General features: G+C 36.8%; 6 protein-coding genes and 1 pseudogene across 10 annotated transcripts; 5 read left to right on the forward strand and 2 right to left on the reverse strand.

The window, feature by feature from the left end:
* The first annotated feature begins 5,841 nt into the window (after nt 1-5,841).
* Nucleotides 5,842-13,194, forward strand: LOC137715629 (mitochondrial fission protein ELM1). 2 transcript variants are annotated; one of them, XM_068454974.1, is made up of 11 exons: nt 5,842-6,189; nt 7,909-8,135; nt 8,479-8,575; nt 10,021-10,170; nt 10,343-10,469; nt 11,240-11,352; nt 11,434-11,497; nt 11,597-11,690; nt 11,783-11,891; nt 12,438-12,542; nt 12,637-13,194. In XM_068454974.1, the coding sequence occupies exons 1-10, from the start codon at nt 6,007-6,009 to the stop codon at nt 12,537-12,539; spliced, it is 1,266 nt and encodes a 421-aa protein (XP_068311075.1). In that variant the 5' UTR covers nt 5,842-6,006; the 3' UTR covers nt 12,540-12,542; nt 12,637-13,194. The 2 variants fall into 2 exon arrangements, with proteins under 2 accessions (XP_068311075.1, XP_068311074.1); XM_068454973.1 differs by having other exon boundaries at nt 12,438-13,193.
* Nucleotides 13,195-14,371: 1,177 nt separating this feature from the next.
* LOC137714826 (casparian strip membrane protein 2-like) lies at nt 14,372-15,699 on the forward strand. The gene is made up of 3 exons (XM_068453957.1): nt 14,372-14,691; nt 14,808-14,931; nt 15,484-15,699. The coding sequence occupies exons 1-3, from the start codon at nt 14,372-14,374 to the stop codon at nt 15,697-15,699; spliced, it is 660 nt and encodes a 219-aa protein (XP_068310058.1).
* An 8,079-nt stretch (nt 15,700-23,778) lies between these two features.
* Nucleotides 23,779-29,915, forward strand: LOC137715915 (OVARIAN TUMOR DOMAIN-containing deubiquitinating enzyme 6-like). 4 transcript variants are annotated; one of them, XM_068455276.1, is made up of 9 exons: nt 23,779-23,978; nt 24,412-25,376; nt 26,574-26,735; nt 27,244-27,321; nt 28,048-28,126; nt 28,215-28,360; nt 28,975-29,040; nt 29,134-29,305; nt 29,547-29,915. In XM_068455276.1, the coding sequence occupies exons 2-9, from the start codon at nt 24,690-24,692 to the stop codon at nt 29,762-29,764; spliced, it is 1,608 nt and encodes a 535-aa protein (XP_068311377.1). In that variant the 5' UTR covers nt 23,779-23,978; nt 24,412-24,689; the 3' UTR covers nt 29,765-29,915. The 4 variants fall into 4 exon arrangements, with proteins under 4 accessions (XP_068311377.1, XP_068311380.1, XP_068311378.1 ...); XM_068455279.1 differs by having other exon boundaries at nt 29,550-29,915; XM_068455277.1 differs by having other exon boundaries at nt 24,513-25,376.
* Nucleotides 29,916-30,834: 919 nt separating this feature from the next.
* LOC137715934 (mRNA-decapping enzyme-like protein) lies at nt 30,835-36,130 on the forward strand. The gene is made up of 8 exons (XM_068455298.1): nt 30,835-31,238; nt 31,372-31,412; nt 31,532-31,581; nt 32,382-32,526; nt 33,356-33,412; nt 33,760-33,886; nt 34,625-35,080; nt 35,504-36,130. The coding sequence occupies exons 1-8, from the start codon at nt 31,080-31,082 to the stop codon at nt 35,558-35,560; spliced, it is 1,092 nt and encodes a 363-aa protein (XP_068311399.1). The 5' UTR covers nt 30,835-31,079; the 3' UTR covers nt 35,561-36,130.
* Nucleotides 36,131-42,214: 6,084 nt separating this feature from the next.
* LOC137714784 (uncharacterized) lies at nt 42,215-43,481 on the forward strand (annotated as a pseudogene).
* A 3,967-nt stretch (nt 43,482-47,448) lies between these two features.
* On the reverse strand, nt 47,449-48,378 carry LOC137714380 (uncharacterized). The gene is made up of 2 exons (XM_068453612.1): nt 48,043-48,378; nt 47,449-47,961 (listed from the first exon to the last, which is right to left on the reverse strand). Exons 1-2 carry the CDS (start codon nt 48,376-48,378, stop codon nt 47,449-47,451), a joined length of 849 nt encoding a protein of 282 aa, XP_068309713.1.
* An 8,875-nt stretch (nt 48,379-57,253) lies between these two features.
* Nucleotides 57,254-66,519, reverse strand: LOC137715111 (uncharacterized). Its single transcript, XM_068454336.1, has 14 exons — nt 66,002-66,519; nt 65,457-65,626; nt 64,335-64,438; nt 63,030-63,096; nt 61,532-61,624; nt 61,288-61,452; nt 61,036-61,176; nt 60,885-60,962; nt 60,060-60,172; nt 59,918-59,978; nt 59,097-59,264; nt 58,340-58,441; nt 58,041-58,130; nt 57,254-57,915 (listed from the first exon to the last, which is right to left on the reverse strand). The coding sequence occupies exons 1-14, from the start codon at nt 66,297-66,299 to the stop codon at nt 57,853-57,855; spliced, it is 1,713 nt and encodes a 570-aa protein (XP_068310437.1). The 5' UTR covers nt 66,300-66,519; the 3' UTR covers nt 57,254-57,852.
* Nucleotides 66,520-71,124: the final 4,605 nt, after the last annotated feature.

Here is a 71,124-nt window from a genome sequence, read left to right on the forward strand (position 1 = left end):
ATGTTATGACTTCTTTTTATTTCTGCTTTTTTATTCTATTAGGAACAATGGAGTTCTGTTTTTTGGACAAAGGAAGATTGGGATTTTATTTTTTAAAACAATGATATTTTTACACTAAGGATGATTTATGGGCTTGGCTTGTTAGGACCAAATTTATTCCAAAACATTTTTCGGTAACGAATCTTAGACTAAAGGAGATATTAAATACGCCAAATAGAACTAAAAAGATATCAAGGTTTTCTCCAAAAAAAAGGTGTCATAATTGATGTGGCAACTATGTCATTTGACTCTTTGCTTTATGGCTATCATTTTTTAGAGCAAACAAAGATATAGTCAAATTCCTTTTATTTATGTTTTTAATGCATGGGTTCCATTGACAACCAATATGATGAAAAAGCCAAGCTCTATAACCCTCGAAATGAGGTTATGATCCGCACTCTCTAAACTATGATTATCCTGGAAGAGACAATGTAATGCCCCTGAAGAGGCAATAGATGTCCAAAGAAATGAAAATCTTTTAAAAACTATGCATGCGCGCACATGAGAATTATGGGACCACCAATTGATATAACCAATGTTAATTTTGGTTTTATTGTAACTACTAGATTCATCAATAAGCTGTGTTGAGATTGAGCCATATTCTTTTGTTCCTTGATGAAAAGAAAAATTATTGGCCATAATGGAGAGGCAATTCCATTACAACTAGTAAAGAACATGGAAAAATGAACCTATATAGTAAAAATAGCCAAATGATGTTAAACCCAGAAAGTTACATATAGGCATTTGTAATACAATGAAACTCACATGATATGACACAAGGTTTCCAGTTGAAACCTAAAATCATGATATACTCCTATTTACATGATTTCCTATTATGAAACGTGTGTTAATGCGTCCCTAATTTTACAATTTTATAAATTTTAAAAGTGTGAATTTATGAAAATACCCTTAGAGGGAAGGATTTTGACTTTCGTTGACCATCATTTCAAGAGACGCATGACTTATTCTTTTAGCATAATTGTGTAGTACTTGACGATGCGAACGCGTGGGCATAAACGGATTCGAAATTGGAGCTACGTTGGAAATTTTACGAACTTACGAAGTTCAAGGCATTTTGGTAAATTCAATATAAGATAAATTTCCTTCTTTTTTTTTTATATATTTTCTGGGAGGATTTTCTGCATGGTGGGACCTACCTATGTGGGTCTCCTATCCCTTGCGTCCCCATGTCACTCATCCTTATACTCTCTCAGTTCCTTCATCCCTCACCTCTCTCATCTCTCCCTCAACTCTCTCGCCCATGTTCCCACTCTGCAAGTGCAGAGAAACCTGCAACTCGACCATCATTCGCTGTCTCTGGTGAGCATCATCACCCAGACCTCCACCTTATACCGCTCCCTTCTCTCACGAACCCTCACATCTTTAATATTATTTCCTCCATGCAAGCACCGAAAGGGTGCAATGACCTCGCCATTTTCTCTAGAGGGTATACTTAGAACCCAACGAAACCAAGGTGAGCCTTGAGAGCCTGCAATCCTTCTTATTTTAAAGCTCTTATGTTGTTTTAACTTTAAAAACGAGTTTGGGGGACAATCTGATGCAAAAACACATAAGGGGAACTTCCCATATTTTCCGGCAGATTTCGAGCCGTTTTTTGGCCAACTCCGACCACGATCGAAGAAACCAAAGGTGTATTTCGATTCCTTGTCCTTTGAGCTTTGATTTGATACATTGGAAGGCTAGGTTTAGTGAAGTTTTGGTGTGGTCGGATCTGGGTAGAATCTGACGGTTGTAGTGGCAACCGGCCGGAGGAGAATAAGGAAAGGAAGGAAAAAAAAAAGGGGGGGTGCCCTTAGGCCCAAAACTGAGTCCAAATCTTTAGCCCAACTAGCCCAAAGCTTTGGGCTGATGTTTCAACCCAGCCCAGTTCCAAAATGGGCTTAGAATATCCTGGGAATATTCCACATGTTGACTTTTTCGGAATTTTCTCGGAAACCTTTCTAGGCTAAATTCGACGCCCCGAGTCCATTTTTGACATCCGTTTAGTGAAATTCCAAAGTTTTAGTGTAGTTAACCTCTGAGGCGACTTGGTTGACTTTTTAAGGTTGACCGTTAACCTTTTCGTTGACTTTTTACAAAATTTACCAAGGACCCTCCTTAGTGTATTTCGACGCCCTGATTTCAAATTTGCACTCCGTTTTCCCAAATTTAATTGTTTTAGTGGAGTTTTACTAATGGGTCCTAATATTATGTTTAGGTGCGATTACTATTGGAGACTTCAGCTTTTCACGCCCGAACGGCTGCGACCTCGCAAGTAACTGTGATTAGGTCTTTTGTTTCATATAGCATATATATATATATATATATATATATATATATATTCGTTAGTTTCCATTTATACATTTCATAAAGAATTTTCAACAATACGCCTAGAATAGTGTGACGCTTATAAGATTGAGCACATCGATAGAAATTGTGAAGTTATGCTACGTCCTACGAGATGCACAAGTATGAGTATTATTATTGATGCCATAATTATATTTACTGCTATGAATGATATTATGTGGATTAGAACTATCGAATCACTATGGCATGACTATATTTGTGTTATCTACTCATCGTTTGCTACATCGGTGTTAGTACTTGCCCGAGCCAGGGCCAGTCTTTCACATGTATGTGCACATCACACCGTATGCTCACTTTGGATCCATTGTAAGTGCCAATCATGTCCTAGATTGCTATAGGCAATTAGGACTCATAGGTGATGCGCAAATCACCAGTCTTCACGTGATTGTAGTACTGTAACGTATATTAAAGTTACACCCAGTCCTGTTCATGTCAGAATATCTCTACATGAACTCATGTGTCAGCATATGTCGATGAGCACTCAATATGGTATGTTTACTCATGCGAGATTATGTGATTATGGACGTCATGCGCTTATTTACAAGATATTGTGCCGTAATGAATTCTTGAGATTTTGCAGTCTACGATAAGTATTTTCTTACCATACGTAGTATGTACATTTTGGAAACTATACATGTTTTACGGCGAGGGGTTGTTATGTTTTTGAAAAGGTTTTTATAAAACTTTATTTTTAGGCCCACTTACCATTGTTTTTCGCCCCTCCAGGTTTTAGCAGCTGAACTTTTGTATCGACTAGGACTCTTGGGCAATCTTGGTATAGGTGGTTACCTTCGATGATATAATTCTTATCCTACTTTACTGTACTTTACTTATGCTCTGTCATCATGTGTGAAATTGGTTCATTCTTGCTCACCAGTGCACTCTTATATTTAGGCACTTTTCGGTTTAAATTTATTCACATTTTCCACATCACCACACTTATGGATTCGTCACCCTCCTGGTATCGGCCAGCACAGCTCGATTCAGAGTCCAAGTGGACTTTCCGTGTCGGGGTGTGTCAAAACGAGTTCATTTCATAGGAATGAATCATATATTATACGAAGGTTTATAAGATGCATGAAGCATATCTCCATAAGTAATTCCCTTAAGTATACATAGAAGTAAATTGCTCTGCATAAATTTTAAAAGAAAACGTGTCATGAAGTGCAGAAAATCCCTAAAGGATTCAAATTGCTAAAGTAAGCCCTGGAAGGGTAAAGCACAAATTATGTACTCTATACCAAGATGGTATAATTGCCCAAGTGAGTACTTTTATTATGATATTGTTGTAACATACTAAATCTCTTGAAATAGTCAATGGTCTTAGATTGGGAATTCTGAAGAGTCTAGAAAGATTATAAAGTGTTGAAGGACAAATATTGTCTCGAGTTGCAAATCGAACATTATGCCAATACAATTCTTATCCATCAAAAGGTTTTATGGTATTAAATAACGATGTAGATTGAAAATCATGAGTTGAACATTCAAATAACTAACCAATATTTAGATACTACGAAAGATCATTCATCCTTGTAAGGGAGATGATGAATTGATATTTGCTCCAGAAGTACCATATCTTGGTAAAGTGTGTGCCTTCCTATATTTATCACAATGTATAGCTTTCAGTCAATCTATTAGTGGGATATAGCTCCACTCCAACAATTCGACGTTGAAAAGAGAATCAAAGATGTTTCGTAACAACAAACACGGGTCTACTATATTCCGAGAAACCCACAGATAATCAAAATCTTGTTTGATATGCATATGCTAGTTTTCTCTCTGATTCACATAAAGCCTGCTCAGAAACCAGATATGTGTTCACTTAAGAAAATACAACAATCTCATGGTGCTTAAATGAAGCTGACACAATTTGGTACATCTTTTAATCACTCAGAAATACTTGCTCTCCTTGAAGCCAGTTGTGAAGGTTTTTTGTTTAAGATCAATGATCCATCACATTTAGAACTCATGTATGTTAAAAAATAAACACTACAACTATCATTCATGAAGATAATGCAGGATGTATTGATCAAGTGAAGGAAGGACTCATCAAAGGCAATAAAATTGAACTCATATCTCCAAAAAAATTATGTACACATGAGCTCCAGAAAACCAAAGTTATTGAACCAACGATAACGTGGCATACCGATTCTTCAAATCTTTGCCAAAGTTTATATTCCAGAAGTTGGTGCATGGTATCAGAGCTACATCAACTGAGTAGTCAGTTAAATTGAAGAATGTATGAATAAGGTGGAGATACTCAGTAGGGGGAACATCTAAGACATGCATGTTGTACTCTTTTTCCTTCGTCTAGGATTTTTCTCATTAAGTTTTTTTCTTGCAAGGTTTTAACGAGGCAACAAAAGCCCATTCAACACTATATCAATGATCCAAGCAAAGCAACTGATATTGGTAAATGACCATCCAAAATAAAGTGTTGTAAAAGATGAGGATGGCACATTTGCAAATAAGGATGAACTTGAGGGGGAAATCCATACTTGAAAACCTATATATAGGTGCTCATCTTATGAATGAAAATACAATATAATGGAGTTTGCCTATTCTACTCCTCCTCAATTCTCTCTTTCAGTTTCTGATATGCGTTCGACAAGAAATTACTAGAATATGAAAATTTTATTATTTTAATTTGGTAAAAGGAAGACGTCATTTGAGTGCAGGTTTTGTTGTAAAATTGTAAAGTAAAGATATTTTCACAGATTTTTTTTTTAATTTTTTTTATACAAGTGTGTTTAATTTTAATTGTTAATTCTATTTAATTTAGGTTTTTTTTTATTAACACTCCATAGATTATTGAAAACACTCCATATTTAAAATTTATCCCAACAATTCCACTTTTAACATTTTTCTGATGAATCCACTCCACCTCCCAAAACCAAAAAAATCTCACAACCACTCACCCTACCATCGCCGATGACTTCCTCTTTGATCAATTGAAGTGTTGTCTTGATATTACGTTTGTTCAATTCAATCCATTTGATGTACTCATATAAACTATTCACAACCCCAATGCTCTTCTCATTTGCTTTCGCACCATCTCCGAACAACTTCAAAAACTTGTTTTGACATGAATTCTTTAGAAAAAGGCTGAGGATCTTAACAAATTAGTCGTGGACGACAATGTGGTGACGGGTCAATGACTGTGAAGTTTTTTGTTTTTAGAATGTAAGGTTGGTTCAAGAGAAGAAAAAGTAAAACTGAAATTACATGAATAAATTTTAATTGTGAAGTGTTTTCAACAATTTATAAAATGTCAATAAAACAATCGTTAATTTATTCGATTACGTATAATAAAAAATAAAATAAAAAAGAAAAGAAAAGGTGCGTTAAAATTGAGAAAGCTTAAATTCCTATTTCTTTATCTTTCCCTTTTTAAGGACTTCTACGAAAAAAAGTATAAATACCCCAAAAGGACCAACCAAAAAATAATTATGCTTAGTGACTTTCTTGGCAGCCAAACAGTACGCAGAGGGAAATTAACTACCGTGAGTTCGCACCAAATCTTTCCGCCTTCAACCAACTCTACTGCTCCTTTGCATAACCCTTCGAATTGAAGACCCGAATCCGAAATTCTCAACTTTCATGAGACCCATACAGCTTCCGGAGCCGCCCAGTCCCAAACTGGGCACACCGGAAATCTTCGAAGGTGGGGTTTACGGCGTCGTTAGGCGCGCCGTCGTGATTGGCAACGGCTACCCTGGTTCGGAGAATCAGAGCATCGGCTTAGTTCGTGCTCTCGGCCTCGCTGATAAGCATGTCTTATATGTAAGTTACGTGATTAAACCTAATCATGGGTTTAATCCTTTTGATTTCCCCAATTATGGTTATAATTTTGTATGCTAGACTACCCATTAAATATTTCGTACTAAATTTCTTTGTGATAGTTGTAATTTTAAGCTCAAGAACATATCAAAATTATATGACTTTTACAACTTAAATGCATATTTTACTAGGTTCTTAATATAAATTATTATACTTTTTTTGTTGGAATATAATTTATTATACTTGATATGAATACAAAAGGTGTTAGCAATTTAGTACCGAAGTATAATGTATGAGTAACTCTAACAGTTAGAAAACGATGTTATATCGGTGTCCAATACTTGCATCTGTTATAGGTTTATTTAGTTGTTACATACTACTTGCTTTGAATGTGTTTTCACTGAAAAGCGGCCGCGTTCATCTTTGAATCCGTTTCTGTTCATTGTTACTTGTTTTGTTGTTATGTGTTCTAGAGTCAGTTGAACGTAGCTCCTCTGTGCTGAATTTTGTTTAAAAGTTTAAGAAGGCTTGCTTTTTGCAAAGCTGAATGATTTGTATTCGTCAATATTGCTATTGGACTTGCTTAAGGATGTTTGGCAAACCACAAGGCCACCCAGCTATATATAATGGAGCCGTGAAAAGAAAAAAAATACTGTCGACTTACATATGTCAGGGTCAGAGCCAGTTCAAAAGTTTTCCAGTAGAAAGTTGGTATTCATTAGCTAGTTTCATTAATTGGAGGTGAGTTTTAGCCATCAATTCATTGAGTGATAAACCATGACGGAGTTAATGTTAATGGTTCAATTCATCTTATCAACCAAAAAGAAAAATATATATGATTGCTGAAAGATTTATTACCATTCAAGACTAATAATGAACTGTAACACATATGACTTTCAATATTTTGTCAATCAACGCTACTGTACGGCTGATTACAAAATCTGCCCCTTGTGTATTTCTCTTTCAATGTTTCATCCCTCACTTTGGCTTTATACTAGTTTAGGCTGAAATAGATTTCACTATCAAGTCCAACTAGAATTGGTGTAAACCAATTACAGTTTTCGAAAGCTGCATTGTGTTTCAAGATGTATGAGATATTTTATTGGTCATTGGCGGAGGATTTTTTGGTTTGCTTTGTTCTGACTTACTTATCAGTTTTGATAAAAATAATTAGGTGGTCTTTGATGTATTGGTGTCTTCATTAAAGATGGTATAGCTATAGCAACTAGAAAGGTTTCGTTTTTATATTAATTGTGTTTGCTTGTTACAGTACCTTTCTTGCTGTAAAGAAATTTTTGCTTCTAATATGCATTTGAAGCTTATTTTTCCTTATAAATTTTCCAAGTTTCTATTTATAACTTGACTCTGCAATATTCATGTTAACTAGACCTCCTTTGTGATACAAATGGCTGAATTGTCATCTTTCATTGTTATTTTCTTCCAATTTTTATAATGTGCGTGTGATTCTGCACTAACTACTTGAAGCAATAACATCAGAAAGGTCATGCTTTCTATAGTTCTTGTGATTTAAAAAATACTAGTAGTATCGTAAGTTGTAACCAATCATTGTCTGGAAACACGGTGTTAACATCACTGTTGGCCTAAGTAATAACCTTTTGTAATTAAGAGTTTCGCTTGATCCTCAAATTTGTCAGATGCACTTTTACTTACACGTGTACGTTTTGACTCTGTTATATCTTTTAAATTGGCAATGCCATGCAGCGTGTTACAAGGCCGAAAGGAGGACTGAATGAGTGGCTTCACTGGCTCCCAGTTTCTCTTCACAAAAACTTAGATTACATCATAAGACAGATCTGTATTATATTAAAGTATCGGGGGCAGAGACGTTTGCCTCTACCTGCAGAAAATGGTGGATGTGTGGGGTTGAAAGGCGTTTTAGAAGCTGATGTCCATCAGATTGTGACAATGGCTCGTCAGACTTTTGAAAAGTAAATATATCTTCTCTTCTTTCACAGTTAGTTGTATGAAATGCCTTTTTAAACTGTTTGCCTCATGTTTGCTTCCACGTGGTCTGGGGTTCGATTCCTTAGGGAACCTCTCTATCTATTATCTGGAGTTACCTCCAAAAGATTGTAGGGTAGGTAGGGGCCTATTTTCGAATCTGAGTCTGCAACGTAGTGTGGAAGTATTAAAAAAGAAACAAAAAACAAAATCAAAAAGTGTATTTGGGAAACAAACATGCCGATATCCTGAATGGTTTTTGCCTAATTTAGAATGTGGTGCTTGTCTTGATATCTACCCAATCTTGGTACTTATTCTTTTTATTATTAGGGATGGACCTATATTGGTGGTAGCTTCTGGAAGGGATACCATTTCTGTTTCAAGTTCTATTAAACGACTTGCATCTGATAATGCATTTGTTGTTCAGGTTTGTCAATGGGACCCCTTTTTTTTCTTGTATCAGTTTTTAGCTATGTCTTCCATTTCCTAAATGACTTTGGCCTTGATTGCATGGTTTGGTGGTAGATGCTGAGATGACGATAAATGAATATGTCAAAATGCTTACATTTATCTTTTGGTGACAGTATGATTGCAGTATCCTCTTACGCTAATGATTTCCTGTATGTTTTGCTTGAGTTAAGGTCAACTTGAGATAATTTTTGGATATTTTACTTTCCAGTGGTGGTATTTTTGTAGTTTATTTATTAGGCTGGAAATGTGGTTTGTATTTTTAACACATAACAACCTTCTTGGTGGTGATTGTATGAAGTCGTCCATTATATTTGGTTTGACATTTCATGTACCATTTCCATAGTGTTCTCGGCTTTACCATGACTTTGAAATATGTAATAATGGCCACTTCAATTTTAATCTGTATTCTTCCGACTTCAGACTTATGCTTGTTATTATGGATACCATGATGAAATTGAGGTTCCACCATAAAACCAATTGGCAATATGGGGAGTAGCCCAAGATCATATAAGCACATAGCAGACCTTGTCCCTCACCAATGTGAGACAACTCTCAACATACCACAGCTAGTGCTACTCACTGCCTTTGCACCTAATTCTGTATGAGCTTTCTGGTTTCAGATCTTTACTGTTAATGTTGTAATGGCAATAAAAGTGTAATTAAAGATTTTAGATTGAATATCTGGTTTCCTAAGTCTATGGAAATCATGGTTTCTCTGGCTCTGTGACTTTCATTTGTCCCATGCATTCTAAGTGGTTTTACACATGATCTATATACATCTATTTAACTTCTCAACCTTAAAGTATTTAAACTGTACTAGGTTTTTATGTGATTAAGTGAGTAGTTTTGTGTGTATGAAATATGCATGGGTTTGGAATTGACCTTTTTGGTTAGTGTTGGATTTCAGTGCCCATTGATTTGTCTTTAAGGCTTATTTCTTAATTATGAAAACTAGGTCATGTTATCATTATCTTTTTCTCATTTGATTTCATGAAATGCTTCATTTCTAGTGTTATAATTTTCTATTGATTTCATCAAGTATGATATAAATTTGCTCGAGTATGCCTGTACTCATCTGTTTTGCAATGAGGGTTTAGTTGTTGGAAGTGAACAAATCTCCTCAGAAAAAGAAGTGCACAATTTTCTCTTTATTAGGTGCTAAGGTCAGAGAGATCTTTGGAGTAGGTGCCTCTTATATTACAAGGAAATCATTTGCTTGCTTGCCTGGATGCGAAAGGACTTTTAGTCTATGACTAGATTCATAATTTTCTGTAGCTCAACAATCACACCTTCTTTTCTTTTTTGTGGCTGTGGTTGTTTTTTGCCTTGTCATTTGAATACCAAAATGTTCGTAATCTTGTCTTTTTTTATTGACCCCATCTTTCTCCATTTGTTTCGCAGATACTACATCCCAGGTTGCATCTAAATAGATTTGACTTGGTGATTACCCCTAAGCACGATTACTATCCTTTGACTCGTGAAGCACAACAGCAGGTTCCTCAATTTATTTGTAAGTGGATAACTCCACGTGAACCTCCTGACAGTCATGTGGTATGTATGATGATCTTATCATTTGCATGCATTTGATATATTTAAGAAAGTTTAACCTTCTCAAATATCAACTGCTCTTGGTACTTCGAAAGTTGAAGCTATTTTAATTTCCTTCCCCTCTTCCCTCCCTCTCCCCCAACAAGCTATGACATACTAAAAACTTCTAAATCAGGTCCTCACTGTTGGAGCTTTACATCAAGTTGATGCTGGTTCACTTCGTAATGCAGCTAGTGCATGGCGTGATGAGTTTGCACCTTTGCCAAAACCTTTACTTGTGGTGAACATTGGTGGCCCTACAGGTAATATTTTGTTACACTCTGGATCTTTGTTGCTTTATGGTTTACAGGATTGACAAATAAGTATTTGACTGCTACGTCATGATTGCTATTATGCTGTTTTTGAATTTAAAGGCCTGCTTCATGTTAGGTTAGATTAAGCTGTTTATTTTGCTTATAGTCATAGTATAAAATAGTGGAAATAACATGATACTGACCCGTGTCTTTTAAAGTCACCAAATGGCCATTTAGCTAGCTAGGAAAGAGAGTTCAAAATATGTACTTACTAATTTATGCATGAGCTAGTGCTGTCCTACCAGAAAATGTTGATTCATGTTGTGAAGTTTGCAACTTTTTTAGAAAAAATGCATTCCTTTGATATGGTAAGTGACTTATGTTGTGTGGCATACCTTTTTGTTTTGTTATTTTCACCAGCCCAAATTTTACTCCAAATTTATACTAAGAAGGATAATGCAAGAGTTGTTTTTTTTTTTTTTTTTTTTTTTTTTTTTTTTTTTTTGTGATTTGTCGAATCTCAAAGTTGAAATTATTACAGAAATGTAGGTATACTGAAGATATTTTAGTTTCTTTTATGTTACAGAGATTTCTGCTGCACATTAGTGATTCGAGAGTTAATAGAGAGCTGATTTCTTTGATGAATATTAGATCATTCATTTTCTGAGTTTTCAAGAATTTTGGGAACAACTTGTTCTCATCCTACTTTGTTAATTTTGTTTGGAGCAGCCCACTTATTCCCGTTAGGGCTTGTATGATGTTTTTTTTTCCTTTAATAGGCAATTGTCGTTATGGTGCGGACCTTGCAAGGCAATTGACAACCAATCTGCTTAGTGTTCTTGATAGCTGTGGGAGTATCAGAATATGTTTCTCTAATAGGACTCCTGAAAAGGTGTTGCTACAGATGTACATATTCTTACTTTGGTTTGTACTTTGTAGTGGTACTAATTGTTTTCCTTTTGCTCGTCTATAGGTATCTAATGTTATATCGAAAGAGCTTGGTGGTAATCCAAAAGTTTACATCTGGGATGGTCAAGGTATCATGTGAAATTTAATCATTTGGCTTTCAGGTCAAGTCTTATCTTTGATATGAATTGGGGTGTTAGTGCTGTACTGATAAATATTTTGGTCTCCAGAGCCAAACCCACACCTGGGCCATTTAGCCTGGGCCGATGCATTTGTTGTCACTGCAGATTCTGTCAGTATGATAAGTGAGGTTTGCAGCACTGGGTATGATTGAGGAAATTACATCTGTATTGATGATATTTTCTTTAATGTATTTTTTATTTAAGCATATTAATTTTGTCTCTGCATATTTCCAGGAAGCCTGTCTATATTATCGGAGCTGAGAGATGTAGATGGAAGTTCTCAGAGTTCCATAAATCACTTAAGGATCGAGGAGTAGTTCGGCCGTTTACAGGTTCTGAGAATGTAAGTAAAAACTAATTTGTTTTGTTAACTTTTCCATACATGGTGGCAGATTATAGAAGGATGCCCTTCTTAGGATTGCATTGTTCTTTCATTCTTCTCTGTCAACGTAGACGTCATTTTCTCCCCTTGTAGACACACATACACACACAGATTCTCAGTAGTGCTGCTAAAAAAATTGCTTTGTTATCCATTCCAAAGGATTATACCAAAACTGAGGAAATATTTCTTGTTTTCACACATTGTAATGGTGGATTTTGGCATGAAAGGTGAGGATAAAGCCTTTTTCTCTTTCTTTGGAAGGTTTATGGGCCATTATAGTTTTAAAGTCTTACACTTTTTCGTTTCTTGGTGGAGTCACAAATGTCCGACTTCAGTTCGCTAATGATGATAATATGTGCATTTGGAATGCTTGGAACTTCCTTATACTTTGACAAACCTTCCGTGTAATAACTTCTTTGTACTGAATAAAGATTTATATATTGGTCTCAAGCATACTTTCTTCTTTTCTCAATCTTATGATCTTCGTTGCTTTGAATATTTTGACAGATTTCAGAGAGCTGGAGTTACCCTCCGCTCAATGAAACCGCAGAAGCAGCCAGTCGAGTGCACAAAGCACTTGCGGAGCGTGGATGGAGATTGCGACCATAGGAAGTGAGTCGATAACCATTTTTAATTGTAAAAACACTCAAATCTTATGTTAAAAGATAGACCCATTGAAAGTTAGGTTTTTTGTGGTACTGTATAGGAATGACGGCTAAAGGCTGTTGTAGCTCTTATCTTTGATACTTCCCCTTTCGGTGGTCTTGAGACGAGACTAAAGGCTTTCTGTAATTGTGCGGCTTGTAAATTTTGAAGAGGGGTGAGCGTTTCTTTTGTCTAAAGGTGGGATGGTTCTCTCTCTGTTAGTGTAGATAATTTCGTTTGTTCAAAAAAAAAAAAAAAAAAGTGGGATGGTTCTTGTTCTGAAAACAATTCATCTTTAATTTAAAAGTGGTTTATTATATTCTGTTTGATTTAAAATTACCTGGAGGAATATAACCAAATTTCACTAGCTAACATAATTTTTTACATGCACCGTGACCTGTTTGGTTATTTACAGATTTTATCAAATTGTTCTTTCGAGAACCAGCTTTTTTTACCTTGAGGTATTTGTTGGTTTGCTCTCTGAATTTGTATGGAGCTGCCTGAACTTTAATTTTAGTTGATTACCTCTTTGAACTTTTATAATTAGCTAATTTCCCTTTTGAACTTTAATTTTAGCCGATTACTCTCTGAACTTTTATAAATAGCCAATTCTTCCCTGTTAGATTTTGAAAACTTTCATTCAATTTTTCCCATCCAATTTTCCATCTTTTTTGCCCTTATACAAGTGTCATGTTGTTTTCGTGATCAAGATGGATGGAAAATTGGATGAAAATTTTAAAATCCAATGATGGGGGAAATTGGCTATTTATAAAAATTCAGGAGGGTAATTGGCTACAATTAAAGTTCACGAGGGAATTAGCTGATTATAAAAGTTCTAGGAAGTAGTTGGCTAAAATTAAGATTGGACTTTGATACTTTAACCTTTTAAGATTGGACTTTGATTCGGCGCGGACCCGGTCTGTTTGCTTCACCCCCAAGATTGAAAACGAGTAATTGATTTGGTCCGGTATAGGTTAGGTCCTGTCAATTTTATTCCGGTTAGAGTTCTTCCATCTTCACTTGAAGCCCAAACTAAAAATCCAGCTCCGGTCCACGAAACGAATCCACCAACGATGTCTAACAGAAAGAGTGGATGACGGGTTGGAGGCGTGGATGCAGGTCGTGAAGTGGATGACAGGTTCGAGGCGTGTATCGAGTTGCGAGGCCGTGAGGGAGACGGGGATGTTGAGATTGTGATGGAGGAGAGTGAGATCGTGAGGGAAATGATGCCTCAAAAAATTAGGGGAGTAAAGATTGTTAAAATGTAATAAGGCATTTCGCTTCTCTTTATTTTGTTTTTTAAATTATAGAGGAGTGAACAATGACTTTTCACAATGTGTAATAACGCTTTTATTTCTCTGATGTCATATGTTTTCAAGTCTCATGCAAATTAATTCATGGAAACCTTAAAATAAATTTAAATAACGATATTTGATGATCTCATTGCTGATTAATCATCCCACCAATGACTTGATCCATCAACCAATATACTAACATATATTAAATACTACTAATTAAGTGGGGATTATACTCGCAGAATGATCATACATATCAAACTTAATGCTTTAGCTAGGTTAATGTACACAATTAAACACTTTGATTACCATTTTCCCATGATGTTGCTTAATTAGTGGAGCAAGTGAGCTTTTGGCAACAACTCCTGTTCCTCAATTCATCTTCTAATTAAAAACAATATTAAAACTAATGCATTAATTAATCACTGCATATCCCTATATAAACCGCATCCCAGCATTCCCTTGATCATACAAAATCATTTCAATTTCTGCATCGATAATATGGAATCGAAAAAGAGTGGAGAAGTAGTAGCCATTAGTACCGGCGAAAAGGCGAATTCCAGTGCCAAAGGAAAGGCTGCTGATCAAGGTGCTCCTCCTGCTGCTGCTGCTGCTGCAGTCACCGCAAAAGCTACCAAAATCAGGACTATGGGAGGAGGATGGAAAAAGGGTCTGGCGATCATAGACATTGTGCTGCGGCTTGGTGCCGGTTCAGCTGCTGTTGCTGCGGCTTACATTGCAGGGAATACTGAACAGATTCTTCCTTTCTTCACACAGTTCTTCCAGTTCCATGCTGAGTATAATGATCTTCCAACTTTCGCGTACGAAAAAATATTTATATGCTTCGTTCAAATTGTGAAATCTCCTTCAAGTAACAAGTTAATATTATTTGCTTGATTAAAAAGGAAGTGATGGATTAATTCGTTGATATGTGCAGGTTTTTTGTTGTTGCAAATGCAGTAGCTGTGGCATACATAGGGTTCTCCTTGCCCTTCTCTATAATCTGCATTATTCGACCTCATGCAATAGGCCCAAGGCTACTACTCGTTATCCTTGACACGGTAATATGACTAACAAATTCTACTGTTCAATACCTCGCATGGCATAATGATGAGTGCTTTTTATTTTTTGTTCGTGACTTCAGAGTGTTTGTTCATTCAAATTATAACACGTGTGAAATATTAGAATCTAAACTTTTAAACCTAAATATGAGACTAATTAGCGTCCATATAATAATCAGCATATCACGTGATCCGTCCTTTTGAATCTAACTACTATTTTTTTTTTATTATTAATGAAACAACGCTCTAGAAATGATCAGTTAGATGTATCTAGGAAATTATAATTATCACTCCGTTTCTCCTCCCACACACCCATGTTTGATCATATTTGTTATCTCTCTTTAATTTCAAATCCGACCATCATAAATAAAGAAGGTTGTGTCGTGTATGAGAGGTTAAAATGGATGTGTGAAAACCTACTCCCATGGTATATATATCATAACTCTATTGTTAAAGAGGTCCCCGTTTTCTCTTTGCTTAATTATATATGTTGATCTATATATATTGACTTACTGAAAGCATTGCAAAAACTAATTGCTAAATGCTTTGCAGGTGATGGTTGCTCTAATCATAGCTGCCGATGGCGCTTCATCTGCAATTGTGTACTTGGCGCATAACGGGAACATGAACGCAAACTGGCTTGCTATTTGCAGGCAATACAACGACTTCTGCCAGGCACTCAGTGGAGCTCTTGTGTCTTCATTTGTCGCAGCAGTCTTTTTTATGTTTCTGGTTGTGAATTCTACTTTCGCTCTTAAAAGAAAATGAGAAATTAAGGAGCTTAATTACTGTATAATTAAGACTTCTAAATTGCAGAGATGCATATTGTCGATTGTGTATGTTATTAATTGCATTAAAATTAAGATGAATGTAAAATGATATAATTGTAATGAAAGATTTGTGTGAATTGGCTTCAAAGAATATGGTAAAAGTAGTTTTTGTTTATGTATTTTGTTTTTCTTTCTTTATTTCCTTTATTTTTAAAAATCTTTCATACTAATTAACAACTATGGTACTTTAGGTTAGGGTTGTACACCTCCACAACTGTCACATCCCGGCTCGGGCAGGACCACTTCCCCGGTCCGACTTCACTACCGTAGCACGATATTGTCCGCTTTGGGCTTACCATTCCCTCACGGTTTTATTTTTGGGAACTCACGAGCAACTTCCCAGTGGGTCACCCATCATGGGATTGCTCTAGTCTCCTTCTTGCTTAACTTCGGAGTTCCTACGGAACCCGAAGCCAGTGAGCTCCTAAAAGGCCTCGTGCTAGGTAGGGATGGGAATATACATATAAGGGTCACTCCCCTGGGCAATGTGGGATGTCACAATCCACCCCTCTTAGGGGCCCGACGTCTTAGTCAGCACAACACGACCAGGGTTTGGCTCTGATAGCAAATTGTCACATCCCGGCCCGGGCGGGACCACTTCCCGGGCCCGACTCCACTACCGTAGCACGATATTGTCCGCTTTGGGCTTACCGTTCCCTCACGGTTTTATTTTTGGGAACTCACAAGCAACTTCCCAGTGGGTCACCCATCATGGGATTGCTCTAGCCTCCTTCTCGCTTAACTTCGGAGTTCCTACGGAACCCGAAGCCAGTGAGCTCCCAAAAGGCCTCGTGCTAGGTAGGGATGAGAATATACATATAAGGGTCACTCCCCTGGGCAATGTGGGATGTCACAACGAATAACAAAATAGAAGAAAGAGTGCAAGATTACCTTTTTGGATTGCACTCTAATCCATGTTTAGATGAATAAATTTAAGAGTTACCTTTTTGGATTGCACTCTAATCCATGTTTAGATGAATAAATTTAAGAGTACTATGAAATATTGAAATATTAAAAGGGGACTTTAACGACTCTCAATACTGTTTACTTTAACGAAAAACTAAATTTTTACACTAAAAAGTCAATCTTGTACTATTCACTTTACCCTTTATTTTGTCCTTATTATTAAAACTCAAAGTTTTCGAGACATTTTCATTAGTTTTCCATTCAATTTTTTAGAATTTGTGATGATTTTTGTCTGACTAACCTAAAAGTATAATAATATAAGTACTAGACCCGAAGCATGTGATAGATAGCAATCTATTAGAAGCATCACCCATGGTCACTGAGTTGTTGTCAGATAGTGGTGGGGTAGTGGTGGCAACAATGGTTGTAAGTTAGGGGTTCCGGCAATGTGGGTTTGATGGGGTTGATAACCATGGGAATGTGGTGGTGGTGGCACTAGTAATGGTGAGTTGTGGAAGTTGTAGCAATGATGGTAGCCATGGACAATGTGGTAGTGATGGTGGCGATGGTAGTGGTGGAGTTGTGGCAGCAACGATGGTAGAGATAGATGTGTAGTTGTGTTTTTTAATTTTAAACTCTTTACTCTTGAAATTTAGAAAGAAAAACTACATTGAAATTCATACAATTTTCTATCACACGAAATTATAAGTATATAATTAATAAATTCCCTTCTCACCTTCTCCCATGAAATACCAAAAATGCCGTTAGCTTTAAAATCACTCTTTAAATATTCGAAAATGTTATTGATCTCTGGAGGAGTTCCAATTAAGTTCATTTTATCACATATACTGTCACTATTACAAAACCTAGAATTTGGTTTCTTTAGAAAAACACGGGCATTTTTGGTTATCAATATAGCTTTTCCTGGTCAAAACTTCATCAAGAAAATTATACCACATCCGGCTAGATTGTTTTAATCCATATAGTAAACGACTTAAATTGATGGAGTACATGTTCCGTGATTGTGTAGTTGCTTTGGGCGCATCAATATCGTATTCATCGCATCGATCTCCTCCTCCCTTGCCATATTTTTCCTCTCAGTGTTAGCTTTGTGTGTTTCTTTCGTTTTAGTTGTTGATGTACAAAAGATGTCCCGACTCAAAAGTCTGGTTCATAACTCTTTTTTCTTTCATATAGAACTAGAGAATACAATCTTCAACATATAAGCTAGCTTTTATATGCAAAACTGAAACAAACAAGCATATTACATGTTGGTATGATTTGTTTACACAGATTAACAAGAGTGGCCAGTAACCTAATTTACAAAGCTTACTAAAAGCCTAAAGAAACATGTGTCACAAGCTTAACAAAGACTCATTCAAACCTGAGTTACAAACTTCCACAAAAACACACTAGAGCCTAGTTTGTAAAGGGAGTTACTTTTACTTAAACATTCATAAGGTTGAAAAATACGCTGCGGTGTTGAAGAGTACAAATCCTAGATCAATTGTGGTTATTAAAACTCAGATGAGAGGTGATATAAGGAGATTCCAGAGAATGTATGTAATACCCGTATTTAAAAAAAATTGATTATATATGTGTGTTTGTATGTGCGAAGTTGTTTTTATGTAATAATTTTATTGGGTTCCTTGTATACGCTATGAGTACAAAAAACTCGTATTTTTAGCATGTAAGTTAGTAGAGATTCTTTCACTCCAAGAATATATCTAAGCCTATCTAATACTTTTAAACTCAAATTTCTCCAACTAGAGAGGTTTCTAGTGTTTGCCATCCTCATTGTAGTTTTGTAATTTTGTACGTAACTTATATATGTATTAGATTGTTTTTGGTAGGCCTTAAAATTGTTTTCACTTGCTAATGGCAATTATCATTGCTATAGCCAAACTTCAGGTGGGATTATTTGAGTAGTTTTTGCTTGATTAATTTTTTACAAGGATGAGGTGGAAGTTGGTAATTAATAGAAGTTAATGATTAGAGTGAAGAGGTGGAAGTCTACTTAAGGGTGGATTGGCAAGTTTGTAATCATTAGGAATTTAGCAGTTAATGATTGGTGACGATTCATCCTCCAAATTTGGAGAGGTGTGAGTCTAGATAGGGCCATAGACTATGTACGTGTATCTATTAGCATGTAGGTGGCATTGTATTGTGATTTATAGGAGTGCTTACTCACTAGCCTAGGGGAATTTCAATTATTTGTCTATATTCTCTCTCCAATGCTTCAATCTATCATTCAAATATTCCAATGATATGATAACAAATGAGTTTCAGACGTCAAAGGGGACGTAAGTGGCCAAATAGTAACAAGAAATATGATTACATTCTCTACAAATGAAGGAGAAGGTCTAGGAAAGAAGAATGCAAAGCCAGCAAAGAAATCCTCCTTTCTCATATCCCTCCTTCTTTATTATTCAATTTGAGTAGATTATGTAATGGCTTTTCAAGCTACTTTCATTCTATTTTGTAAATCTCATTTTTAGTAAATTACAAATATAAACACAAGCCTAGTGGACATAGCCAAATTGGCAAACCGCTTAAATCCCGTGTTTTTCTACTTATATTTTGAGACCATTTCCATGAAAATCACCTTCAACCAACGATGGAAATTCCTTAGAAAACACCTACAGCTAAAGAAATGAAATCCCACTAATCACCATGAACCTTATATTTCCTCTCTCACTTGAACCCCAAATCAAATTCAGTTACGTAAACTATTATTCATAGAAAACTGGATTTTTTTAATTGGATGCAACCATAACTCCACACCAAATTGATCAAGGCAACCAACCGTCTTTCTCTGTCTCCTCATTGGTGTTCAAACGCTACAAACAAAAGCTGCCCTTGGCCAGTCAAGCTCATCAATGGCAGCCATGAAGGACAACGACAATATCATGGCTAAGCACTCATGAGAACCACTTCATGTGCATCATCCGTTCTATCCAAAGTGTCCTATTACCACACCTTTAACTGTGGAGTTGACAGATGATGATGTTTTGTGGAGAGAGAGAGAGAGAGAGATAGAGGATGAGGAGGAGTGGGGGTTGATTTGTAGAAAAGAAAGGAGATATAAATTGGGAAGAAAAGGATTAAGCAGTGGTTCTTGAGGGAATAAAAAGGAGAAGCAAAAAGATGATAAAAAGACATTAAAGGGTAGAATGTTGTGTGAGAGGAAGAGGATAGTCGGGTGAAAGAAAGTGATCAAGTTTGTGAGTGAGAACATAAGGGAAGTGGGATGAGAAGAAGTAGAAGTGGTGGGCTAAAATAAAAATAAAAATGATGTTTGGAAAGGGAAAAGCTAGAGACATGATTTCATGCCTTGTGGCTTTCGAGACATATTTCACTCTAATGATTCTCTTCTCTAACATGGATGTCTATTCCTTTTCAATAAAAACAAGTTGCCTAACCAAGATGGACGAGACGATGGAAAAATATATAGAGTGGTCAATGAGCAACACTTCAGATGATGAATTATAAATTATTACTTTGTTATTAATATTATGATTATATTACTCTTGTTACTAATCAAATTCATTTATGTTGAAGCTTGCAGGCTTGTTAGATAAAATGTGAGTATTGATATGTGCACATGACATATACATATGCATTCAAAAGTAAAAAAAAGAGTTGTGTTGCGTCAAGTGCTCACTTGTGTAAAGTATTTGAGTTGTGAGGATATTCAAGGGCTGAAGTTTGCCTTGAATATAAAATAATGAACCTTGTATATGTCAAGCGTAGGGTGCAGGGCTTGAGTATACAAATTGGTTGATTATAAAAATAATGAAATCTTGTATATGTCAGGTGTTGGGGGAAGGGCTTGAATATACAATTGGGCGTCAGAGGAAGTGCATGTATAATAAAGTGGAAACTGAGAGTTTAATTACAAAAACTGGGTTTAATGGATGAACAGGAGTTAACTCATATTCTAAGATATTCGGAGCCAAGTGGTATAAGCATGGTATGGGACGTGCAGGTTTGGGTGCCTTAGGTATGTGTTAGCAGGATTAGAAGGGAGTGAGTACATTCATCCATCTCATTTGCATATGTTTCATGCATTTGAAAGAATTGTTACAATTTAATTATTATTTTCTTGGTAGTTTTTGTTGTGAATTAATTTATGTACTATTCTATTTCCGCTGCATATTGAATAAATTTTAATATTATTTTAACTTTTCCGCCATGCCTTGGTTGTAGAATTTATTTCTATAGCAAGATATGTCTCACACCCTAGCTCGTGAATAGTCTTTATTCGCGGGTCAGGGCGTGACAATGTACATCTGTTTTGAAGCTTGCAAAAGGGGTTTAAGGAGGGGTGCATGTATGTCATATGACTATATGGATGTTTTGTGAAAGGGAAACATCCAGGACAGATTTTAGCTATAGTTGGAATTGATGCTAATAATGGGATGTTCCCACTTGCATATGTTGTGGAAATAGAAAATGAACACCTGAGAGGGGTTTTTGAAAATATTGATTGTGACTTAGACATGAGTAATAGTCATGGTTATGCATTCATCACAAATAAGCAAAAAGGGTTAATTAATGTCATTCAGACCCTATGCCTAATGCAGAGCATAGACAGTGTCAGGCACTTGCATAATAACTTCAAAATAATACACAGTGGCCTTGCATTAAAGAAAATTTTGTGGGAGGCAGTAATGGCAACAACAATACCTTGATTTTAGTAAATTTTCAGTCAATTATGGATAAGTTGAAGGAAGACGATATGGAATCTTGGAAGTGGTTGAATGACAAACCACCAGAACATTGGAGTAAATCATATTTTAGGACATACTTTAGGTGTGATATTCTTGCCAACAATCTATGTGAGGCTTTTAACAAATCTATTGTGAAGGCAAAGAACAAGCCAATTTTGAGTATGCTTCAAATGTTAAGGAATAACTTAATGAAAGGATGACAAATAGAAAAGTGACTGCTTTAAAGTGGAAAGGAGTTGTTGGTCCAAGAATTGAGAAAATAATTAACAAGTTGAAGAAAAAAAGTGGGATTTCACTGGCTACACTAGCTAGAGATATGAAATACTAAGTTCAACACTTATGTAGGGGGAGTTTGCAGTAGACTTAGTATCCAAGACTTGTTCTTGTAGGAAATGGAATCTCTATGGAATTCCTTGTGCTCACGCAGTTGCTTGCATTCTAAGAACAAAACAAGATGTTGCTTTATATGTTGATGAATGCTACAAGCAAACATCCTACCTTAGGGCTTATGCCCCTATAATTACACATCTCCATGGTCCTGATCAATGGTTAAGAGTAGTAGATACTATCACTATTAAACATCCTCTACATAAGAAGCAAACAAGCAAACCTAATAAGAATAAGACAAAAGAGCCTAGTGAAGAGCCACCAGTGACAACTCATGGTGGAAAAAAGCTAGGAAAATGGGTTTAACACAAACAATATACATGTCATCAATGTGGACATAAAGGCCACACAAGAAGAACTTGTGGAAATGAGGGCTCTACTAGTCATTTAACACCAACTCATAGCACTCATAAGCCAAGTCACACAACTGCAAAGACACCAGGGACACCTTAAGCCACTGAAGAGCCAATCATTCAGTTGTTAACACATCTACATTAGAGGTATAATCTGTTTTGTATAGTGTTTTTTTTTTTTTTAACTGTAGTTTTTGATATTGAAAGTGCAAGTCCATTAAATTGGATGATAATGTAGGTGGAAAGGGTTAAAGGCATGAGAATGGTTGTATCTAGCTCACAGCCCACTCCACAAGTTCAAATGGTACATTCAGTAGCCCTTTAGTTTTTGTATTGTTTATTCTTTACTTTTTTTTCGACTTCAACAATAACTTGTCTAAGTTGTGATAAAAGAAGTCTGATTTGAATTTTATATGGTGACTAAGTGTAAGTTATTATCATTTGGTTTTCAACATGTACAAGGTTGTACTGGTGGCACTTCCCAAGTAGTGTCACCACAAGGTACAAATCACCTGAAAAAGAGAGGCAAATCCTGGAAGTCTTGAGTATGGAGGGAGTTCGTAGTTTGGATGTCACTGCACAAATGGAAGAAAACAAGCTACAACCATTTGTTTGCTTTTTTTTTTTAATTTATTGATTTTGCAGTTAAACATGTAGGATATTATTTTTGATGTTGAAAATTTGAACATGTTTTGCTTTGGGATATTTTGCAAGTTATGTTGATCGTGTTGAAAATCTTTTGTAATGGAACATGGCATCTCTTTTTGGTAACTCTATTGATTTAGCTTTGTCTGTGGATATACTACCCTTTGAACAATCCATTTCATTTATATTCAATGGTGCAAACTGTACAGTTTATTCCAAAACTCAATGAAGGGGAAAAATTCAAGGACGACCATTTGCAATGATTTATTTGAATTTTTCACCAAATCGTTTTTAATAATGGTTGAAGATTTGATTTCACGGCCAAAATCAGCAACATAAAAGTATTTTTTTAAGGAATTGAGAGAAAAGAGTGAAAAAGTAAGTGGATAATTTGATTTAACAAAAATACTCTCGACTTAACAGGGCTTTTTAACGGAATGACCAAGATGGTGGACAATCTCTGCGACCAGTTTTATCGATTTTAAATCTCAAGTACCTATCACTTAGTACTATGATCTAGTGGTATTTATCTTCACTTATAAGTGAGAGGTCTTAGGTTCGATTTCGCTCAAGGCGAATTTGAATCATATTATGGCTAGCTTATTGTGAGGCATAACCTAATCTCATTTCTTTAGTGTAGATAATATCGTTAGTTTAAACAAAAAAAATCTCAAGTACCAAATGATAGGTTATGTAAGCCTTCGAAGCCATTAGACTAAAGAAAGTATGTAGGAGGATATGAGTGAAGGGAAGAAGACTAGATAGGAGAGAATCCAACTCCTTTTCCGAAACCTTTGGAAATGCACTTAGGAAGTTGAGGAAACGAAGTTAACTTAAGTTGCACGCACTAAACTGACTGACTCCTCCTCCACACATGTAAGCGTAAGGGAACTGGACACGTGTAAGGGTAATGGTGTCTGAGTAGCCGTAGCTTGTCGAGTCCACGTCACGTGGCCGTCTTTAACGCAGCCTCCCATTTTCTTCCTCGCGACTTCTCTCTTTCTTTTCACATGGACTTTCCTCCCTCTCAAGTCTTCTTCTTCGCCTCAATCAACATAAACCCTAGAAAAGTAATTTGGGAATTTGAAATCTTCAATTAAAATGCAATTAATTTCGCTCAGCTTTTGCAGATCTCAGACTTATCGTGATTGAAGCTTCAGAAGGAGGCTCTGTTTCTGTATTTGGTTTCTCAGGTGAGTCGCCAATTCGTGCTGGGTCGAGTCAACCGTAGGGTTTTTATGTAATCGTTAAACCTTGGTAGTATTATGCGTTTTTGGTGTGGGTCGTGTTTGATTTATTTGATTGATGTTTTCCTTCCATGGTTCTTGGAGTTTGGGATTTTTTTTTATTCGGTTATCCTGGGTTTGTGTCAGTTTGGTTGCTGAGAAAATGGTAGGAAAGGGGAACAAGATTGAGAGAAAGTAGAAAGATTTGAATTTTGGTTTTTTATTTATTTTGTGCATTTTGATAAAGTGAGAAGATTTCAATTCAACAAGTTTCAGTGAGTTTTGGGTACAATCTTCTTTGAATTTCCAATCTTTTTCTCAGAAGCCAACCGGATCGTTCCGAAGCTATGTTCTTTTTTGTTGATTTTTCTTGGAAATGTATGGTGTTTGTTGTTTGCAGCTTGGGATGGTTGAATGGTGAAATTTTAGGGGTAAAATTCAAGTAGCTTAGAGGGTTTTCTTGTTTAAAGTTCGAGCTCTGGGTCTCATGAGAATTGTTAGGGGAATGCAGAGATCGTTTCCCGAGGAGCAGAGCGTGCTGGGCTGGAAGAAAACCTTCAGCCAAGGGATTGGAGCGACTGCGCCCAAGGCCAGAACACGTGACAAGCATAACTTTATGTTTGGGGTTTTGTGAAGGACATTAGGCTAGGGTTTTGAAGACGTTAAGCATTGAATACAATGACTCGAATTCTGGTTCAGCGAGGTTCTTCAAGTGGTTCTTCTTCCAACCCAACTCGTCCTTCTTCCTTGTCTGGGTCTTCTTCTGCTTGGGCACAGTCACAGGTTAATAATCCTCAGGCTCTTTCGGTTGTGAAAGACGAGGAAATTGTAGAGGAGGCACCAGAAAATGTTTTCGTGGATGAGCTGACAGAGTATTGTGGGACTGGTGACAATAAGGCCGTGAAAAATGATGATCTTTTGACAGAAAGCTGTAATGATGACAATGTGAGTTCAAATGATGAATTAGCTGAGGGGGAAAAAGTTGGTAAAAATGACATTGCCATTCCTGGGGAATTGATGAAAGGTTTAGACAGGGTGAGGATTTCTGAAAGGGTGACAGTTGAAAATGTGGACTCGAGCAGTGATTCTTTACAAAATGTAATTGCGAGTTCTCAGCCACCACCTCCTCCAGTCCCTCCCCCAAAACTTTCCTCAGCAAACTCGAATTCAAGGAGATCTGTCTCAGGGAGTTCAAATGCTGTCCGGATTGGACCTTCTAGAAGAGCAGCTGCCTGGCCTGTTGTTTCAACTAGGACTTCGCCGAATGGGTCGCTGCCCTCTTCTCCCAGGTCTCATGGTGAAAGCGAGGGGTACAATAGTGCTGATGAGCAAAGTCCTTGCTTTGTATCTTCCTATGATGACACTGTAAGTTTCTGATCTTATATATGCAAAATTGCAAATAAGTAGGAAAGTCTGATGTCCTCTCTAGTAGGTTTTATTGCAAAGAATCCTGGTGTTTTAGAAGGAATTGAAAAACATGGCACAGTACAATCTTCTTGTTTAGTATTTTTGGTACATTACCCAAATATTTGCTTTGGTTTTTTGGATACTCAAGCCTGATCACGTCTCAAAGTTGAACTTTTTAACCATTATTTATCACAAAAACAATAGGTTGCATATTCTCAGAAACTAAGAAACAGCAGCATCCCAATATCAACTTAATACAAACTCCTCCTGTCACATCCTGGCCCTGGCCCCCACCACGTCCCGGGCTCGACTCCATCGTAGCACGATATTGTCCGCTTTGGACCCTGATCTCACATCCTCATGGTTTTGTTTTTGGAAACTCACACGAGAACTTCCCAGTGGGTCACCTATCCTAGGACTACTCTCGCGCGAACTTGCTTAACTTCTGAGTTCCGATGGAACCCAAAGCCAGTGAGCTCCCAAAAGGCCTCATGCTAGGTAGAGAAGGGAATATACATATAAGGCTTACAGGATCCACTCCCATGGACGATGTGAGATGTTGCAATCCATTCCCCTTGGAGGCCTAACACCCTCTTCGGCACACTTCCAGCCAGGGAGTGGCTCTGATACCAAATTGTCACATCCCGACCCTGGCCCCCACCACATCCTGGGCTCGACTCTACTGTAGGACAGGGCTCGACTCTACCGTAGCACGATATTGTCCACTTTGGACCCTGACCACACCCTCACGGTTTTGTTTCTGAGAACTCACATGAGAACTTCCCAGTAGGTCACCCATCCTGGGATTGCTCTCGCGCGAACTTGCTTAACTTCGGAGTTCCGATGGAACCCGAAGCCAGTGAGCTCCCAAAAGGCCTCGTGCTAGGTAGAGATGAGAATATACATATAAGACTTACAAGATCCACTCCACTAGGCGATGTGGGAAGTTACACCTCCCTATCAGGAAGAAATGTTTAACAAAGACGCTTAAGCAGAAGCTAAACATGTAGGAGGTTGTGCCATTAAATTTCATATTATTTTTTGTTTGAAGCCTTGGAGGTCGCATTTGCACCCCCAGTGTGATGTTACATTTGTTTGCTCCATTCTTCACTTCTAATTCAGAAATCTCAAATTGGCATGTTAAATCTATATCAGGAAAGAGAACGACAGTTTGAAATTGATATTAGGCGTGCAAAAGGTTTTGAAGTGAAAAGAATGCTGGAGGATGGGAATTGTCTCTTTCGTGCTGTTGCAGATCAAGTTTATGGGGATTCTGATGCCTGTGACTTGATCCGGCAAATGTGCATAGAGTACATGGTATTATTCCTTACTTCCCCTCTATTTTTATTCTATTTATGCTCTTTTTTAGGCGCTGTGGATATATACACATGTTTGGTACTTATTAGAGATTAAGTTGGGATCTGGCTATGTAATGTTAGCATACACTTGCAAATAACAAAAAGATTTTTGAATTCTCTTTAAAATTGAACTATTGCTATATGGTTGATTGGCCAACAGTGGGGTTGTTGGACAATGTTGTAAAGTGAATTGGTAACCCAAACAATGTTATTAAGCGTGTAATGGGGAGAAAATTAAAGTGTGAAAAGTAAAATAGAAGAAAATCAGGTAGTAGAGGGAAAAGCTTTTTATAGTAACAATACTTTTAGTTTTGATTCCTATCCATTATTTGTTAAAGAAAACAAATTACTGGACAGAAATATAAATATTGCTTTCTTTTTCATAGCTATACCATAATTTTTTTCATACCTACTTAATGCTATAGTTCATCATAACTTCTGATACTTAGTTCTCTGTATTTGTCCAGGAACGAGAGAGGGATCACTTTTCTCAATTTATTACAGAAGGATTTACCTCTTATTGTAAGAGGAAAAGAAGAGACAAGGTATGCCACATCTTTCATTGATGTCCACTCCTTGAAATACTTTATTGATGGGGTATGCCTAAACATTAGCTCCATATAGTATCTTAAAATGGCATCTTGAGTTCCTAGCTTTGCACCCTCACTGAAGGCATTCAAACCTAGCTTTACACCCCAAAAAGAAGTATTTGCAATCCCAGCTTGGAAACTGCCTTGAATGGCTGTTGATTTCTCGGATGACAATTGCACCATCTCATGTGGAAGAGTAATTAGGTTTCCTCTTGAAGTTATGCTTGCTAATTGTGAGAGAGTGGAAAGGTCTAGCTGCTTAATTATGACACGCTGATGAATATTGTCAATGACCGTATAATTTTATGGTAGGTGACTTAGGTGAATTATAATAATAGAGGCATATGTGTTGACTGCTAACAAAGATAGTTGGTATACTTATAAAACTTAAAAGATCTTATCTCCAATGTTGCATGACTACTTGTTTTACCCTTTCTCAGCGTCCCCCTACTCAATAAGCATGGTTATTTTCTTAGTTGCCATTCAAGTGTTTGTCTTTCAGTTATTTATATTATAACTTAAGATCTGGTGGCTTCAGTTTTCACCATGTTAATACCTTTGTTTAGTTTTATACTTATTGGTAATATGATGTCTGTTAATTATTGACCCAGTGAATTTTTGCACAGTTCCCTGTCTTTTCCACTGCAGATATGTTTAATAACTAATTTTATCTTATGTCAGGTCTATGGAAACAATATTGAGATCCAAGCCTTATCTGAAATGTATAATCGGCCCATCCATATTTATTCCTATAGCACAGGTTTTTGAGCTGAATAATGATTTCTATCTTTCTTCCAGTGAAATTTTCTATTTGCACTGTTTTGTTAACTTAAGTGAGTTTGATGCAGAACCGATTAATATTTTCCATGGAAGCTATGACACTGACACACCACCCCTACGACTAAGTTATCATCATGGAAATCATTACAACTCTCTTGTTGATCCCCGTCGTCAGACCATTGGTGTAGGACTTGGGTTCAGCCGTCTTCGTGGGGTGAGTGTATGTGCTTAATTATTCTATATTCATCTGGCTTTAATTATGTTACTTCTATACATCTGGATGAAACATGGATAACATAGATGTTCCTTTTCTTTCTGACATGATAAGACTAGGGTTGTATATAAAGGGGAAGGTTAAAAAAAAATCGAAACTAAGAAATCTGAAGTGTAAAACTATTGCCAGTTCCTTCAAAAAGTCTTGTTACTATTTACTGTCACATGGCATGCGCACATAAATATGTTTAATTTATTAGGCTTTCGCTGCTGCCATTCCTAGATAAACAAAAGAAGTTACTGTTATGGGGAAGAGATTTGGGTTCAACGGGTGTTTGGCTTGAGTAAGGTGAATGTTATTTTAAATCTTTTTCGGGGGCTGGGAATGGGAGTGGGGAAGAAATACAGTGGGATGAAGAAATTCGGGGCTCAAAATGGCACCATTCATTCGAAGCATTGTTAGTTATTAGTGCTTCCAATTAAAGTTGTTGTCAAAGAAAGCGAGGATGTGATGGTCACATCACTTGACGAGCCAGCTATTCAGTGGTTTTATTTCTGAAAGGTATCATTCGATTAAACAACTTAATCTAATGTTTCATCTTTTCGTTTCTGTAGTCAAATGTTGACAAGGATCAGGTCAAGGCTGCTATTAAGGCTCAACAGGACCAACAAATTGATAATGCAAGTATCCTGATGTTTCTGCATTATGGTTTTAAAAAATACTTGACCTGGAATTTCATGATCACTTTTTCCTCTCATCTTTACTACTGGCAGGCACTTCTAGCTGAGGGGCGATTTTACTCGGATCTGGAGCTTACTGAGAAAGAAATTGAGCGCATGGTTATGGAAGCTTCGAGGCTTGAATATGCAGACGGCATATTTAATCAACAACTTGGACGTAGAGAATCTTCCACTTCTAGTGCTGAGCCATCATCTTCTGGAGCTAGTGAGTTTCCCATTCCTTTGTTTCTTCCCCTCGCCTCCCTCTCTCTCGTACAGAACTCGGTAGAAAAAATATTTTTTGTTTTGAGTGTGGGCTCAATTTTAAGGTATTAAACTGCATTTTTGGATGATTTAGTTTGGCAACTCTTGGGTACATGGGTGGAATTTACACGTAGGCTCTGATTAATTCTATGCTACTTGTGAATTTGGGAAGTGTGTTAGTGACTAGAATTTCATATGAACAGCAGGATCATCAGGCAGTGATACTAAAGTTGAAGGGAGGGACCAAGGATTTCAGGATTCGACCCTTAGCAGTAGTGTGCAAGTTGTGCTATCGATGGGGTTCAGCTATCTGCAGGTGATTGAGGCTTACAGCATATTTGGAGATGATGTCGATTCCATGGTTTGTTACCTGTTGGAAACTAGCAGCAGCAGCCGGCGCAAAGGCAAGGCAACCGAATGACCTGGTACGAACCAATTTAGGAACGCTTGCTTCGTTGTGCTGAAACTGTAGTGCTGGTAAAGAAAATGATTCCTATTTAATGGAAGCCTGTGAATCTTAAATATGTAATCTAAGTTCAATCAATAAAATGGAATTACTAGTTTGTTTTTGAGGTCTCGAGTGTGAACCTTTTCGCCCACACTGATGGAAATGATAACTATTCTCTCTGTTTTTTTCTTTCCACGCACTTCTCTTTGTTTTTGGCCATGATATTGAATAAATCAAACAAATTTTACGGAGATTATTAAATAAGAGTGTAAGGGGAGAGAAAACGTAAGCAGCAGTGAAGGAATGCACTCGAGTTAGTTGGAGGGGATCAGTTTCCCCGAAAGACTTGGCTGAGCCAACATTACATCGTCCAAACAACTTTAATCTCCGCACCTAGAATTTCAATCATTTTATAGCTGTCACGAGAAATTTCGCTCACAAACATACTAATCGGGGAACACTCTTTGAATACAAGCAACAGTCATTCTGAAAATGAACTAAAAGGGTAAGAAAGAAAGAAGAAGAAAAAAAAAAGGAAACATAGTTTATTTTTCTTCCTCCTTCCCCCTTTATGACGGCTTTTGCTATTAACTCTCTCTAGAGACTATAATTTAGGCAGTTATATTAATTTATGATTTTCTCCAAGGACATATGACAGTACATACGTTTTCCTTCTTTATAGTTAAAATTGAACATAATGGTTTTCATTTATCTATCAAAATACAAAATGGTTAATTAAATTCTTAATTTTATTCATTGACGTGAATTTGATGGTAGATGTGATGCTTTAGACGCATTTTTTCTCTATTTGAACATTTGTTTTTGTTTTTGCTCATTTTATTTGTTTTTTTTTTTTTTTTTTTTTTTTGGGTCTAATTTCTATATTTCATTCAATCTGAATGGTCAGAAGTAAGCATATGGTGTGCTTGTGAGGGAAATGTTGCGTTGAAATCAATTCCCTTCGAATAACAAAAGGGCAAGTTTGTCTTTAACATTTCCTTACAAAGGCGGGAAAATAGAGCGTGGGGGTCAGCAGCGCTTGGCAGTGAAGTGGGCTTGGAACTTTCCAGAAACAAATTATAAACCCAAAACCTCGAAAGTACCCCCTTCCCTTCCTGAACTTCTTCAGAAGAATGCCGGGTCATTTTCGTCATTGTGGATAACAGCGTCGCGGGGTCGCTTGAGAAAGAAGGTTTCATGATCCGAGTTGGACCTTCGCTTTCCTTAAATTCCGCTTCTTCCTCCCAAATTTGGGCGGTGGCGGAGCAGAAACCGAAGACGGAGAAAAATGTCGCAGAACGGGAAATTGACGCCGAACCTGGACCAGCAGAGCACGAAGCTTCTGAATCTGACGGTTCTGCAGCGAATCGACCCCTCCGTCGAGGAAATTCTCATTACCTCCACTCACGTCACCTTCTACGAGTTCAACACTGATCTCAGCGAATGGGTAATCCTTCTTTTTTCTTCTTAAATTTTCATCTTTTTTGCTTAATTCTCATTAATTCCACTCATGATCCGTTTCTAATTTCATAATTTTCGTTCTAATTGATATGTATTTTTGTTCTTCTTTCAAATTTCAGAGTCGCAAGGACGTCGAAGGATCGCTCTTCGTGGTCAAGAGGTAATTTTACATTACTGTGATAAATTTCTAGTGGGTTTTGTGTTGTAAGATTTGGGTTTTTTTTTTTTTTTTGGTTGCAATTTGGGTTTTGGGGGTTAATTTTGTTGCTGTTATCCCAGGAATGTGCAACCTCGGTTTCAGTTCATTGTGATGAACCGGCGGAATAGTGGTCAGTACATTTGCATTGTGTTTTAATTCCCGACCCACGTTGTTTCGCTGCATTTGTAGTTGCCTTGGATTGGAAGTTTTATTGGTATTTGAGAATGGGGTTTATCAGATTTTTCATGTTACGAGCTGAACTTGACTCTTTTGTATAGGCTTCAATAACGGAAAAGTTGCTATGTACTGATAGTTTAGGGTTTAGGGTTTAACTTAGATAGTAAGCTTAATGTCTCATGCTAGAAGAGTGAAAATATGTTGAAGTAGCGTATGAGCTCTCGGGTGTCCTTCTCTTACAAGCTGGCTTGGCCTGCTCTGGTACCAAATATCATTAGAACCAGTCTCCAATCATTACTGGAGTCTGGAATCTGGACCACATTTCCGAGTTCTATTTGTCTTGTAATTTGATTCCTCTCTTTGCCTTGTGTTAAATCCTATGCATTTGATCCTGCATGTTGGCTTGCTCTATTGTCACTCTATGGTGAATATCTTGTGCTCCACACAGCAAGTGTGCTACATGATAGGCTAATTATTTGAGATTGAGAAATTTAATTTTATTGACTCGAGGCTTCAAATCTTCTGATTTAGTTATCAGCTTTTCTAGTATTTCTTTTTTAAGTCTATATCTCACGTTTCAAAATCTTCTGATTTGGTTATCAGCCTTTCTAAAAAAAAAAATTTTAAGTCTATATCTCACGTTATTTGGACGTTTAATGATGTTTTCCTTTTAATTTTTGTATGGCATGCATTTTATGTTTACTTTTCTAAATTTCTATATATTAAGATGATCCAGTATGTTTGCATAAGCAGAAAATTTGGTGGAGGATCTCTTGGGAGATTTTGAATTCGAAGTCCAACATCCATATCTATTGTATCGAAATGCGGCTCGAGAGGTCAATGGTATTTGGTTCTACAATCCAAGTGAATGTGAGGAGGTGGCAAATATGTTTAACAGGTATTGTCTTCTTGCAGTTTAAGTTGATTGAAAAATTATTATCTTTGTGCTATTTTTGATTGACACAATCAACAACTTTGTATGGCAGTGAATGGATTTCCTATTACAATAAGGCATTATGTGGACAGTGCATAACAATTAAATATCCGAAGATCTTAAAAGCTTCAATAACGTACTATCCAAAATTTATATCAGATTTCTTTTCTAAGACCAGGAAGAAAAATAGATAGATCTAAACTTTAATACATGTTAATAACTTAATACATTCCTGAAATAGATATTTTTACCTGTGTATTTTACTATGTTATCAGTCACTGTTTGAATAGGTTGTGCAGAAAAAACCCTTCCGGGGAATCACCCTTTAATAGTTTCACTCTGTTGGAGGTAAATAATGATGTCTAGTTTTTGTGCAAAGATACAGTGGAACTTATCTTGTATATGCATAGAATTAGTTTAAAACTTTAAATGCAAGTAATATACCTCATGGTGACAGAAAATTTAAGGTTATCGTGACGTAGTAGCGCCATAGTTTTGCATACCACTCTTTCGAGTGTTTATTTTCTTATATACTTCTCGTAACTTTAATTTATCGGTAAACTGAAGTTCCGGAAAAGCATTTGTTAGTGTTTTAAATATTGGTTTCTTACATGACAGGTCCTATGGATATTATTATTGCAACTGTTTGCTGGGATCCTGATTGAATTGCATTTTATTTATCCTTCTTATTTATATAAAAGTTAAAAGGCAAAGGGGAGAATCTCCCAAAGTGTATATTATTCTTATTTGCTTTGTTTTTAAATCTGTTCTATCTTTATTTATGCGTCTCCAGGATTCTTAGTGCATATTCCAAGGTACCTCAAAACTCAATGGTATCACCAACAAAGAGGTAATATTCAGTTTATCCCTACTTAGCGCCAATGTAGTTCTTCCTTTACTTCTGAACTCTGGTATTACAATGTTTTTCCTTTCTGACAATAGTATATAAACTTCTGGCTTTGTATTATTGATCACTTTTTAAGGGTGATATTTTCTTTTTGTATATTGCTGAGCTTGCAAACTTTAGGGTTGTAAAAGTCTTGGAATATTTATTAATATTCTGGTGTCAAGACAATAGTATAAGATATTATGCGTTTATGTTCAATAAGATTTCAAATGTTCAGTTGTGCAATTTTGTAGAAATTCTAGTCAATTTGGTTATGATAACAACTGAAGGAAGGATGTATGCTTTTGTAGTGAGTTTGAGGAACTGGAAGCAGTCCCAAGCATGGTTATTATGGATGGTCCTTTGGAGCCATCGTCATCAACTGCCTCTCATGTCACAGATGTTCCGGATGATCCGGCTTTTGTGAACTTCTTCAGTGTATGTTCTCTTCCTCTTGATGGAGCTAGTTTACTTGCTTAGTGTGAAAAACTTAGGCACTATCAGGGTCATAATCTAGGAGTCTTTAAGCACACAAGTGATGTAGCCATGGAAAAAGTGTAGCTACGCACCATTTGTGTGCCTGGTTTGATGTACTTTAACTTTGTGACTTTCTAGTCATACCATATGGATTCTAGGATGATTCCAACATGACTTTCCAATTTTATAGTATTAACTGTCTAGGGTTTCATGAGTTTCTAATTTTGTGACATTGATTGAGGAATTTTGGTTGCTCTATGCAGCGGTAGAATCAAAATGTTTTGATTTTATAACAATTTCTGCATTTAATGCTAATATTGGTATATTCTCACATTCAGCAATGAGTAGTTAATGTGGGATTGTTGGTTCTCGTCCTTTAAGATAATAATAAATAAAATTGCCAATGGAGTACCTCCTAAATGTGCCTGTTTGCACTGTGTTTTATGCTCATTTCAAGGAAGCATATACTTGGTCAGTGGATGCCTACATATGCATGCCTTAACACAAGCATGAGTCCGTATACAGCTCGGAGGTCTAGGATTGGGTCTTTGACTCTTGTCCTTTCTCTGGCGCAGATTTTTTTATGTTCATGCATAGTGTCATCCCTGCATGTGTATGTATATTGGAGTGAACATACTGATGGATATAATTTTTGGACCGATGGAACATCTTATTCATTTTTCCTAACATTAATTGCAGACGGCTATGACTGTCGTGAATTCTTCAACTACAGCAATTACTGGACAGCCTTACCAATCATCTTCGACAGCCTATCTACCTTCTCATCCATTCGGTGTTGCACCTTCAAGTATTCCTGGCATGCGAATTCCATGTGCTCCACTGACAACTTTATCCCCTTTCGTTAACCTCCCTGAATCCCACAACACCACCAACTTGGCCAGTAATCTTGTAAAGCCATCTTTTTTTGTTCATCCTTCCTCTTCAGCAACAACGATGCCAGCTGTCACTGCATCAAGCCGTGCTGCTTCTCTTCTTCACCCTGCTGTAAGTGTGCAACGTCCATATGGTGCTCCTTTGTTACAGCCTTTTCCACCGCCAGCCCCTCCACCATCTCTCACTGCTGCTTCTTTCCCTCCTAACTATGGGCCACTTAATAGAGATGAAGTACGAAATGCACTCATGCTGCTTGTACAGGTTAGTCTTTCCGGAACATCGTTATGTAGATATATAATTGCACTCATTTTATTTTTCAGTTGAATAAGATTTCATGTTTGCAGTAATGTTCAAAATTCGTTCACACAAATTGCGGTAAGTGTTTAAAATGCATCACGAACGCTTTGTAGTTTTATGATTGATAAATATTAGGAGCTGATTGTAATTATAGGATATATCAAGGAACGGATATCTAGATTTATATCTCCTGATGCCTTTTTCCCAGGAGACAAATCCGTTTGCATTACAACTTTGAATTTTTTGAATTGTATTGGTCGTGGGTACTGAGTCAATTATCTAGAGTTCTAGACTGAAGTAACTGCTGAGTAATCTTGCGGTTCCTCTTGATTATGAGTATCATTAACCTTGTTCATAGTTTGATTACGAGCTTTGCATGCGTTGTAGGATAATCAATTCATCGACATGGTATATGGAGCACTCCAGAAGGCACACCACTCGTAACCTTTTCGGAAAAGCTTTAATGTCAGCATGTTAACGCAGGCCACTGAACACCTAAAGGAAGCAGCACAGGCTAGAAGCTGGTTTGTTTTTGTTCATTGTGTGCCTTCTTTAAAACGCGTGCGTGTGATGTATAGGATTTCGATTCTCATTCTCATGAGAGGGGAACTTCGATATAGGGGTATGTTGAGTTTTAAATTTGTCTGTGCCATGTAGTTTTGAATGTATGTTTTTTTGAACAAAAGTTTCTGGAGTTAAAACATAGTCTAAAATGAATTATCAAATAACAAAAACAATTAACGGCAAATTGCGGATGGAGTTTGAGTTATGGCATTGGCAAATGGTTTTGTACTTGAATGTAGATGGGCGAGTTTGTCAGGTAAATTGCGTAAACATCATCTCAGACTGTTGGGTGCGTCCGCAGTTACGACCCAAATGTGGATGTACCGCCTCGTCAATTTTTAGTTATAAATGTTATCAAATTTGCATCACATGAACCATTGTTTTAGTGTTTTTTCGCTATTTAATGTCCCCTTGACGACTTAACTTAGCTGTGAAAACCCGTATTTTCAAAACCAAGGTTATCCGCCAAGCCCTCCAATGACTATTTGTCGCCGCCTCATTCTCATCTCTTTTCTGTCACTTTTAGTTTGAAGAAGAGAAAGAAAGAGAGCTTAGGTATTAGAGGGCTCGATATGTGGAGATTGTTACTGAGCTTTTTTTGGTCGGGGTTCTAGCTATCGATCGAGATGAGTAATTTATGTAATGTGGTCACAAAATTCTTATTTTCAAAATGGATGAAAATCACGAACTATCAAGAGTTTTTATCTATTTCTCATTATCTTTATCTACTTTCAAGTCAAGCATGTTTGAGTTCATGTGAATATTTGCAATGCGTATGTATACAATTTAAGTGTGATTACTTGGAAATTTTCATGGAGCATGAGAACTTCAATGTTGGGTTGTCCAAAGGATAAATGTATTACACACAGATTGTGATATCCCGTCCCTATAATTATTATTTTATTTTGTTCTTGACGTATTTCGAAGATTTGATTGGAACTAGTTCTTTATTTCTCCAAATTTGAGAAAAACGAAGTTAGGGTTACTTTAGTCATTTCTAATTTTCTCGACCTTTTCGGTCAACTCTTGAATTGGTTAGGTAGAGTTCAATTCCATGAGCGTGTAGGAGTAAACAGATCTTATTTCCGAGTCCGAACAGAGAAGTTAGACTCGTTTAAAGTTGGTGGCATTTTGGTAATATTACCAAAATGCTATAAATGGGAGGAAAACCTCCAGAAAAGGAGGAGAGGGTTTTCAGAAAATGGGAGATGGAAACTGCACTAACCCGTTTTAGGGGGAAATTTGACCCATAAACCCACCAAACTTGACCCGCTTGTATCTTTTTCATCCGAGCTCCGTTTTAGATGATCTTGGTGTCCATGGAAAGCTCTTGACGAGCACTACATCTCTATGATGTTAGATTTACCCATTTCTTTTCCATCTTTGCAGTTCAAGGTCGCAAAGTCCACGACTTTTCCGGCGGTCTTATCATTTTTCTGGCGATTCCGGCAACGATTTCCTTCGAGTGAGGTATGAAACTTCATCTACTCTTCATAATCTTCAAGTGGGTATGCTTAGTTTGTGCTTTCGTATTCATTTTAGAGTTGGGTGTTTAGAACCCTAGAAATCCGGTTTTCTCCGGTGAAATTGGACGGTTTCCGGTTAGAATTTAGCGTCGGCCTAGTTGTGAAAAGTGTTTACCTTGTTGAGCTCTAACTACCACGTAAATTTGAGCTCATCTAGTTAATGTTGAAATTCAGGATTTGTAAAACCTCCATCTTGACTTCCACCGCGTGTGGCGGTGCGTGGGATCGTTCACGAGTGTTGTCTAGGTTTCAAATACCTTCTAGTGACCATGTGAACCTATGTCTAGCTTGGTTTCCAAAGATTCAATTGTTTGGTGTGGTGATCAATTTGGACCGCCACTTGTTTGTGTGATTGTCGACAATTCGACCATTGGATCAAAATGAAACTTTAGTATGTTATCCTCGAAGCATAATGTGGACTTTGGGAAGTTATGAATCGTAAATCTGATTTGCGGTTTGTTGTGGACCCCATCGTTGATCGAGAATTGATTTATGGTCAACATGTCTCGGAATGTTCTAAATAATAAAATTAGTACTATGGGAGACTTAAGTGAAGTCTAATGGGCCTACATTGGTTAGAGAGTGACTTGAACATATGTGATATGGTTACTACCTTGATTTCTTATATTGGTATCATCGGTGAATTTGACTTGGTCTTATAATGTGATTCTATTGAAATGTGATTATATATATATATATATATATATATATATATATATATTTGTATATGTTTAGCCATAGACCTATGTTTATCAAACATGATTTGGCTTGTGTACTGATGATGATCATGGTATGTGAATTGACGTGCATATTCGAAAGGTGTTTGATGTACATAGATGGTATGTTATGATGAAATGTGAGTGACTTTAATATATGTGAATATGAAATGGTTTTATAATCGTTTTTCCTATAAATTGTTAACTTTCATATTTAGCCAAGGATATTGTTATATGAAGTGGGATTTGACGTGCATATTGGAAATATGGTTTTTTTTGTATGATTGGCTTGATTTGATGAAGGTGAGGGCTAGTGGTGGACCGTTAACCCATTGTCATGGGGTTTGTTGCTTTGAAATATGTGTCAATGCTCGTTTCATTATTTCATTTCTTGTTTCGTTGAGCCTTTATAACTTGAGCAACTTGATTCATGTGTTGTTTCATTGATTGGTGGTTATGCAATGTACTCCGCGATTCCGTTGAGTGATGGTCCGGAATCGTATCCTGGTTTGGATTTCGTTGAGTGATGGTCCGGAATCCTTCCTACTCCACTCTGCGATTCCGTTGAGTGATGGTCAGGAATCGTGTCTTTGTTTGGGTTCCGTTGAGTGATGGTCCAGAATCCTTCTTACTTCGCGATCCCGTTGAGTGATGGTCCGGGATTGTATCCACCTTAGTTCATTGAGTTTAGTTTGAGATGGTTGCAAAGGTGTAGGCTTTGGATGAACAATGTCGCCCTAATTCTACTTTCATTGTGTGTATGTGAATATGGGTGTGAGATGTTATGGTTGTTTAAAATGACCTTTTGGATGTTTGGGTGACTCCCTCGGAGCTTTCAAAAGTAGGGTATTGATTTCTTATGAAAGATTTATATTCAAGGTTTATAAATTATGATTGATGGCTAGTTTTATTATTGTATCACAAGCTTATTTTATTGTCCCTCACCCGAGCCTCCCAGCTTGTCTAGGTGCCTGATTTGCCTGTGCACCAATTCCATAATATTGGCATTGACTTTACATATGACAGGTCTGGGTAGATTATGAGAAACCGCTTGATATTTTGGTTCCGTTGAGTGGTCCAGAACCCAATGTTGTTGGATTCCGTTGAGTGGTCCGGAATCTTTGCTCTTGTTCATTCCGTAAGGTGATCTTAGAATCCTAAATTCGAGTAGATGAGAATTACCCATAATAGATATTGTGAAAATAAATTAGAATTACCATGTTATTATTCTTAACCCAAGTTGGGAATTATGTAGAGTTCTTTAATTAAATTCGTGAAATGATATGTTATCTCACTGACTGATTAACGTAAGTAAACATTAATATTGTGCTTCGTGATTCCTTGATATGTTACAAGCTATGTATTGAGATATAATGTTGGAAGTATAGTGATTGGTATGATGAAGTGAAATGTGATTTGACTTGTGTATTGGAAATGATTGTGACATGTGATTGAAATGCATATTGAATTGCTTGGGAGATGTGAGGTCTAGTAAATAACCGATAATCCATTGTGATGTGGATTTGTGCTCAATATTGCTTCGTTTTGTTGAGTTTCGTGAATTGGGTAACTTGAATCATGTCTTGTTCCTTCGAGACGTTGTTATGCTTCTTGGACTTCCGTTCAGTTCGGTTGGGTGGTCTGGAACTGAGTTCTGTTTGGATTCCGTTGAGTGATGGTCCGGAATCCCCTTTGGAGCCTTGGTCCGTTGGGTGGTCCAAAATTCCCTTTTTCAAAGATGTAGTCTTCAACTGAATTGTGTTGCTCTAGCCTTGCATTTCGACTTGTTGTATGTGTTATTGATGATGTGATGGTTGACATTATTGATTGATATGATTATGGAATGACGTTGGATATGAGTGTGATTATCATGAGTATTTTAGTTGATTAATATTTCTAGAGAATAAGTGTACTTTGTTAATTCTTAACTATGTTACACATTATGAAATGTGATTTTATGTGGGAAACGTGATGATTTATGTGATGGATGAAGTGGAAAGGTTAATCGTCATGTGGGATTGTTATGTTGGATATCATGGTTATTGTTATGATTAGATTTATTGATAAATGTGGCTAGAGAATGGTATTGTGCTTCGTTGGTTCTTTGAAGTGATATATGTTGTGAATTGTGGTATCATGTTGCGACATAATGATTTATATATAGTTGGAGGGGAAATCATGTTTTTCAGATGGGTTTGTTATGTAACCCTGAGTCTAGTATTTTCATGCTTGTCAAGTTCTATTGATTGATTGAGAAATGTTATGCCTTTCGACTTAATCGGACTGTGTTATATGTCAATTATTGTGCATGACGAACTACGAATGGCTTGATCCCTGTTTAGGGTACGTAAGCAGTCTAACGGGGAGGTTAGATGCAGCCATAAACATACGAAAAATAACCATGCGATTCGATTTTTGGGTTGTGCTTGCCCATATCCCGGAGGTGGGATATGATAGATACGGATTTTTGGTGACGTCATGTGTCAATTCTGGACGTATGTCGGGATTGGGGCGTGACACAGATACTTTAGGGGACCAATATAGGGATCACGTGGTGAGATACATTTTATGAAGAATAATCAACATTGAAGGGATATGAAATTATGTGGATACAGTTTTCGATATAATTATTATGTTATTTTCTAGCGTGTGTAAAACAATATCGCTTGACTGACATATGATATATTATACTAAATATGCGACGGTGGTTACTCACCCCTTACCCTTTATTTTTCAGATGAATTATTTGTCAAAATACGAACTAGAGGAGCTGAATTTGTGTTAGATGAGGGATTTTAAGAATTCTATTTATTTTTACTAATTGTAAGGCTTTTAGTGTTATTTGTATAAGAGAATTTATTTTTAACCAATTTTTGAATACGTTTCCTTTTACTTGTATTCAAACACTGAGGGTGGATTAATTTTTCCATTGACCTTGGGTCTGCGATGTGACATTAACATAAGAATTTCACTGATTAAAGATTATGCGAACAACTCTATACTCATGAATTATAGACTTCTACTCAATCGTGATTCTGATCCATAAACATCTAGGAATCTTGAGCTTGAAATAGAAAACTACCCTTGAAAAATTGTTTATTGTTGCAGTTGGTATTATTACAGGAATGGTGTAAACTAGAAGTAAGAATCTTATAGGATCTAGAATATCCTTTTTTTTTTTTTATGTAATTCATATTACTTGGAGGGAAGTAAAGCCCCGTCATGATTAATATAAATAAAGGCACAAGGCCAAGAGGAAATCAATTGAGCCAGACAACTAAGTCCCTTCTTCCATCTCTATGTTGTCCTTTTCTTCTTTCTCTCTCTCTCTAATATTATTCACTACAACATGTTATCAGCTTGAAGTATGTTTCTAAACTTGAAAAGATGAATCGTTGACGCTGTGCTACGAAGAAGATTCTTCTATGAACAGTGATAAAAGCTTTATTAGCTAAGTAATTATAACTATATTTATGTGAATTCGAATTATATATCTTGCTATGATTGCAGTTTTATCGGGCAACCAATATCGGATTGGTCATACCCTGACATGTGCATTAAACGCCAATTGATCATTGGACATTGCATTACTCACCTTTTTCTTTTTTTTTTTTTTTTGTTTTTTTTATTAGACACCTTTTCTCGTTAGACTTAGGGCTGGTTTGGTATTGTTGTGCTTTGAAAAAAAAAAAACTGCTTCTGCTGTGCTGTGAGAATAAGCAACTATGAAATAAAGCAGCAGAGTGTTTGATAAACTTTTTTGTAAAAGTGCTTTTGAAAAGAAAAAAAACAGTATTATAGTGTTTGGTAAACTTTTATGTAAAACAGATGTGAAAAAAAATCGATTTTTCAAAGCTGGGTTTTGTAGCTTCTTGTTTTTGTTTTTTTTCACCCAAAACTGTGAAAAAAAACTGAAGCTGAATGTTTACTAAACACAAAAACAACTCCCAATTTTTTTTTATACCAACTTTTTTCAGAATCACTTCAATATCAAACCAGACTTGCATTCTCCCATTGGATTTATCGTAGCCAAATTTTGGTGAGACGATACTGTCGCCGACACGCGCGCACCGCGCAACAAGAAAACCAAACTCCCAATTTTTTTTTATACCAACTTTTTTCAGAATCACTTCAATATCAAACCAGACTTGCATTCTCCCATTGGATTTATCGTAGCCAAATTTTGGTGAGACGATACTGTCGCCGACACGCGCGCACCGCGCAACAAGAAAACCAAATCTCCCTCTCTCTCTCTCTCTCTCTCTCTCTCTCTCTCTCTCTTCTTGAAAGAAATGGCGGCTTCGTTAAGAGGCCGAATGTCCAATGTCCAATAGCTTTCTCAGGAACACCTCACATTCCTACTCCTATATCTCTCCTGCCCACTTTTCTCTTCTCCAGGGGATTTTTTTCCAAGCTTTTCGTCAAAGGATCTCTCTCTCTCTCTCTCTCTCTCTTCACTGAGATGTTTCAATCATCTCAGACAATTATGTCCAATGAAAAAGATTTGATTTTTGATTTCTCTGTGTAGACCCATTTGCAGATTAGCTGTTTGTTGAATTGCCTCTGTGAATCTCCTTTTTGGGTTCAACAAATTGCCTGTTTGTAGTTTCTTTTTTACTACCAGTATTGCCTCAATGAACAAGGATTTCTATGGTTTGTGTTTATTTCGCGTAATCGGATTTAGGCTTTGTAAACTCAAGGTATTAGATTTTTCGAAAACCAACGGATTTCGGAAATGCTTGGAATGGAGGAGCTATTTTTACTGGAAAATGAAATGGAAATCTCTCTTTGATGGAATGGAAGCTTAAATATATGAGCATACAATTTGAACTCGGGAATGCATTATTATGAATTGTTAAACTCCTTCTTCGGCCTTACCTTTCGAAACAACCATAGTACTCGGGTATTTGGCATCCACACGAGCTTCTACGCTACGTGAAGGGTAGGGCAGGTTTCGTCGTTGTGACTTATATGATCAACACTGTGGCTGTTTTGTGCATCTCCGTAGTTATATTGTTTGACACGGACATTTTTATCGAACTTGTGTTAACCGAAGCTTTTTCGCCATTTGGAAAGGTCGTTCAAGGTAATGCCCTAATCTTGTCGATACAAGCTTAGGCTTAATAAGCTGCAAATTTCAAACATCCTGCTATCGTTATTCCTTTTCAGTTCACATATCGCGAAATGCAACTACAAACAAGTCAAAAGGATTTGGATATATGTGACCTTTGAAAGAGAAGAGGAGGCCCAGAACGCTCTGACGAACAGGAATGGGAAGGTAAGACTGCATTAGTTCTTTTCTCTCACTTCAGTCCGGGAATGTTTCTTGACACTACTATAACTACTTGCAGATGGTGGATCAACGCGTTATTTTCGTTGACAAAGCAGGGGGCTACACTCGAGGGGTCTAAAGTGCAGGTCGAGAGAAGTTACGTTGTGCCCTGTGATAATTTTAGGACATATTGCCTGAATGACTAGTGATAGCTGGAATTTTTCTGAAAGAATTTGAGGTTCAAATAATTTTTAGTTCTGTTTGAGATATTACAGACTTTTTGTAGCTTGGGTTAATTGAAATAATCATTTTAGGGTTAAGTTTTTGAAGGCATTTTAGTTTTACTTGAAATAATCATTTTAGGTACGTCCCTTCATTATTTTTTTTATAAAAAAAAAAAAGGCGGAATTCCCATTTTAAGGTTAAGTTTTTTAAGGTATTTTAGTTTTACTTATTTTACACTAGCCCTTTAGTACTACAGGCTAGTAGTATTCCTCTTCACTTGTAAGTGAGAGGTCTTAGGTTCAATTCTCACCAAAGGTAAATTTGAACCACATTATTGCTAGCTCATTGTGAGGCTAAACTCATCCCTTTGCTAGGCTTGGGAAATGGGTCGTGTTTGCCGTGTTCGTGTAACACTTGGTATCTTAACGGGTCGTGTTCTATCACACCTATTATGTTAATGGATTCTTAACAGGCCAGGTTATTTTAACCAAGTAAAATGACTCCATTAAGAAAAATATTTTTTTTCTTCTAAATTTGCACATACCCCACTGCCACATAAATATTACTTCGAAAACTAATTTGAAATGAAAAACCCCAAATTAAAGAAACGAAACCAATCTTAATTCGAAACCTAATTCGAAGCAAAACTCTATATTTTGGAAGTAATTCGAAAGAATCAACAATTAGCTCGATCAATGCTCGAGGTTTGCTCAATCCAGAGAAAGAGAATCGGAGAAAAAAAGTAGCAAATCAACTGGTGGTAGGTTACTAGGTCATATGTGGTGACAATGGTGTGCTGGAGGGAGACTGGAGAGGTTGGTCGTGGACTCGTGGCTGGCCGAAGTTGAGCTTCGAGACTAAGATTCGAGAGTTTAGTTTGAGAGAAAAAGGACAGCTGCTTTGGTTCGCACCTTTGAGAATGCGAGATAGTCTGATTTAGGGCTGAGAAAAACATTGGACGGTTGAGAATAGTCATCAATTTTCTAAATTTAATTTTAAAAAAATATACACACACACACTTTAACTTTAAATTCAGTTAGGGATTAAATCATATTATTGTTAATTATAGTATTTTTTTAGTGGTATAAAATTATTAAATTAATATTTTTCTTATCGTGTAACGGGTTACCCACATGTATATCTAGACCAACTCGTCATCTTAACAGGTGTTTATTGGGTTACCCGATAACGACCCGAAAACTTATTAATTTCATGTCGAACAGGACATGTCAAAAATTGCCATGTCTACCCTCGCCCTTAGTGTGGATAATAATGTTGCTCCCAAAAAAAAAAAAAAAAGCTTACCCAAACCAAAAATGCAAAACTAAAAAACTTTAAATTTCCAAGCAACATTTTGTGTATCCAAGTATTGACGAAAATATAAGGGCAAAAAACTCATTTCACACAAAAAATGCAGCAATTCACACGAAAAATGATAGCCAACACCTTTTATATTCCCTACACTAACATTCATGTTTAATTTTGCTTGTTATTTCCATGTGATTTATTTGGTTCAATAACCATTTCGTTTAATATCCACAAATAAAGAGAGATTGTACGAGTAAAAAAAATATGAGATTGTCATTTTCCTTTACGCTGCTTGGTTGGACATCTCGTATTGTACTCACAGTCCCAACAAACTTTTTCAAGCCGTGATTTTCAAAGTAAATACAGTAAAACCTTTCAAAAGTAATACTATATAATGGAATAACCTCCTTAAAGGCATAAAAATATTTCGGTCCCAACTTAGGACCAGTTATGTATTGAAATAAACTCCATGTTGTAATAATGTATAATTTTTCTTGGTCACATGTTAAGAAAATATGCCTCCACATAGCTTAATTATCAATGAGTACAAAAATATGCAAGAAACAAAATACTTGGCACCTAAGGAATCCTATTTAGGAAATACAACATTCATTAAGAATAAATCAGTCAAAAAATATTCTCTTTTTTTTTTTTTTTTAACTACACCTCTATTAAGTCATAACCTCTCTAAAGTTATAAAATTGATTTGGTACCAACTGTATAACTTTAGAGAGGTTCCTTGAGGTACCGTTTGGTACGCAAACAGCAAGGAACGAAGGTTTTATATTGTTTGGTACGCACAGAATGAAACGGAACGATTGTTCTGTTTTGCGTTTGGTAAGCACATGGCGATTGGAACAAAAGAGTAAATGACTAACTTATCCATATTTCATTTGTTGTTTGATGCAATGTTTATGCGATGGAATAGGACGGGACAATTTTTTAGTTGTTCATAGTTCAACACATATATGCTTATCTATGATATATTTTTTACACTAGCGAATATCAATACTTTTTTTGTCATTTTATTAATTCATTTTATCAATAGTTTATTATTATTATTATTATACACACCTTTTTACTTGACTCTCTCTCCCCCTGTTTCTGTATTTTCTCTTCTTCCATATGCTTCTTGTTCTTCGCATGCCCAGATTGCTCCCAGTAAAAATCAAACTCAGTAAATCAAACTCATACTTTCTCTTCATTTCATTTTCTTTCTCTTCAATTCAAACCCATATTTCTCTTCTTTTAATTTCTTTCTCTTCAAATCAAAAACAGAAAAATCCAAAATTGTTTTTTTTCAATTTACAAGGGCTTCGTCGGATCTTCAAATCTGCAAATTCATTTCAATCAATTTCTGCAGCGTCGTCGTCGTCGTCCTCCCTAGGCTTACAATGACGGCCTGACTATGGTGACAGCACCATAGAAGAAGGTAGAGTGCGGAGGGACTGAACAGGCGACGGTGGAGGAGCTTTGACATCATCAGCGACGGCTTTGGTCTCCTCTTCGCGCTTTTTGTCGCGTCAGAAGAGGCCCGATAGTGCTTGCTATACGAGTCCAAGGCGTCGTTGGCACGGTCTTGTCATGGGACTAGCAAAGAGGAGAGAGGCAACAGGAGGAAGGTGGGTTTGGGTTCAGATGGTTTGCTGGGATTGGGTTAGCCATGGTTAAGCTACTGGGTTTGTGATGGAGGAGGAGGCGGCTACAGGAGAGACGGAGGGTAGACAGTGGAATTAATGAAAAAGAGGGGTATTGTTGTCCAAAAAAATTATAATTTTGTGTTCCATGGGCAGGAACAAGTTGTTCCAAGGGGAAGGTGGAACGAAAAAATGACTACAATTCGTTCAACGGAACAACGTGTCCCAAATAATTTGGTGCACCAAACGTGGGACGAGTGCGTTCCGTCCCACTGCGTTCTGTCAGGTAGCGTTTGGTACGCAGACGGGACGGGACGGGACGGAACAGATGTTCTGTGTTATGTTTGGTACGCGCAGGACGGAACAAGACGGTTGTTCCGTCCTGCGTTTGGTAGCACATGGACGAAACAGAACCAAAAGATTAAAATGACTAAAATACCCATGTTCCGCTGTTGTTTGGTACAATTTTATGGGCGGAATGGGACATGACTTTTTTTTTTTTTTAATAAGTTGTTCAAATTTGAACACTATTATCCATTATTTGTTTTTCTTGGTCCAAATTTTAATAGGTATATGTTGTGTTTCACATGCAAACCCCTTTAAAATTTGTAATTTTTCCCGTTTTCTACACCTCCATTAGAATTTTCACCACAAACCCATCAAATTTTATTGTGCAAATTGCAAAACCCACACCCCAATTCAATTTTTAGTCCCTAATTTTGGTCCTTTCAATTGTGGGTTGTTGTTCAGGGAGTTTAGGTTCTACAAACATTAGAATTGGCCTTGTTTAGAAGGACACCCCTCTAAATATTCCCCATTGTAGGAACAAGGCAAACCACATAAGAGCACATGACAAATGTTGAAAAATATATAAGTTTAATGATCATGCATATCGTAAACATTTTAGGGTTTAAACATTTAGAACTTAAACAAAGAAAATGAAATATGCATAACTTAAACATGAAATATCCGAAATCAAACATTCGTCCTGACTTAAAAAACAAATAATGTCTTGCTAAAGTAATAATGAAAACACTTAGAAGTTGATAAAGTTCCCCATACTAAAACCACAAATACTAAAACCTCAAAGGCTCTCCATAAACACTTTAATGAAATCTGGCTTCTGTAAGTCATCCAAGGTGGTCCAAATACCCATCAGATCGGTATCTTTCACTAACTTCATTGAAATTCTTAACACCTGATCGTATGGGAGACCCATGGCCTGAAGCTCAGAAGGTAGTCTAGCTTTTGCTTCTCTAAAAGTAAAACTTTCACCTAATTTCTTCATTTCAGTAACAGCTTTATTCCAACCTTCACTGATAACAGATACAATATTTGCATCACCATCATTCATGCTCCTCTTCCTCTTCCTAACAGGTTGAGAAGCACTAGATGTAGCAACAGAAGGAGATGGGGTAGGTGAAAGCGGAGGTATCTCAGAAGTCTCACAATCCTCACTTTCCAAACCCATATTTTCAATTGTATCTGCCGCTGATTCAGCAATGCTACCCGTGGCTTGGTCTCTCCCAAACACCGTACATAGCCGTGGATACAACGGGAATGGCTTATTTGGTTTGCAACATGCATTGTGATGTTTCTACAATAAGAACCCAAAGAAATCAAGGTTAAGACTTTCAAAGCAACTAATTGATAAAGAATAAGAAGAAAAAAAATTTACCTTCACCCACTCCTGTAGTATTTTGTCACTATCCACAACAACACATTTTTTCTTATCATCCCAACCAAATCCAGATGTATTCATCATGTCATATGCAAAGGAATACTTTTCTTTCAGACGCTTCAATTTGTTTTGTATATGCTTCGGCTTTATATTAATGCCAGGAATCTGTTCCCTCATCTTGGAGGCAACTGTTACAAAAGTACCAGCCTTAAAATTGCCGGTCTCACACCTAACACCATCAACAACCATCTCCTCGAGGATGGTAAGTAGTACATCCTCCTCATGATCAATCCAATTACGAAAAGTGGCCATATAATCTATCAAATAAGCCATATATTACACAAGTAACACAAATAAATTTATATTAGTTGTACTAATCAATTACCAAATCAAATAAACCAAATCAAATGACAATGACTAAATTTATATTAGTTGTACTAATCAATTACCAAATCAAATAAGCCAAATCAAATGACAATGACTACACCCTAATTTTAAAATTTATTAAAATTTAGTAACACAAATAAACATATCAAATAAGCCATAACATCTAGATAACTCCCAATTACCATATTACAATAACAAACATCTCAATAGTCTTGATGTTACGAATTTTCAAGCCAATTACAACAACTAAATTGAGTCCACATCTAAAAGACAATTACAACAACTACCATGTTAACCAATTTTCAAGCCCTCCTTCCTCTCCACTCATCATATATTTCTCTTGCAAGATCATCCCTCCATTGAGTCCATATTTGGCTTGACTCAATGGTTTCAATGTAGGCTAATACTTCTGGTAAATCTTCCCCTATAGGTAATTCATCAAATGCAAGCCTTGCATTTTCTTCAGGATCAACTACCATATACATTCTGATAAAATTATGAAGTAAACTACATGCGGTGATCATTCGTCCCTGAATCTTGATTGGATAGTGGGAAGGACTTCGTAAGATAGCACAACGTCGTTTGAGGAGGCTAAAACATCTCTCAATGACATTCCTAGCACGTGAGTGTTTCATATTAAAATATTCTTCATGATTCCTAGGTGCACGTGAATTCTTTTCCCACTCTTGCAAATGGTATCTAGTGCCTCTATACGGTGCCAGAAAACCCTCACCATTCGTATATCCGGAATCAACCAAATAATATGTACCTATATTAGTTGATAATAAATTTTAGTTGTTGGCCAACAAAGGTAAGGAAAAATACTAGGTGCTTGTTTATCTTACCAGTTGGGACCTTGAGGCCATTAGCTCTAGTAACAGCGTCACCAAGAACTCTCGAATCAGTAGTCGTGTGTGCATACGCCTAACACATTAGTTGCTATATGACCCTTCCTTGTTCTATATCTTGGTCTATCGACATCAGGCACAGTGACCCCTATGTATGTTCCATCTAGCGCTCCTAAGCAACCCTAGACAAAAGAAAAACTTATATTAATTAGCAATTACAAATAATTATGTTATTAATGATTTTACTATGATTATTACCTTAAAGCATTTCCATCTCGATTCCGTGCAATCCTCTGGGATAGGGGTTGGTTTTGCAAACAACACATCTTGCAAACTGAGTAATGCACGCAATACTCTACGGACATATCGACTAATAGTTTCACCAGACCTAAAAAATCTAACTTGCATTGACCTATTTTTATTGTGGTGGGCTAATATGTTAACAAAAGTAGCTACTTGCTCCTCTATTGTAACATGACCATCATCTACCAATCCACCACGAGTTTGTAGTAAATCACATAAAACTGCAAATGCATTCCTATCCATTCATAGCTCCCACAAACAGTTAGTATCACTCAATCGCGTGATACGATTTATTTCCTCTCTCCTAACATGAAGTCTAACAGATGTCCTCTGCTCTAAACTAGCTATTTCCCGTTGTCTCCTTTGTTGTTGTCTATACCTCAACAATTGTGCATTCATAGTAAAGACTTGTGCCATTATAATCCAAACGTTCAAAAGAACAAAGAATTGAGTCTCATATTCAGCCATACCTTCACATGCAAAAAAACAACACATGAATGAGTGGAGTATCAACATACGCTAAATTCATTTTAGATACTTGGACTTGGTAATAATGATAATATAATGTATAATAAAAAGCAAGGCCCAACAAACTATACAACACAAAATAGTTCACTTGGAGGGTTTGGTTTAGACTAATGAAGTAAGTCATTGAAATTAAAAGGAAGTAATAATATATAATGTTTATGGACGTTGCTTTCTTAGCCTAAAACCATTGAGCCATATGATCCAGTGCCAGTGTATGGACCGGACCATACTAGTCCATATAACTATCATGTTATATTTTATTATAGTTAAGCAATAAAAAAACCAAAAGAACGAATTTTTATGTACAGAGACAGAGCATTACCATAAGAAAAAAAAGGAATGAAGTCCTCAAGAAACGTTGGCTACCAAAAGGGAACTAGCAACTCAGCTTATTTATGTGCCACAAAATTCCCAACTGCACTGATTAGAGTGCTAGAATATGGCAAGTTGTAAGCGGATATACCTGCAATAACAAACTAACATTTAATATGAAAAATTAGGAAAGTATAAGTAAGATCAGTCATGTCTCATAATGAAAAATAAAAGACTAATAAACAACCACGAGGCACAAACCCTTGCCTCTCAAAAGTTAAACAGAGTATTATTAGCATTTGATTGCCAACAATAACATAGAAACTGTAATGTAGACAGCGGGCAAGTAGGTTGGTAGAGATTAAGAATAACTGAGACCACATACGTGACTAACATATGAACATATTTTGCAAAAACTGTTTGACCCGTGCAAGAGTCTGGATACCAAGAGCCAATCAATCGAACGATATAGTTTGATTGATTATGAAGGTTCCAAAGTAATATGATTATATTGGATATGACATTACCTCCATAAAGCATTGTGCAGCATAAATTCCTCATAACTATCAATCCAATCCTGTATATGTCCCTTACAATTACAACTGAAGTCCTCTCCCCTAACTTCACAGATCAAGTTTGACTTGATTTCAAACATGCAAGAATTAAGTCCTCTCCCCTCATTTTTTTCGTGTACCCTATTTTTTCTACATTCTCATTTCCTAACTTTCCTTTGCAAAACTAAAGCAGACCACTTAGTTTCCTGATAAAGGCATAGTTCAGATGATTTGAGCATGACATCACGAAACTGTTTTGGCTTTCTAAGGGATGTCTGAGTGTCAATTAGGGGATCAATGGTTTGGAAAGCTGCAAACGAGATTGGGCCTGTTTTTCTCCAATTGCTATATTTACAAAAATATAAATCAATACAGTTCTGGAAACAAGATATGTTTGAAAGAAATGTTCACAAAGACAAAAATCATTAGTCATTACAATCCAATTACAGGCATGATTACTTCAAGCTAAAACTTAAGACAAACACAACAGCGCGTTCAACGAACGAAGACGACAAAAAGTCAAGAGAAGTGCAAAAGCTAGCCTATTATAACTTTTGAAACCTCTAAAACACGAGCGATGAACAGCTAAATCCTGAAATCCACTAAGACCTAAAGGCATTAACAAAACCAGCTCACTCACTTCAAATCAATATCCATACAAATATGATAAGGTCAACAAAACCCAAATTGCTTACCTTTCCTATGAGATAGAAAGGAGAAAGCTTTATCTTTCAAGCAAACACCCACAGAAACAACAACCCTGTTGCCCAGAAAGCAAGAAAAGCACCTCAAAGGAGAAAACCTAAATCAGATCAAAGTACCAAAACCCTGATGCCCAAAAATCCCCCTTTTTTTCCCATTTCACAAAATACAAATTACAGATTGATATGTATTTACTCAAGAAACAAAATCAGAACCATACAACTCAACAATCAAGAACACAAAGGCATCCAAGAAACACAAAATTGACCAAACTGACCGTCCAGAAAGACAGATTGAAAGCGGAAACAGAAACCAAAGAAAAAAATGTACCAGACCCAGATGAGAAATCGCCAAAAAAAAACTAGGCCTGGTTCCTTGTGGCCAAATGCCCGAAGTGGTTTTCAGTTTTTTGTGTACCAAGATGAAGTGAGTGATTCAGAACAATTTCATTATATGCATATCATGTCTTGACTTCCTCAAAGATTTGACCTTGTGGTCTCTTTTTGACATGGTAGATTTTCTTATATGGTGGCTATTCCAAAGAAGTTTCATCTGATAAAACTTGCTCCGAGAAGGGAATTGTTCATTCAGACTTGTGGTCCCTTGATCATAGGACTTGGGAATGGAACAAGGTTCTTACTTCGCCACAATTTTCTTTTATTACTGTGAATGGAACATGACATGATTGTCTGACACTTACCCTCCCATACTCGGATGTTGAATATACTGCTGTGTAAAAGTACCTGTTATACTACTTTTGGGTAGAAGAACATGTATGCAGGTTTTACATTCTGGAAGCTATGATGTGGTTTTGTGTTGATCACTCTGAAGCTTTTGTACACTGATTACTCTATTTCTAGTTTCCTTGCATGCATATTTAATGATGAATAGCAACTTACATTTAGCACCTTGTAAGTTTGAGATTTTTTTAATAACTGTAAACTCATATTATAGGTGAAGAAAAGTGGGATGCCTCCTGGACCTCGTGCTGGGCTCTCTATGTGTGTTCATAAGAAGCGAGCTTTGCTCTTCAGGGGTGTGGTGGACATGGAAGTTGGAGGTTAGTTTTTTCTTTCTACCCATCTTATTTCACTAGGCAATATAGTCCTAGCTTGAAGCTACGATTGGCTTCCAATTAGACAACCATTGGTGGTAAGCCCCACCTAAATATTTTTATGTTTTATACATTTTACAGTTTGAGATTATCGTACAATCAGCTGCAAGCTATTTTTTATTTTATTTTTTCGAAAGATCAGTTAGTATTTTGCTGCACTCTAGTTGATACAAAATATCAAACACAAACAGAGAACAAATAAAAAGAGAACAAATAAACAGAGAACAAATACATAAACAAAGAACAAATAAAAAACATTTGAACAATCGAAGAAAGAGAGACCGAGAGCTACACGAAAACAGATCGAACCTGGAACGGAGATGCAGAGCTGAAGATGCTATGGAAGAGGATGAGGAGGAAGGTTCGCAGAGCTGCTACACGAAATATGCAGAGGTGAAGAGGCTACAGGGAAGAAGATGAGGAGGAAAGGGAAGATGCAGAGGGAGGAACACGACGGCTGAGAAGAAGAGGGATAGTTTTTAGGGTTTTGATAGGAGCATATTTATGCGCCTTAGTTTGCTTGTTTTCTTGCATTTATGTTGCTAGTACTTAGTAATTTTAGTAGTTTAAGCCATTTTCGTGTGTTTTTAGGTTCATATGGCTAAGGAAGCAAAAAGATGCATTTTGGAGCCTTTTGGAGCACTTTTGGGCTAAGGATGGGTAGCTTATGCTTGGAGCCAAAGTGTTGGACGAAATTGAAGGCCTTGTATGCACTCTAGACCATAAAACAAAGGGCCTAGCCCATTCTAACACCTTGCCATGCATCCAACACACATTCTCTCCCAAAACCCGTACACACCATTCACCCTAGAAACCATCTCAGCCATTCACTCAAACACCCTAAACTACAACCTTGCACATGCTTTCCCATTTCATTATTCATTCACTTTGCATTCCCTTTGCATTCAGCCACATGCACTTATTCTTTCATCATTGCACCACCAATTCAACACATGCACCCATCACCTAACACAAATCCTCTAATCCGTGCATTCCCTTTGCATTCCAGCCACTCCACATTCATCACCAACACAATCATCAACAAAAGACCCATTCCTACCCATGTCGTGCATCCCCTCACCAAGAAATCATTCAGCCACATGCACCCATAATCATTCAACCAACCTAGCCGTGCATTTCATGTTCATTCCAGCCATTCCACATGCATTTCCAACCTAGCAGCACCCCTTTAATCATTCAACCTAGCTGTCATTGCACATGCACATTCACCCTCTTCTCCCATCCTTGCCGTGCACATGCATTCCACAATTCCAGCTTTCCTTCATGATGGCAACCACATATTCACTCACATGCATTTCCTTCATTATTTCACCCACATGCTCTCCCATTTCAGATTGCATTCCCATTCACACACCAACAACACCACTCATTGCCATGCATTCCACAATTCCAGCTTTCCTTCATGATGGCAGCCACATATTCACCCACATGCACTCCCATCCCATTTCCAGCTTTCCACCAACAACCTAGCTGTCATATTCCCTCTTTTAATCATTCATCCACCTATAAATAAACATCCATTGTAGCCACAAGGGAGAGGATTCATTCATACAGAAATTCACATCAACAACAATCCACTTTGAGCCGTGCAAACCATCCAATTCCCATTCACCACAGAAATTCATCCATTCACTCCATTCCACACATCCTTGCCGTGCCTTCATTCCAAATTCCAGCATATATACAAACCTTCCTTCACCATTCCACTAAACCTATCATTCTACATCATCCATAATCCCCAAAACTCACCTTAGACCTTATGCTGCAACAAAGACGAAGAGAAGAGGGCCTAAACGTTCATACAATTCAAGTTTGAGTTGTTGGAATGTTTAGGTGTTTCTTTTCCTTTGATTTTAATGTTTAATTTAAATTCTCTTTGTTTTGTACGTATGAGGAACTAAAACCCCCTTGGCTAGGGGGGGGATTCGAAATACATGTTTATGCTTGCAATATGATTTGATTACTTCTAATTGCGTTTCATAAGTTGTGAATTCAATTTGTTTAACAGTTTGATTGATAACTTATTTATGTATGTTTATTGAGAGTGCACGCTTAATTTTCATGCATGAATATGACGCTAGAATATAAGTGAGTTTCACCTAATCGTTACAAACTTATATTCACAAGTAGTAAAAGTTGATGAGCTCAATTGCGTTAAGTAAATTCTTGGCATAAGTTTCATGCAGTTCATAGTAACGAGTGCTTCGTCAATGCTTATGGTTTTCAAAGAACTTAATGATTCATGCTTGTATCTCTATTATGCAGTTCATATAGGGAACTTGTGGGGAATGCTTTGGGTTGTCGTATGCAATCATCCAATTCAATAACGTTAGGAAAATTTGAGGGTTAATTAGTGCAATTCACGGTTAATCTGGGGCGTTGAGAATTCATGGTTTATTGAAAAGCAATTGGAAATCGTTTTATATGCAAGTATAACATGTGTAGAGATGAACCCCTTAGCTAGCCTTCATTCCATTCATTAAATCCAAATTCGTTTTACAATCTGCTTAGTTTATTAACTTGTTTTGTTATTTCAATTTTCGTCAAATCAAAACCCCCCTTTACTTTCTTGTTCTTTAGTGCTTAGAATCTGTTTAGTTTATGTTTTAAACTGTTTTGAATCAAGCCATAATCTTAAATTCGTCCAAAATTGGGTTTAAGGTCAGAAACTGCCTAGTTAGTGTTTTTAGGCAGTTTTGAGTCTTTTGAACTTGTTTTGAGTCTTTTGGTTTGTCTTAGTGTTTTAAAGTTTAGTTTTGCATTCTTTGAGTTTAGTATAGTGTTTTATATCGTGTTTTTACGTTTTTGAGTCAAATCCAAGTGATTAACAATCCCTCCTAATCCCCGGTCCAGAACGATCCCTACTTACATACTTACTACAATTGATAAAAAGAGGGTTTAATTTGTGTGCATATAAATCTCGCATCAGGTTTGTTATATGATTTTTGATGTAAATTTTGAAAAAGACAAGGGGCATTTTTGTCTTAAAATTTTGGAAATTTCTGTCCCACATACATGGAACAACCCGTTCCAGGGTGGGGGTGTGGAACAAAAAATCATCCAAAACTTGTTCCGTGGAACAGCGCGTTCCACTCATTTTAGGCGCACCAAACGTGGGACGAAACACCTCGTCCCACTCTGTTCTGTCCCGTCCCGTCCCGCATACCAAACGCGACCTCACATCCCACGTACCAAATGATACCTGAGATCACTTGGGATCTGAGTTTTATCGTAATAGACACATTAGTAAAGTATCATAGTTAAAATTTGACATTGTTACCATTTAGGCTATCTCCAACACAAGGAGCTAAAATCTCAAAATTTAGCCCTGTATTTTCCACTATTCACCTATACATATTAGGTTAGAAATTTTTTTTTTTTCCTCCAACGGAAAGGAACCTATAATTCCCACCCCAACTTAATAATTTGTTAAACTTTTGTATTTCATTGATTTTTATAATTTTGGAATTATTGTAGGGCTATTTGACTGAACTGTATAAGGAAAGAGAGGGAGAGGGGACCGGTGGCAACAAGAGAGAAAGAAAGAGATTTAATTTTGAGGTGTGTATTGTATCACCCCCTTATGTCTTTATTTCTAGTAGTAGGACCTTTTAGGATTACATCTCTTAATATGTAATCAACTCCTAATATTGATATACAAGATACTCCTACATACACTAGGATTTACACAATGACATTCCTAATCTAATAAGATTGCAACATGAATTAGTTTTTGTATAATTTATCTCATTTTATTTTTAAGAACATTTTGATGTAAAAAATAAAATAAAAAATTCAAACTCCGAACAAAAAAAAATGGTTGAGAAAATTGAAATTCTTTATGGATTAGTGAACAAGCGGTTGTGTATTTATAGAGTTTTAGTGTTGGATCTAATTTGGATTAATTAATACCATTTTAACTATTGGAGTTAAATTTGAGTCGTTGGATCTTTTTTGTTACCGTTAAAAGTGATTAAATTGAATTTGAGCCATTTGATTTAAAAAACGAGTATTTGTCATTTTCCCCCTTGAGCTTGCAAGGAGTTGCCAATTTCCCCATGAACTTTAATTTTAGCCAATTACCCCCATGAACTTTTGTAATTAACCAATTTACCCCCCTAATGTTAGATTTGGGAATTTTCCATCCAAATCAGTCACATGCGCGCCACACTGGATCAAAACTCAGGAGGTGCGCCAGCCACCGGATCTGGACAGCTCGAGCATCTGATCGTAGAAAGCCTACTACCGGTGCACTCACCCGCAGCCAATCCCACTTGCAACCTTATCCACCCGGTGTGCGAAGCCAAAATCCTATTATTCCCAACCCCTAAATACACCCCTTGAAGAGGTTTAGGGCCCAAAATTTTTCTTTTTGTTTCCCACCCCTCCCTTAAAAATAGCCTGAGGTATGACAAAGAAAGTAACGTTGGAAATGCTCTAAAGCAAAAAATAACCCGACTTCAATATCTCAGGCTTCAACCCGAATACCAACAAGGTTGAAACTGTTAACACATTGTAATCATGCACACGTTAATTACAACTATGAATACCAAATCACAAGCAAATGCAGAATCAAAATGGACAAATTGTAATTTTCAACTCATAAAAACACATCCTACTTCACATTCTATAGGAGTCGAAGCAACGAGCAAACAAATCGGGTGATAAAATTGATCACTCCAAAATCTTTTGCTACTCTAAGATCGTGTTGCTTTCTAGCAAAACCATAGAAAGATCTCTATCTTCACCTCTGCCCTTATTTATTCGACATCCGATTGAATTCGATTCTCATACAAGTTGCCAGAAATATTACTTGGATAAAATATGAAACGTCAACAAAAATAATTCTCAGCTGCTTTCTGGCACGATAAATTATAAGCATCTTTATATAACGAACAGCTGAATGATTCTCGTGACATGAACTAGGCCAAGACATTGATGGAACCACTAACAAACTAGTCAATTGTCGTTTTAATCTAAGCCAGAGAATCTTCAGTAGCAAAAAAGCAATTTTCTGGCACAATCCTACCTTCGGTGATCAAGCTGTTTTCACTTTACGTGAGGTAGGTCGTCGAAATAAACTGATTAGATCATCAAGACCCTGTCAAAGAGCAGCACAAGCAATTCAAAATATTCAGATATCTGGGTCAATTCCATTCAATCTACTACAAGTAAAATGTGAAAATGGCAGAACAAATATACGATGCGTTGCTATAGGAACAATACCCTAGTTGTGATGACAAGGAAACTGAAAAGTACGATCAAGTATGATCCCAACACCAGAAGCAACAGCAAGTCGAATGTCACACTAGCCACCTGAAATAACATGGTTACGCTGATCAGTCTTTATGCCAAAAAAGAAATGATGAGTAATTAAAAAGATAATGCGACATATGACAGAATTCTTGAACGCTCCTACCAATTTTGCAGTAGGACAAGCTTAAGAGGCCCTTGGCTAGGGTTCAAAAATCAACATAAAATAACACAACCAAACAATTTTCTTTTTTCATATACACAATTAGTACCTGATATACGTTAAGTTTAGCCCTAGTTGAATCATAGAAAGTAAACATCCCGTCAAGCACCTCATGCTGCACGTTCACCTCATCTGTATTGTCTTCCAATTCCTGTCGATAATATCAATTCTGACAAGTCAGAAAAATATACCAAGGAAATGAAAAGGAAATAAATTTTATGTAAGACAAGGTTTAAACTTTCCCCTTTGATCTAAGGTCCCTCCCTTTCCCCCGTTTTTTTAATGATTTCCCTGTACTTGATTATCCCATGGTCTACCACACAATACATACCCAACCCACCTACAATGGCAGCTTGAAGCACACCAGGTGCTGCCCCCAGTTTCTTTAATATCTGTGAGAAGTTTTGCAAGCTCGCAGTTTGATCACATGCCACGATTGATCTCTAAATTTAGGTAACTTGAACTCAGAAAGCAAGTTATTTTAAGAAACCCAAAATTTTTATGAAATATATTTGCGTATTCCCACAATAACATGTTGAGCCCAAAAATGAAACTTATTAACCCAGTAAAGTATCATTCCCAAACTTCTGAAGGTTGAGCTCAGAAGACTGTTGACAATAGAGAAACCTTAGATGCTTCCAACATATTCTTAACTTTGTTCTTTTTCATACAGTAAGAAAACTAGAAAACATCTGTAAATAAATATTTAATAAATAGTGAGCAACTTTTATCATAATCTCAAGGCAATTGTGAATGGTGAAGATATAAACCATGAAATGTTTTGTAAAATATAAACATAGTATAACCTTCTTCAACGCCAAGATAAACGGGTCATTCTTTGATAAAAATGGCGCCACTCGAGGTGTTTGTGACAGTAGATCCAACCACGATTTTATGTAAGAAGGATTAACTGCTAAACTACTGTTGTCTGCAAAGATTTGAACATTCTTTCCTTCATGACCATAGATATGCCTCTGAATACAATATAAAAGGAAAGAATACATTAGAGATTATAAATAATTAAGGTCAGCAATCACTTACTTCCAACCCATTTAGTAATTTTTCTAGTTAACCATTTTAAATTCTATTGGACAAATTTAACAATTCATATTCCAGAATTCGAAATGTTACACACTTCTTGTTCAAGCAACTATTACCACATCAACGCTAGTTGATGATGGACCTGAATCGACTGCATCCATGAATACAGACATCACTAGGTTATAAATCCTTCGAATTCTTATATCGAAGCACATGACAATCACCAAGTGCAACTGCTTTTATAGTATTATGACAAGTTTCTATATCACATAATGCCAAAGTTTCTAAGTAACAAGATGCTGGAGTTTTATCTAGATGGACTCCATTCCTCTCAGACCTACAAGTCTAATTGTCAAATATCCGGAATGTTAATAAACATAAACAGACAGAAGATTCCACAAAAGCTTCTCATTCTTCAAAGCTTCAGGTATCTAAGAAGCATTGCTAAACATTATATCTCCTTAAACATGACAAAAGTAGAGAAAGTAGAAAACTTACAATCTATAGTATAACTACTAACACCATGGTTGCATTCTTACAGAGATAGTACAAGAAACAGAGTAATTTCCAGATAGATTAACCTTACCGCAAGGCTCTCAGCAACTAGCTTGACACTTCTGATGATTGCAGTTTCATTCACGAAAGGTCTGCACAATCCAAGATATCAGCAAAAGACCATTTATTCACAGGTTCCAGAAGTAAAAGACATGGGTCTAAGAGAAGATAACCTTCCATCAACAAAACTGCCAGTGCTTTCTAACAGTTCAGGAGCAACGGGGAGTTCAGAAAGAGTGGCAGCAGTAACTCTCAGCCGTGAAAACTGTTCATGCTCCCAAGCTACCTACAGCAATAAAACAGTTTATCACCTGATATAAACAGTAGGGTACAGGAGTGCAATGAAAACACAGCATGTTTCTAGCAATGGACAAGTACTTTGACGAAGATGCACCCTGACTGATTTACAGTCCCACAAAGACACAATATTAGTAGTTTCCTGTTTGGTTGCAGCAGCATAACATATAATTTTGAAGACAAACCTACAAATTGTCTGTGTAAGGTGTGACCTCAACATAGACTGAACAAGCAAAATATTCATGTCGATGATCAGTAAAGATGTCAATAGATAAAGTTTGCAATGAACCCCATGCAAAACCTAATGATTAGTTTGATTATCCTAGAACCAGATAATAGAATTAGGGGATTCTCAACTCTCAAGTCATAAACATTTTCCATGAAATTTCAGTATAAGAAGATATTGAGCCCTGAGAATTTCCATATCAAAGCCAGTAATGAAAATGATTGCGGGTATCATAAAATTCCCCAGCTACAAGATTTTCAACCAACCCAGAGACCAGGTTTACTATCCAAGGAAAACCACTGAGTTATAATAAATAATAGTTTTACTGCTTCCAAGAATAAAGGGCAAGATAACCAAACATTTTTCCTAGTTTGAGGCATTTAGCAATGTACTTAACCATAAAAAACTCTCATAATCATTAAATTGTTATAACATCACGAAATATTCTTAGTTCACCAAAAAAAATGGTACTTACTCGGGGATTTGAAATATTTATCTTCTTGTGCTTCAGACCAACGTTAAGGCCCAGTTCTTCTGCTACACTAGAGAAACCCTACAGCAAATCCCACATTTAAAAACTCAAAGTAAACAATTGTAGTATATTCTGTACAACTTTATTAGCTTACTTCAAAAATTTGTTTAATGTAGGCATTTTCCGGGGGCTTAGACACATGAATCCACAAGTCATTGTCCCATGAGCCAATACTATTCAAGCAAATAGCATAGTCAATACTCTCACGCTGGCGTTGATCAAAGCTCCGAAGCCACTGTAATACGAAAATAATTAAGATAATCATACACAAGATAAACAGAGGAAAAAGATTTTAAGTTACTTGGAGAGAAAATGATAGCTTTAATAACCAGGAAGAGATGAGCACCTTATGAGTTCCATTGTAGTTATAAGGTCCTCCTGATGTTAACCCAAAAAGTAAATTATACCTTCCTCTTGTCTTAGGGTTGGAGTAAAGAATAGAAAACAACCTAGCAATCTCAAGAAGTGCCACAACACCGCTTCCATTGCTATCACTTCCCACTGATAAAGCCTATAAACATAAGAAATTTAGACCTTTATGAAGTTTAAAGTAGCTGAAGTTATTGACAATATGCTGTAAAGTTACATACAGGAGCTGCCCCAAAAGTGTCATATGATGCTACTATAGCAATAGTTGGAAGCTGATTTGCATCTCCATCTGTTTTCAGTCCAGACAACCATCCCTGTAATCATCAAAAAGAAACATTCAATTTCCAAACAAGGTGAAGCAACCTAAACACTATCAACTGCATGTTCAATCTTCCAATAAAGGGTTTCCAGTTACAATGATGCTGTAATGAAACATTTGCTGATGCTAATTGGAGAATAAGGTTAAAAAGACTACAACTAAAACCGGACTGATGCTCAGAAGTGCGAAAAATATTCAGTACAGATGACATACGGTGTTAACAAGTATTTATCTCCTAATATGAATATAAAACTGAGAAATGAGATAATCTTAACCGGCCATTGAGTTTTACAAAGTGGCGGAATAAATATGCAATGACCTCACTTCACTTTAATGTATTACAATGAGTTACGATGTCAACCAGCTCCTATGCATACTAGAGGTATTTATGGTTGCAACATAAGCTGTCAACTTGTAACTTAACGGGTTCGGAATACTTTTTGAGCTTAGCATAGCTTTAACACCTCTATGAAGACTGCAAAAACTCAAATCATTGAATACAACTAATCAATACATAGACAACCAAATAATTCTTGGGTGACTACTTAAAATTAATATGATAAGCCAAAATCATTAACAATTTCTCCATCACTTAACTCTTTATTCCAGCAGCTAAAATGCAATCCATACAGGAGTAAAGCTTTAGTCGTGTACAGGGAAATGTACCCAACACATTATAAGAGCAGTCCAGGGTAAAGTAGAATTACTAGACACGTTCTAAAAACTAAGCAAGTTTTTAACGGAATTGTAATCAAAACCTAATACAAGACTTCGAGGGTGCATTGGACTTACTAGTCATGTCTTAAAGCCTAATGATGGAAAACTCATTTTTGGAATGGATATGAATATTATTGTTAGAAGCCTCTTTTATCATTTGATGTACTAGTCTTCTTCTTCATCATCATCATCATCAACAATATAATCATGTCCTTAAATACTCTGAGAAACTCTCTTTCTACCACAAACTCGGGGTTATTTTTGTTGCCATCGATTTTAAGAATGTGCTGTTTATATTTGGGAGAAAGAAAAAAATGCTCATCTTCCATAAAGCTTTGAATATCATGCCCCAAACAATTTGATACACTTATACGTGCCTATTAACTTCAATAACAATTAGTTACAGAGTTACAAATACACCAATTTGGCTTCGCACAGAAACGGTGCATGAATCCTGTAAAAAACTTTGTGAAAGGTCAGACCACTACAGTTCGTGTAGAACCTTGGAGAACTTTATGGACCCAACTACGATGATTTAACATGGAAAATTTGCACCATGGAGCATACTCCTAAATATTATCTAATCTCAAATCCAAATGAAAGAGGACGCCAACAGCAAAATAAATAACATGAAAAATGACAAAGATGGTACGACATAAACAAGAAACTTTTTGAGCTCAAACCTGAATGTTTGTGATGGTGGGTGATGCACGCTTTTTAGGTTCTGGCACTGAAACAACAAGCTTGTATCTGCAAAATTTGACCAGAAAAAGAAAGAGATTCAGAGATGTTCTATGACTAAACATCACCTCCTCAAGCTCGTGCAAAACAAGGATATATAAGTATAGTGTGAGTTGCTATTGGCATACCTAAAGGGCCCATTTGGTGGGCGGATGAGATTAGACCTTAGGGATAGGATTGGATTGGTAGGGACATATAAGACAGGACTTGTAACCCAAGTATAAGGAAGGTTAGATAACCCACTCTATTGTGGATTCATAACCCATCACGTCCAGTCCTGTCCATCTCACATTTTGACACAACAAACAATGGACTGGACTCAAGTCCATTTCAATTGGTCATAACCTATCCCAACCAGCCCACCAAACAGGCCCAAAAGGACTGATGCAAACAATGACAATCATATAGTACCACAAACAGAACCATATGTATGCATTTAAAGCACAATTAAGATTCAAATATTTTCCTTTAAAAAAGCACAATTGAAATCTGTAAAAATGAGCGGAAGAAGAATAATTAATAAGGGCAAAAAACAGAAAACAAATGAGGACAAGAAAAGAAGCTTAGTACTGTATAAGTTGTACTTGCTTTCTAGACGTCATAAAAAAGATCTCCTGAATCAGCAAACCACATATGTATTTTCACACTACAAGTTTCTAGGTTTTTGTTCTCACCCCCCCCCCCCCCCCCAAAAAAAAAACAAAAAAGAAAAAAAAAAAAAACCTCTTTGCTGTTATGCACAACCCTCTTTAACAAACTAGGTCTCCAAATATTTTGTCTACGGACCTCTGTTCGTTTATTGCCCCTCCATCACCCCTATCCTCCAGCTGGTTCCTAGTAAAAACCAGCTCACATCCTATGGGAATGAATATCCCCTTCTCTAAGCCTCCTATGACCAGAAAGCTGCGCCAAGATCCACCTTCTGGAAGTAGCTATAAAGTTTATTTATTTTCAGTAATTATGGTTGCCACCCCTCTAGAATCCTGATGAACTTGGAACACAATGATTCTCTGTGCAATCTTTGCATCTTTAGTATGGCATTCCAAGTATAATGATAAGGGCACGAACTTGCTGTAGGGACCACCCTCCCAATGTAACTCCCTCTCACTAGAATCACTCTCTCTAGGACCAATATTTTTGGAATGTCATAGATTTGAAATTCATCAAATTGCAATTTAAGGTGCACACACTATGCAGCTATCTGTCAAATAAGTTCCATAATATAAATCATATAGCAATTTACTAACCCGCCAGTAGTTGCAGTAGCAGGCTGACCAGAGACATCATTCCGCTTGACATCAGCCAACACAGCCTCAATAGCATCATCTTCAAAAGCAAAATATACAGGGTACTGTAACAGAACATACCACCACAAAAATATCGTTTAGAAAAAATAATTTAACAAACACTTAAATAAGCAAAAAAGTAACTATGACTTTAGAATTACTCCCATCCTAATATATATGAATTCTCCAGACAAACAAAATTCAAACAGTGCATCACAGATAGGAAAGAATTAACATGATACAATACAATTTCATTTATGAATGCTGAATGCAATTCAATTCATCCGAAACTAGAACCTACATATTAGTTTCCCATTGACTATTATAGAAAAAGCAAACTTATATACAATAGAGTGTAATTTTTTTATTTTTTTAAAGATAAAAATACATTAGAAGCGTAGATGATGTAATAATTAACGTAGAAGGACATTTTTCAGAATCTAATTGCTATTCTCAAGTTTAGTATTGCTGGTGAATGTACTCTAAACACATGCTCACCAAAAGAAAACCATATGCACCACAATACCAAATATGGTGCAAGTACTCTGCTTTCATTGAGGGGTTCAAACTCCAAATGCAAGATACTATAAGGAATGAAAAACAATTACCGGGGTGGTTTACAGGGAAATATAAGAATCCATTGGATTTCACACATTAAGCTACGTAACTAACAAGCAACACCAAGTAGCTGTTGCTACCAAAGCTCTGTTGAGCATATATGCCATACTGATCAAATAAAGTACCTCAAGCGTATGATTCAGTGGAGGCAGAAATTAGGGAAAAAAGTTAATCATATATCTTAAACCAAGGACACTGAAATATTCAGTAATCTATCAACTAATATTCCAACAAACAAGTCAGAAAATAAACATTCATCATTTAATCAATATTTCACAAGTTTTACATAAGAAGGCTTGAGTAAAACTATAGAAGCTAGCTGTCAAGCAATCATAAAGCTAAATACAACAGCATATGCATAGGCACACGGGTATCATAAACAATAACTAGGGAGCTGCAAGAAATGGAAAAATAATTGCCGGAAGGTAAAAAAGGACAAGAAAAAGTTATGGCAGTTTAACTCACAGGTATCTTGGAATGAATAAGTAATTTTTCAAGTTCGGCCAGATAATTCTTCGTTGGCACCTCTCCATCAATTTGATGATTACTCGTTGCCCTCTCTCTATTTTCAATACTAAATATCTGGGGCAGCAAAAACAGCAAACCTCCCAGAGGCTGCTTCTGGGTAATGTACTCTGCAATATGATTAACAATCTCGATCAGCAGTTAGAAATCACCAACGGAAAGACTGGTCAGTACTCAACGAACTTAACAAACTCACTTAAATTAGTTATAGTTTAAGAAGCAATCAGATTAAACATTCTGCTTAATTTGGTCTTGAGAATTCATATACTTGAAATTCAAACCGCAATATTTCACTTTAACGAGCTGTTAGAGAAGGGAAATCTAGAGCTGCACGTACATTCGATACGTCAAGAACTTATTGGAATACCCAAAATGTTCCTGATCAACATTTTAGAAAGTAAAATCATCAAACTTAAAGCACTTTTGATAAGCATTTCTGAGATTTACCCAAATCTTAATCTCGAGAGTGGTAATAGTAGTAGTACCAGTGACGAAGGAGATGTTGAGTTCGCGCAAGGGGATGATGAGGACAGTGCGGGAGAGATCAGAGCCAGGAGCAAAGTGCAAAGACCCAGCATGGTGGTTGAGGTTGGCGAGCCGAGATCCGAAAGGAGCACCGGAGATGTCGTACTGGATCAGCCGATACACGTCGACGACGGTGGCAGCGTCGCATAGCTCAACGCAGGCGACGAGGATGAAGACGAGCGCAATCATCGAGTACATGGACTCCAGCACTTGGCGCCCGCCGCCGGGGCCGGGGGGCTTCACTTGAGCCATAGCCATTCTCCGATTGGGATCCAATCCTCTCTCTCTAGGGTTTTGGGATCGGAGGAAATAAAGAGCAGGTCAGAAGGAGGGAGAGAGAGAGAGAGACGGATATTTGTATTATGTAAATAATAAAATGAAAGAAATCGGGAGGCTCTTGTGTGAGTGTGTTGGTGGTCGGACTCTGGAGTCGTAGTGATGACAAAGAGAGAGAGGGTTGGGCTAGTTTTAGTGTGCACCGACTCAGCCAACCCTCCCTCTCCTAACTAATTTGATTGATATTTGATTGGTTCATTTTCAATCAATTCTTTTCTGCAATATTCTTCCTTGGACCATCATTTTTCACGATTGAACAGTTGAGAGTTAACTTCTTGTATAAATCTCGGATGAGGATCCAAGAAATCAATTCATCTTAACTGTTCATCATATATTGTGCGGCTAGCCTTCGTTAGGTACTAAATTCAAAACAATTAAGTTCTTCTTTCTTGTTTCTGTTTTTTATGTTTTTTATTTTGGAAAAACAATACTAGTCTCTACTCTCATGATGTCAGGACTCTATGGGCTCGTTGGTTGTGTAAGACTAGTCTGATTTTGATAACTCATTAGATCCAATGAATGGTGAATAAAAATAGGTATGTCAACTTGTGACTATGGACTACGAAGTTTTTTTTCATGACTTGTCCCTTTTTGATATTTTTGTGAGGATTAGAATGGATAAGTTTCGTCCATAATTTCTTCATCTTTTATCTCACAGGACAAGATATGCAAGTTAGCATTCATATTTTACTTAAACGCTCACTAAATCTAGTGAGTTTTGTAATGAACAATTTGTTGAATTGCATGAATAATTCATCTTTTTTGGGTTATACTACTAATGGCATAGGCATTCTGATGTTGAACTTTATTTCAAGTTGAATTTTAATGTGGTAATAATGAATTTTTGTTTTCAATTGGGTTGTATTAATAGCATAAAACATTTAGTTTGCAAATGGTTGGAAATTGAAATTCCAAAATAAAGGATAATATTGGTTGCTATATAAATGGTTTATATAGTGATATTTTAATTGTTTGACTAGGGATTCCAGTTACTGCGACGCTTGTGTTTTATTATGTCTTGCATATATGAGATGGAGTTCATATCAGGCATTGCGATAATGAGGGGCATGACCGCATGAGTTAGGTGTGTTCCATGGGTTGGTGCCACGATGAATCGAAATGGTTGGGATCACGGTTTCCGATAACCATAAACAATCAGTAATAAAGATGATCTTTATTTGAGGGACGAATTGGCGACCGAGGGATGGACATTGTGATTTGAATGAGCAATGGCCAGTGAATGAATGTGTCATGGGTGGTAATTCATATAACAAGACACTCGAAGTCAAAGTATGGTATTGGACGTGTAAGACCTGCGTGTATTGGAGTATGAATTCACAAGAATAGAGGTGGGAAATTGGGATGAATGTATTAAGGGGATTAGTTTGTATAATAGAACACTCGAACCACCATGGTAGTGGTAAAACACACAGTATAAGACATATAGGTCCGTGCATTTTATTATATGAACTAACGGTATAAATGAAGAGTTTGCATTGTTGTTAATAATGATGTGGTAGTACTGTCAATTTATTGTTGTCCATTTATGTCCCGGCTGAGCTTTTGAAGTTCTCCCCTCTATTGTTATGCAAGTTTACGAACTAAGTAGTTGAAGGGGTAGGTGAAATGAGATCGAATTAGGTGTGAGACTAGAAGCTTTATTTATTTATTGTAGCATTGTAAAGAATTCTTGAATTGGTTAAGAGGAATTTATTTTTCACCCCGTATTTCGTTCCAGTTTCTTTATATTTATTTATTTTTCAAAAGGAGTTTCAATTTTCTCTATTCATTTAATTTTTTTACTTTGTACACCTAATGGAGGATTATTTTTCCACTGACCTCAATTTCAGGGTGTGACACTTTATCACCCTCAGCAATTTACAATATTGATTGCTCTTAGGGCATACATCCAACACACAAGCACACGGATAATCACACACCACAAGGAGACACGCACATGGCTAAGGAAGATTATTAATTTCCTGCGCCTTCTTTATTTGTTGTATTATAAATTTACAATCGATCTAATACGTAATTGGAATTACATATCATGTTTACTATCTATTGTCCACGCGTGTTTAATTATTAAAATTAAATTAATCTCAATTACATGCTTAGAAACGCAACACTTCATTTGTAACCACACCACAATCTCCATTGTGTTATACAGGGATCTGATATATAATAAAGTAAGCAACATGAAAGATGGAGTTTGATATAACTGACTCCTCAAATTTCAATACTTCATGCTCAACATAGTTGATGTCAGATTCATAGACGGATGTGGACGCAAATTTCCACCAAGGATGAGATGACATAAATCATCCTTCAAAACGATTAACACTGTTAGGACAATTGAAGAACACCCAATAAAAAGAGGGGAATGTATCCTCCAAAGGGAGGAATGCATCCTTCAAAAGGCCTCTGATGCTTAAGTCCAAATTAGTTTAAGAGAAACTGAACATGAAAGAATTTTGAGTAGCAAGTGGCCATTACCGATCTCCTTGTTTAACTTGGCAATTTGTAAGAGAGACTCCACTTAGAGCAACTCCAGCGTTGGAGCCCTCCCCCAGGCTATGCATTATTCAATCCACCTAATGAACAGTAACTGCCCTTAATGAACAGTAATAGCCATGGCAATAGCATTTGCATTTACACCGTTACACTTCAATAGCCCTGACAATAGGCAATAAAATATTAGTACTTTTTTTATTTATAAAATAATACAAAATAATTTTATTTGTAATTTCGGATAAGATTTTTAATCGTTGTCGTTGCGCCACTTGTCATAAAATCTGAAAAGACAATTATTGGGGATGGATTTCCGATAAATTTTTTAATCGTACTCGTTATGCCACGTGTCATTATCCGAAAATACAATTATTGGTGATGGATTTCTGATAAGATTATTAACCAATCACATCGCACCACGTGTCATAATCTGTTCACAATCTTTGAGGATAGATTTCCATCAAATTTTTAACGAATGACGGCATGCCACGTGGCATTATGTACAACCTAATCCTTTCTGAATCCTCCATATAATCCACCATCCATCCTCACAAATCTCACACCAATTTTCTCAAGATCTGTATCATTATTCATAGTTTATACTTCCTTCTTCACAAAAATTTGTATCATTATTCATAGTTTTTGCTTCTTTCTTACAATGTCTTCTTCTTCCACAAGGATGATGTGGGAACTCGATCAGGAAGAGGAAGAATTGTTTAACCAATCAGAAGCAATGTTTAATCACTAGGGGCAAAAAATGAGAGGGAAGAGGATGAGGAGCGTAGAAGGAAAGATGACGAAGTCAAAATGGGCAGAGCCTCACATTCCCGTCGAGTCATCCAAGCTATGGCTCAGATTTGCAGGCCCAGCCGTTCCGGAAACCTTGATAGAAGCATGCAACGATGAGGTATGGAACTATCAGATGATTATTTTGTTCCTAATAGTGCATTCCCTGATACGTACTTTAGACGTCGTTTTAGAATGGAACGACATTTGTTCAACAAAATCATGATTGTTGTTTGTAACCATGATTCTTACTTTGTGCAAAAGAAAGATGTTTTTGGTGCTATAGGTCTACTGCCTAAGCAAAAAATTATTGCTGCTTTGCGGATGCTTGCATATGGAGCATCTGCAAACCAAGTGGATGAGATAACGAGGATGGGGAAATCAACCATTCTTGAGTCCCTGATGAGGTTTTGCCGAGCAATCGAATCTATATACACCGCTAACTACCTCCGCAAACCTACAAACATGGACTTGGAACAGCTGTTGAAGAAGGTCGAGATACGTGGTTTTCCTGGGATGATTGGAAGCATTGATTGTATGCACTGGACGTGGAAAAACTGTCCAAGTGCATGGCAAGGTGCTTATGGGGACAGAAAATGAGCAAAAAGTATCATTCTGGAGGTGGTGGCATCTTTTGATACATGGATTTGGCACGCCTTTTTCGGGGTCCCGGGAGCTCAAAATGACATCAACGTCCTTGCCCAATCCCTAGTGTTCAACGATGTCCTGCAAGGAAAGGCACCAAAAGTCACATATGAGGTCAACGGATGTATGTACGACGGGACATACTACCTAGCTGACGACATTTACCCGCGATGGTCAACATTTGTCAAAACAGTGCCACGTCTGCGAAGTGCAAAGAAAAAACACTTTGCAAGCTGTCAAGAGGGGTGCAAGAAGGATGCGGAGCGTTGTTTCGGTATCCTCCAAACTCACTGGGCGATCGTCAGGGGTGCTGCTAGATTGTTTAATGTATAGTCGCTTTGATCCATCATGATGACGTGCATCATTCTTCACAACATGATTGTGGAAGATGAGTACGATTATGAAGTCGTTGATGAATATGAGCCAGACACGATGAACAATTCAAGAACACGTATATATTGTGCTCATGACGGCACCAATGAGCCCGTGCAACATGAGCCATTACAAAGGGATGGACGTTACAATGAAAGGCTCATTCAACGATATACTGCATTTCAAATGCCAGACATGCACAATGCCCGACAAATTAACTTGATAGAGCACCAGTGGGCATTGAAATAAGCTGAAGATAATTAAGTTCATTTAGTGTGTTTTTTTGAATTTGGAATGTTTATGTTATTTTATTTGGTGTGTTTTATTATTTGGTATGTTTATGTAATTTTTTTAGTGAGTTTTTAATTATTCCGTATGCTTATGTAATTTTATTTTGTGTGTTTTTGTCATTTCAATAAATATTCTCTTAGTA

The sequence above is a fragment of the Pyrus communis genome, chromosome 14 (genome assembly GCF_963583255.1).
Source record: "Pyrus communis chromosome 14, drPyrComm1.1, whole genome shotgun sequence".
Lineage (NCBI taxonomy): Eukaryota > Viridiplantae > Streptophyta > Magnoliopsida > Rosales > Rosaceae > Pyrus > Pyrus communis.

Coding starts and splice junctions, on each gene's coding strand:
- LOC137715629 (XM_068454974.1), top strand. CDS start 6,007: ATGAGACCCATACAGCTTCCGGAGCCGCCCAGTCCCAAACTGGGCACA. Junction 8,136..8,478: donor GCTCGTCAGACTTTTGAAAA/GTAAATATATCT, acceptor TTTTATTATTAG/GGATGGACCTATATTGGTGG. Junction 10,470..11,239: donor GAACATTGGTGGCCCTACAG/GTAATATTTTGT, acceptor TTCCTTTAATAG/GCAATTGTCGTTATGGTGCG.
- LOC137714826 (XM_068453957.1), top strand. CDS start 14,372: ATGGAATCGAAAAAGAGTGGAGAAGTAGTAGCCATTAGTACCGGCGAA. Junction 14,692..14,807: donor AATGATCTTCCAACTTTCGC/GTACGAAAAAAT, acceptor TGATATGTGCAG/GTTTTTTGTTGTTGCAAATG. Junction 14,932..15,483: donor TACTCGTTATCCTTGACACG/GTAATATGACTA, acceptor AATGCTTTGCAG/GTGATGGTTGCTCTAATCAT.
- LOC137715915 (XM_068455276.1), top strand. CDS start 24,690: ATGACTCGAATTCTGGTTCAGCGAGGTTCTTCAAGTGGTTCTTCTTCC. Junction 25,377..26,573: donor TATCTTCCTATGATGACACT/GTAAGTTTCTGA, acceptor AATCTATATCAG/GAAAGAGAACGACAGTTTGA. Junction 29,306..29,546: donor GCCATCATCTTCTGGAGCTA/GTGAGTTTCCCA, acceptor TCATATGAACAG/CAGGATCATCAGGCAGTGAT.
- LOC137715934 (XM_068455298.1), top strand. CDS start 31,080: ATGTCGCAGAACGGGAAATTGACGCCGAACCTGGACCAGCAGAGCACG. Junction 31,239..31,371: donor ACACTGATCTCAGCGAATGG/GTAATCCTTCTT, acceptor TTCAAATTTCAG/AGTCGCAAGGACGTCGAAGG. Junction 35,081..35,503: donor CACTCATGCTGCTTGTACAG/GTTAGTCTTTCC, acceptor CATGCGTTGTAG/GATAATCAATTCATCGACAT.
- LOC137714380 (XM_068453612.1), bottom strand. CDS start 48,378: ATGGCTTATTTGATAGATTATATGGCCACTTTTCGTAATTGGATTGAT. Junction 47,962..48,042: donor TACTACAGGAGTGGGTGAAG/GTAAATTTTTTT, acceptor TTCTTATTGTAG/AAACATCACAATGCATGTTG.
- LOC137715111 (XM_068454336.1), bottom strand. CDS start 66,299: ATGGCTATGGCTCAAGTGAAGCCCCCCGGCCCCGGCGGCGGGCGCCAA. Junction 59,979..60,059: donor GGCAGTTTTGTTGATGGAAG/GTTATCTTCTCT, acceptor TGGATTGTGCAG/ACCTTTCGTGAATGAAACTG. Junction 59,265..59,917: donor TAGTTGCTGAGAGCCTTGCG/GTAAGGTTAATC, acceptor TATTGTATTCAG/AGGCATATCTATGGTCATGA.